Source organism: Peromyscus maniculatus, chromosome 14 (assembly GCF_049852395.1).
Source record: "Peromyscus maniculatus bairdii isolate BWxNUB_F1_BW_parent chromosome 14, HU_Pman_BW_mat_3.1, whole genome shotgun sequence".
Taxonomy (NCBI): Eukaryota; Metazoa; Chordata; class Mammalia; order Rodentia; family Cricetidae; genus Peromyscus; species Peromyscus maniculatus.
This window is the reverse complement of record NC_134865.1, coordinates 30,495,830-30,567,918: the sequence shown is the minus strand read 5'-3', so window position 1 is coordinate 30,567,918 and position 72,089 is coordinate 30,495,830. Positions and strand designations below refer to the sequence as shown.

At 40.6% G+C, this 72,089-nt stretch overlaps 1 long non-coding RNA gene and 2 pseudogenes across 2 annotated transcripts; 2 read left to right on the top strand and 1 right to left on the bottom strand.

The window, feature by feature from the left end:
• The first annotated feature begins 16,256 nt into the window (after positions 1-16,256).
• LOC102928031 (DNA-directed RNA polymerase I subunit RPA12 pseudogene) lies at positions 16,257-16,618 on the top strand (annotated as a pseudogene).
• A 28,932-nt stretch (positions 16,619-45,550) lies between these two features.
• LOC143268432 (uncharacterized) lies at positions 45,551-70,297 on the bottom strand. Of its 2 annotated transcripts, none has more exons than XR_013044319.1 (4): positions 70,182-70,287; positions 60,440-60,652; positions 59,414-59,479; positions 45,551-47,064 (listed from the first exon to the last, which is right to left on the bottom strand). It is a non-coding gene; the product is annotated as an uncharacterized LOC143268432 (long non-coding RNA). The 2 variants fall into 2 exon arrangements; XR_013044318.1 differs by having other exon boundaries at positions 45,553-47,064; positions 60,440-60,513; positions 70,182-70,297.
• On the top strand, positions 65,535-66,073 carry LOC102918076 (small ribosomal subunit protein uS11 pseudogene; annotated as a pseudogene).
• Positions 70,298-72,089: the final 1,792 nt, after the last annotated feature.

Here is a 72,089-nt window from a genome sequence, read left to right as displayed (position 1 = left end):
GGCTTTAATACCAATCTTATTAATCTGTTCATAAACCTGTACTGGGTACCCAGTCTGCTGACTGGCGAATCTCCCCTGGCCCAGGAGCATATCCAAGCCCCAAGCCAGCTGCCCTCTGACTTGGTTGGCCGCAGCCTCTTCATTGGCAAACTCAATCAAAAATGCCTTCCCATTGAGATATTGCCCGGGACTTAGGCAAGCCCGAGCCAACCCACTCCAATCACTAGGGGTCATGCAGTGCCTGCTCAATGCTTCAACTTGGGCCAAGGTAAAAGAAGCGGTGGTGCCGTAGGTCCTAACAGATTCTGCTAAAGACTTGATGACCTTAAAATCAAGAGGTTCCTCATATGGATTCCCCTGTGGGTCTTGGAACACTGGATAAGCCAATCGAAGCTCTGTTCTCACTGTTCTCCAGACTCCCGGACTAAAAGTGCGACCAGACTCTCCACTTCCTCCATCCGTGTACGGAGGAGGGGTCGATGGCTGGGCTTGACAACTTCCATGCATACAGCACTCTTCTCTCGCAACCTTATCGGGACCCTTTTCTCCTTCATTTTCTCTTTTCTGCGTAAGTCCACATTCTTCATCATTTCTATTACAGAAGTCATCTCCTCATCCGAATCGGACATCTCCAGTCCTTCAAGCTCGGAGAGGTCTGGGTACAATGGAATTGGGGTGCCCTTCCGTCCCCTACTTTTCCCTTTCCTACTTGCTCTTTCACTATTTGCCTTTTCCGATCTCTCTTCCTGCAAACTCTCTAAGGCTGCCTGTCCATTTTCTATGGCTTCATTGCATCGCTGGTCCTCTAGGCACCCGCGAACCAGCTTCCATACAGGCCTGACACCAGCTTTGAGTGCTCCCTGCTCGAAGGCGAAGTCTAAGTCTCTGCCAAGTTTCTCCCAGGATGGGATGGTGAGGCTGCCCGAAACTGCAAACCAGGGAGATACAACGTCACACTCCTCTAGGAATCTCTCTAAGGTACTTTTCTCGACTTTTAAGTTCTTTGATCTGAGCAGCTCATTAAGAGCCAAAAAAATTGGGTGCGAAGAAGAGGCGCCCATAATTAGTACTAAAATTTATCTACCTTTTGGTTCGCTCGTCCGCGACCTGTTTACTTTCTTCGCTCTCTCTTTGTCTACAGAGAAGAGCAATATCCCCGCTTTCATCGTGGATCCCCACCTTACCTGGGGACTTACCAGTGCATTGCCCTGACCGAGAAGAGTTCTGAGCCTTCAAGAGACAGGGGAGGTAAAGGCTCCCCGTACGGGCCACCACTTGTCGTCCGCCTCGACCAGCAAGGAAGACGCAACACCAGGCTCCTCTCCAAGCAGTTTATTCAGGAACCTTGAAACAATCTTCTGACTTCTGACCCCGGGGAAAGCCAACCCACAACCTAAATAGCTTCTGGGCAGAAAAACCCCAATCTGCCACGTGGGTACTGCGGATAGGTCCAGGTGCGTGGAAGCAAGCCAAATCCTTAGCCTTAGCCAAATAAGGAGTTGTTTATCACAGAGAGCACTCACCGTTGGGAGGGTGGAAGGCGGAAGCCAGCGCCATCTTTGAGGCGCGGCTACACGCAGCTCTCTACATTTACTAAAACACTTACAGCAAACCTTCCTCGATGTACAGAAACAAGGAACCCAGTCTGTCTTCATGTCCCTAGTAAAGGAATTCATTCTCCTTCCCCAGGAGGGAGCGTCTGACACACAGGGAAGTCAAGAAGCACTCAGAGAACAAGAGGCAAGATATTAGTGGCCTTGGGGATTCATTCCCAAGCCTAGAGCCTGGGGAATAGGAATTTCATTTCTACTGAATTCCATTAAAAAATAACCACAGCAATTATGGCTTTTTTTAATTTTTTGAATTTCATTCATAAACCTGTTTCTTCACTGGTACCTTGTGCTTCTCCCTCTCTCACCTTCAACAATAACAGACGTTAGGCTCAGTGCTCAGAAATCAAGTGTTCTTATGCTAGAACAAGAGCAGAACAGCAATAACGCTTTGCACGCTCCAGGTTCCATATCCCAAGTCACACAAGTATATCTTTTGTAATTCATGCAAAATTATCATGATCATTGGTAAGTGGCCTGCACCATTATTTATTGAAAAAATAACTAGAAAATTGAAGTAATAGATAAAATAAGCTTTTTAATTAAATTAAACAAAAAAATAGCATTCAAGTAGTCCAGCGTCTATTTGGGTTACTATCACAAAAATCAATGAAGCAGGCAGCTTATAAACCTGCCATCTATTTCTGAGTTCTGGAGATTGGAAGCACAAGATTAAGCCACCAGAAGCTCTCACGTTTGATGAGGGTTCTATGCCTGGTTTACACTTGGCATCCTTTGGCTGTGGTGTGAAGCAGACAAGGGTAAACACCTCCCCGGGGGTCTGCCGTAAAGACACCAATCTCCGTGCCTTTGTGACCAAAGCATTTACCCAAAAGCCAGCCTTTAACTTTAGGATTCTTGGAAGAAGTGAACAAAAATAAATTGGGCTGAGGGTGTAGATTATGTATTCAACACAGACGACACCCTGAGCTTAATCCTCAGCAGCAAACATAAACATACATGTATATGTATATATCTACATGAACTTACATACCTGCATACGTACACACATACCACTACACTTACCTGTGGTTACCAAAAGTTAATTCAATAAATTATAAGACAGAACATTACCTGTCACTATTTTTATTAAATTATTTGCAGTGCCAGTGAAATAAAAATGATATGCTATGCCTTGCTAAATAACCCATTGTTCTGAACTACTTTTTTATTCTCTACGGTTTGTTTTGAAACCTGGAGCTATCCCAGTCCTTTTTCAATGACCCTTTGACGAGTCAGTCACAGATGGCAGTTACCCAAGGCCAAGTACCTGAAAATTAGAAACCCCCAAGAACGATGTTCTCTCCCTACCAATCGGCTCAATTGTGTCATGCCAACTCTTCAGAATAAACTGCGTCAGCAATGCCTTTTCATAACTGTAACTTGACACAGGTGTGTTTATGGTTTTGTACCTATAAATGCGGCTTCTGGCCCTGCCTGGGCTGCCAGGAGAAACAGGGCTCCCAAGTCCTTGACCTGCAGCCCCGATCGATCATCGACCCGCTTATGCAGTGATTTATTAAAGACTTTGGAATCCATGAGTGTTGTCTCTCTCTTTCCTCGGGGCACACAACAGACAAGGTGTAACACTATAACAAACAAAAGACAGGATAGAAGCTGATTCGGGAAGGAAGGGCTTAGGGAGATAGAGCCTCTCACTGTGGCATCAGGATCAAGAGGTGGCTGGTCACACTGCACCCGCACTCAGGAAGCAGAGAGAGCTTAACGCCGATACTCAGTGGCTTCTTCATTTGATCCAGTCTGGGACCCGAGTCCATGGGACGGTGCTGCCACTTTCAGCAGAGGTCACACTCTGCCTCTCTGTGACAACACACCCAGAGATGCGCCACCAAGGTGATTTCAAGTCCAGTCCCATTGACAATGAGGTGAGCCACCACAGTGCATAAAGCAGAACTTTTAATTCTTGGACAGTCTGACAGAGATGAGCTCTGAAATACATAATTCTTTCAAAATAGCATACATTTCATTATAAGATAGTTTTTAAGCATTTTGGTCAAATGATAGAGATTCTCAATGAATGAAGTACAGTAATCAATTTACTTCAGTTAAACATTTAGTAATTAAAGGATTTCAGCACCTATTAGATAACTCAACAGAACCAAGTTTAAGAACAAAACTCCTGACTCTTCTGTAAAACTCACCTATTCCCCCACAGCTCACCCTATTATCTGTCTGGCTTTGTTACCTGTAATCATCAGTTCTCTGAGGAAATCCACTCAGGTGAGCCCTGAAAGCTTCACTGCTGGTAAAAATAAAACAGGTGGAATGACCCCCAGCACACACCTCCACAGACCCTAAGTGTCACCATTAGAAAATTGAGGTCACTCCTTGTACCGGGTCTCCTTGCCCAGCCTTAACACATGGGGAGGTGCTTAGTCATACTGCAACGTGATATGCAGTGTTTTGTTGATACTCATGGGAGACCTGCTGTGGGATGTTCTGTATGCTGTGAATGGGTTGCTCTGATTGGTTAATAAAGTACTGATTGGCTGGTAGCCAGGCGGGAAGTATAGGTGGGACAAAGAGAGGAGAATTCTGGGAAGTGGAAGGCTGAGTCAGGAGATGCTGCCAGCCACTGCCATGACAAGCAACATGTAAGATACTGGTAAGCCGTGAGCCATGTGGCAAGGTATAGACTAATAGAAAAGGGTTAATTTAAGATATAAGAACTAGATAGCAAGAAGCCTGCCACAGCCATACAGTTAATAAGTAATATAAGTTTCTGAGTGATTATTTTATAAGTGGGCTATGGGACTTCGTGCTTGGTAGGACCAGGAGAGAAACTTTCCAGCTACAGAGACCTGCCCTTTCCTAAACAAAAATGGAGGGAGAGTGGATTGATTGGGTGGTGGGAACACAGGGGGGTGCAGGGGGGAGCAACTGGGAGGAGAGGAGAGAGGAGAAACTGTGGCCGAGATGTAAAATAAATAAATTTATTTTTTAAAAATAGAAAGAAAATTGAGATCTCTCCAGGCTGTGGTGACACACACCTTTAATCCCAGAATCCAGGAGGCAGAGGCAGGCAAATCTCAGTGAGTTCAGGACCAGCCTGTTCTACAAAGTGAGCTCCAGGTCAGCCAAGGCTACACAGAGAAACTCTGTCTCAACAAACAAAAAACAGAAAAAAGAAAAGAAAAAGAAAACGAAATTTGAGTTCTCCTGTTAAGGTGACTGCTGGTGAGCCATTGTGGCATTTCCGTCTACCTTTTAGACAAGGACAGCCCCGGCCATGTCTCCTCTTGAGTGGGAGTGGCATTTTCTTCCGGCTTGAGCAGAGTACTTCCTGCCCGTTTTCGAGGTGGAGACATCAAGCTGCTGAGACTCAAAACAAGCTTCTGTCAGAAAGATAACTTACCAACTTCTCCCCACCAATATAAGCTGCCGCCCAAAAGAAATTCTGCCAGAGTTTAGGATTTTCTGGTTACGATGAAAACAAATCACAGAAATAAACTGGATTCTGGCTATACATATGGGGTTGTAAATAGAACGTTCATTTGCTTTTAGGACTTACCTTGGAGGGGATTTCCTTGGAGACCATAAAGATTATTCACACGGGTAGCAAAGCCAGACAGATAATGGGGTGAGCTGTCTGGGCAAGAAATATCCAATTTCCTGGGTTGATACATATTTAAGAATAAATTCTCATACTTACGCTTTTGGATCGTGAATTGTCTCCTAAATATTCATCTAAAAATGAGGAGAGAGAAAAGCTTGTAAAATAATGAAGCAAATAACAGTTACACCCTTCTGGTGGTTCCCAAGGTACACTTATTGATGGATAGAAACAAAGCCAAACCAGTTACAGATTTGCACAGCATATCCCACACTGCTGAAGGGCCAAGCGCCCCTAAATGACCTTGCCAATAGTCTGGTGTCTTGCAGAGCTGATACAGGGATACCACTTTAAGGATGCAGAAGCTCAAAAGAACTCACGCTTTTCTCTTCTTGAGAATTCAAGTGAGTTTTGAGTAGCAAGTGTGAACACTATCCAAGAATGAGGGGGAGAGCAGAGATTTTATTCAGAGGCCAGTTCTGCTCCCACCTCTCAAAATGGAAAACCTGGAAATGAACAAGACCTTGAAAAGGGCCTTGATCTTATCTCTGTAGAGAAAGTGCCTTAGAATGAGAGCTACCAATGTCCTGACTAACAAGTCCCAAATACACAGCTCGTAGTGTCTGGATTTCAAAACTCCACGATTTGTTTGATTATTGTTTGTTTGTTTTAAGACAGGAACTTACTTACCCTAAACTGACCTTGAACTAATTATGTAGCCAAGAATGACCTTGACTCCTAATCCTCAACCTCCACTTCCCAAATGCTGGCATTACAGGCGTGTCTCATGGTGCCCAGGCTTAGGTTTTCAAGAACGTAGAAAAGCAAATATAAAAGTTAAGAAAGCTGGCTTGAGTGTTAAATTTGCTAGACAAGGGCGTTTTCAAAAAATTACTACATTCCAACTCAGAAAGTTGAGACATACATAGTGATATTTAAAAACATAAATTAAACATCTTTATAAAATCAGCAATGTATAAAACTCCCTTACATCATTGGTAGGAATGTGAAACTGAACGTCCACTCTAGAACTCAGTGTAGTGCTTTCTATACTAAGAAAGACCTGTGTCTGCCCATCCTTACTTCTGCTCAAAAGAAATAAAAGCACGTTCATGCCATCTGTAACTGCCTAATGCAGGAAGCAACCTAAATGTTCATTAAAATGTGAATGTGTAAGCTGTAGTATTTACACACAGTAGAATATTACTCAACAATAAAAAGAACATACTGATTCATGCTACATTTATGAATCCACATCAACTGTTCAGAAAATGATAAAGGACAAAAAAGGAATACTATATGATTCCATTTATATAAGTGTCAATAAACAAAAAACATACCCTATAGTGGCAATAAGCTACTGATTGTCTATGAGTGATGAGCTGGGAGCACAGAAGGCCAAAAGCATGGAAATTTGGGGTAAAGATCAGAGGGTTTTGTTGTCCCCATTTTCCTTTTGCCAGACCTTAGGGTTGGAGATACTGCTGCTCAACTGGACAAACTAAATACAATGGGTTTAATTGGGCCTTGAGGTAGCAGGATCCCTGAAAGCTCTAGAACAAAAAGAAGTAAGCACACCCAAGAGGAGTAGATGGTAAGAAATAATCAAACTGGAAGCTGAAATTAATAAAATAGAAACAAAGAGAACAATACAAAGAATTAATGAAGCAAGTAATTGACTCTTTGAGAAAATCAATAAGATAGAAAAACCCTTATCCAAACTAACTGAAAGTCAGAGAGAGAATATCCAAATTAACAAAATCAGAAACAAAAAGGGACAAAAAACAAAAAATAACAACAGACATGTAGAAAATTTAAGGAATCATTAGGACATACTTTAAAACTTCTATACTCAACAAAATTGGAATATCTAAGAGAAATGGATAATTTTGTTGATAGATACCACTTACCAAAGTTAAATCATGATCAGATAAACAACTTAAATAGATCTATAACCCCTAAGGAAATAGAAGCAGTCATTAAAAATCTCCTGACCAAAAAAAGCCCAGGACCAGATGGTTTTAGCACAGAATTCTACCAGACTTTCAAGGAAGAGCTAACACTCTTTGGAATATTCCTCAAATTATTCCACAATAGAATCAGAAGAAACATTGCCAAATTAGTTTTATAAGGCCATAGTCACCCTGGTAACCAAACCACACAAAGATTCAACAAAGAGAATTACAAACTAATTTCCCTCCTATACATGCAAATATACTCAATAATATACTTGCAAATGGAATCTAAAAAAACATCAAAAAGACCATTCAATATAATCAAATAGGTTTTATCCCGCAGATGCAGGGATGGTTCAACATATGAAAATTAGATAATTCTTAAAATTAGAACAATGATAGCACTCCCAGAGATAACACCATCCCTGATTTCAAGCTATACTACAGAGCTATAGTAATAAAAACAGCATGACATTGTTGTAAAAATAGACACATTGATCAATGGAATCAAATTGAAAATCCAGACATAAATCCACCATATAATCCACCATTGTAATCCACCATGTAAACAAATTAAGAGGAAAAAAACACATGATAATCTCATTAGATGATGGTAAAAGCCTTTGACAAAATCCCATACCCTTTCATGATAAAAAGTATTGAAGAGGTCAGGGATACAAGGAACATACCTAAACATAATAAGGCAACTTATAGCAAGCCTGTAGCCCACATTTTGAGTGTAGGTACACTCAAAGCAATTACACAAAAATCAAGAGGAACATGACAAGGCTGTCTACTCTTTCCGTATCTATTCAATATAGTACTTGAAGTTTTAGCTAGAGTAGTAAGATAACTGAAGGAGACAAAGAGGCTACAGATAGGAAAGGAAGAAGTCAAAGTGTTATTATTTGCAAATGATATGATAGGATAGACAAGTAACTTAAAAATTCTACTAGGGAACTCCTACAGCTGATAAACACCTTCATCAAACTGGCTGGATATAAGAATAACACACACAAAAAATGATTAGCCCTGCTATATACAAATGACAAACAAACTAAGAAAAAAATCAAGGAAACATCACCCTTTACAATAACCACAAATAATATAAAATCTTGAGGGTAACTCTAATCAATCATGAAAAAGACCTGTATAACAAAAAAAAAGAAAAAAAAACCTTCAAGTCTTAGAAGAAAGAAACTAAGAAATTGAAGAAGATATCAGAAGATAAAAAGAATTTTCAATTTCATGGATCTGTAGGATCAACATAGTAAAAATGGCCATTGTACCAAAAGCAATCAGATTCAAGGCAATCCCCATCAAAATTCAAACACAATTCTTTACAAATCTTGAAAAGAAAATACTCAACTTCATATGGAAAAACAAAAAACCCAGGATAGCTAAAACAATCCTGAACAATGATAGACCCTCCAGAGGTATCACCATTCCTGATTTCAAGCTGTACTACAAAGTTATAGAAATAAAAACAGCATGGTATTGTAAAAATACACACGTTGATCAATGGAATCAAATTGAAAACTCAGACATAAATCCACACATTTATGGACATTTGATTTTTGATAAATAAACCAGAAATACATAATGGAAAAAAGAAAATACCTTAAACAAATGGTGATGGTCTAACTGGATATCTTCAGTAGAAGAATACAAATAGAGCCATATCTATCACCCTGCACAAAACTCAAGTCCAAGTGGACCAGATACCTCAGCATAAAAACAGATATACTGAGCCTGATAGAAGAGAAAGTGGAGAACAGCCTTGAACACATTGGCGCAGAAGACAACTTGTTGAATAGAATACCTATAGTGCAGACACTAAGATCAACAATTAATAAGTGGGACGTCATGAAACTGAAAAACTTCCAGAAGGCACAGGACAGCATCAATATGACAAAGCAACAGCCTACAAAATGAGAAAAGATTTTTATCAACTCCATATCCAATAGAGAGCTAATATCCAAAATATATAAAGAACTCAAGAAATTCAATCAACATCAACAAACCAAATAATCCAATTTAAAAAAAAAAATGAGGTACGGATCTATACAGAGAAATCTCAACAGAGGAATTTCAAATGACTGAGAAGTACTTAAATGTTCAACATCCTTAGCCATCAAGGAAATGCAAATCAAAAGTACTTTGTGATTCCATCTTATACCTGTCAGAATGGCTAAGATAAAAAACACAAGTGACAGCTCATGCTGGTGAGGATGTAGAGCAAAGGGTCCATTCCTCCACTGCTAATGGAACTACAAGCTTGTACAGCCACTATGGGAACCAAAATGGAGGTTTCTCAGAAAACTGGGAATCAGTCTACCTCAAGACCCAGCTATACCACTCTTGGGTATACACCCAGCTATTCTGAGTGGCTATTCTTGGTTGTCAACTTGACTATGTCTGGAATGAACTACAATCCAGAAATGGAGGGCACACTTGTGATCCGGATTTTGAGGAAGGAAGACACAGGCTTTTGACCCAGATCTTGAGGCTGGATGACACATGCCTTTAATCCAGATCTTGAGGTGGGAAGGCTCACCTTTAACCTGGGCCACACCTTCTGCTGGAAGTCTATATAAGGACATGGAAGAAAGAAGGGATTATTTGTTCTTTGCCTGTTTGCCCTCACCTTATCAGCACATCCATTCCTTCACTGGCATTAGAACCTACTTCTTCAGGATTACAGCATATACAGAAGACTAGCTAAGACACCCAGCCTCATGGACTGAGCAACTACTAAGTTCTTGGACTTTACATTCACAACTAGCCATTTTTGGGCTACAGCCTGTAAGTCATTCCAATAAATTCCCATATATACATATATTTTTATATATGGGAGCATACAGACAGACAGACAGACGTAGATTCATTCCATAAGTTCTGTGACTCTAGAGAACCCTAACTAATACATACTCCATCATACCACAAGATACTTGGTCACCTATGTTCATAGTGGCTTTATTTATAACAGCCAGAAACTGAAAACAACCAAATGTCCCTCAACCAAGGGATTAAAAAAAATGTGGCACATTTATACAAAGGAGTATCGCTCAGCATTAAAAAAAAAAAAAATGACATCATGAAATTTGCAGGCAAATGAATGGATCTAGAAAAAAATCATCCTGAGTGACCCAGACCCAGAACAGTAAACATGGTTTTTATTCATTTATATGTGGATATTGGCTGTGAAGTAAGTGATAATTATTCTACTATCCACAGACCCAGAGAGGCTAAATAACAAGGAAACCTCTATGGGGGACAAATGGATCTCCCTGGGAAGGGGAAATAGAATAGATTTTTAGGGTGAACTGGGGATGAGTGGGAATGGGAACAGGAGGGATCAGGAAGGGGTGGAGGGAGAGAGTACTGACAGAGATGACTGGGATTGGAGGGCATTTGGAAAATGATGTGAAAACCTAGTGAAGAGCTCTATCAGGCCCGAGCCTAGCCAACATGGTACCAACAAGTTTTGGCTTTTCCCCTTCTCCACCTCACTAATCTGTTAGATTGCCTTCCTAAAGTTAGCCCTCCAAATAAGGTCCATTCCCTTATTTGGCCACTTATTCATCCCTGAGACAAAACATCAAAGACCAAGAATCAAAGTTCATTATGTGGCTAATATGTCTAATCAAGATTCAGCAGCTCTCCCTAGGAGACTCCCTCTTTTTCTCCTTAGAAACCCACTCCTGCAAGAAACACCTGCTTGCTTGCCTGCTGCTCAGCTTGCTGTTGCCGCTGCTGCTGACTGTCTGCCTTTGTAGCCCCACCCCAACACACACACACACACACACACACACACACACACACACACACACACACACTGCTTTCCTGTCAAGGGTACTAAATCTCCTTTGTGCTGAGAACTTGGTGTCTGAGTGTGTCCTGTACTGACCTTCCCTTACACCTAGTGCAGTGGAAGCTCCCTGGAATAGGCAAGGGTGACCCTAGCAAGGACTCCTAGTAATGGAGAATGTGGATGTGAACTACCTTTTGTAACCAGGCAAGGCTTGCTGTGGTGGGACTTGGACACCAACCCAGCCAAAAAAACCTTGAGCCTATAATCTCTCCTACCTGCAAGATGTGCTGAGGCAATGGTGGGTCAGTATTTGTAGGAGTGGCCAACCAATGGCTGGCCATACCAAGACCCATACCATGCCTGATCCTACCTGGACAACCAGTAGCTGGAGGCTGGATGGCCCAAAGATCCAGGGTAGAACCAATCACAACTGGCAAAAAAGAAAGAGAGAGACAGAGGCAGGGAGGGAGGGAGGGAGGGAGGGAGGGAGGGAGGGAGGGAGGGAGGGAGGGAGGGAGGAGAAAAAGAAAGAAAGAAAGAAGGAAGGAAGGAAGGAAGGAAGGAAGGAAGGAAGGAAGGAAGGAAGGAAGGAAGGAAAGAAAGAAAGAAAGAAAGAAAGAAAGAAAGAAAGAAAGAAAGAAAGAAAGAAAGAAAGAAAGAAAGAAAGAAAGAAAGAAATGAAAAATAAATGATTCCTAATGATGTTCTTCTATATTCATAGATTGGTGCCTAGTCCAGTCATCATCAGAGAGGATGCCTTCAGTAGCTGATGGGAGTGGATGCAGAGACTTACAGCTAAACATTAGGTGGAAGGAGAGTCCAGGTTGGAGGTCTCCAAAGGGTCCCTCCCCTTGGAGTTCTTGAAACCCCACAGAAGAGGGAGAGGAGAAACTGTGGGAGCCAGAGGGGTCCAGGACACAGGGAGAGCAAGGCCAGTGGAATCAACTAAGCAAGGCTCTTGGATGCTCACAGAGACTGAAGTGGCAATCATGGAGCCTGCATGGGTCTCTACTAGTCCCCTGCACATGTTTATGGTTATCAGCTTGGTGTATTTGGGGGACTTCTGACAGTGGCAGTGGGGGTGTTGCTGACTCTTTTGCCTGCTCTTGGAACCCTTTTCTTCTTATAGGATTGCCTTGCCTAGCCTTGATATGAGGGTTTGTGCCTGGTCTTATTGCTGGGTCATATGCAGTTGATGTCCCTGGGGAAGCCTGTTCTTTTCTGCAGGGAGACAGGGTGGGGAGTGGATCTGGGGGAGAGGAGATGGGGGGTGGCACTGGAAGGAATGAAGGAAGCAATGAAGGAAGCAATCAGGATGTACTGTATGAGAAAAGAATAAATAAAACTTGAAAATGAAAGTATGAGACCCATAACTGGTCAAGGTTCAAAGAATAAGTGACTGCCGAGTGCTCAGCCCTAAAGGAGACATCAATAAACCCTTCCTCCTCCCAAGGCTCAGGGATCCCTGGGGAAGAGGGACAGGAAAGACTGTAAGGGGCAGGGGTCATTGATAATTATAAGGAAACAGTGTGCTCTGTATACAACAGTTACTCATATGAACTCATATTGGTTATGCCAACTTGCACAAGATCTGTGAAAATTTAAGGCACTCATGTAAAATTATATAGACAGCATTAATAGGACTCTGTGGCTTTAAAAAAGAGTACACAAGGTTGAGTGGGTGAGATGAGAGATCTGGGAGAAGATGTAGGGAGGGGATAAGATGGTCAAAATACAATGTATTCTTGAGTTAATAAAATACATTTTTAATTTAAGAGAAACTTCAAGGTAAGTCGAGTGAATATATTTCCTCAGTAGCCTCAAGTTGATAAGAGCCATAGAAGGAGGAAAAATCAGGACATGTTTGTGGAAGCCGATACAGACCAGGTAGTTTAAGTTTCCTGAAGTGTTTGAACTGAAGTCAATTAGGTTTCAGAATTCCATCCATTCACTACGGAGAGAATCTGGCTTTGATGGGTTTGAGTCTGCATTTGGAGAGACTGGTGCAGCAGATCAACTCCAGAACCCATTTTACACACAGACACACTGAGAACTGAGTTCTTCCAGTTAATTTGTTCAGGAAAAGGCAAGAGTGCTGGGATTTTAATTTGGTCTCTAAGTTCTCTCTCTGCTGAAGACCATGAGATCTATACCTAGCCAGCATCCATATCAGGGGAAAAGAAGAGTCTTCTGAAGACCTCTGCTGTAGTAGATGTTGTGTTGATAAAAAGATCAACAGGTTTATTACTCATATCACTGAGATATTTTCAAGGATATATATTTATGTCAAAACTACCAAGCTGTATACCTAAATATCTTTCTTTATATATAAGGCATGCCTTAATGAAGTGATTAAATGTTTTTAAATGTTTTTTAAAAAAGTATAACTCAAGCTGAAAGAATTAGCTAATAGCGTTTTTATCCTACTTGCGCTGAGCAATTTAAAAACTGTCTCTTAGTTTCTACAAAGAGAAATATTAATGTAGAGCAGACACACATACCTCCCCAGACAGAGACAATAAATACACACTGCTGTCAATTAACAATGTGTACACAGAAGTCTTAGATGAAGTTGCTTAAGGAAGGACAAAGTGTAATCTTAATCCTTCAGAATCCCAAGAGGATGGTGCCATAGGTAAAGAAATCGGCTTATCTCCATGGTTTTAGAGATGCAGAGAAATCCTCTTCACCAGGCGATCCTTAGAAAAGAGCAAGAATGTAGTTTCCTTATCACAAAGTACTAGTTTTAAATGATTCGCTCAATAGACACCTGCAAGTGATTTCCCGAGAGGGAAGGGGAGTCCCAGAAGAGCTACAGTTTCTGTTTGCAAAGGTCTTTTTTATCAAATCGAGAGCAAGCCTATCAGTCAAGACAATTGCTGAAGCTGGAACTGTACACACACAACAGACTTCAGTCCACGTTTGATGACGGCTTCGATCTGAATTTCGCAGTCTTAACTTCTGGTGTGAAAGTTTTAAGCGTGTGTTTTGTACCAGTATACAGATTGTGAAGATCACCCTTAAAGATTGCGCTGTCCTCTTAGGTCGGCCTGTCCTTCAATTGTTTGTCATTGTGTGTTTTTATTGTCAACTTGAAACAACCTTGAGTCACCTAGAAAGAGGGAGCCTCAACTAAAGAACTGACCAAATCAGATTGGCCTGTGGCCATATCTGTGAGGACAGGCAGGTGGGTCTGGGTTGTATACAAAGGGGAGTTGCCCATGACCATCAGGCAAACAAGCCAGTAAGCAGCTTTCCTCCACTGTTTCTGCTTCAGGCTCATGCTTATATTCCTGCCTAGGCTTCTTCTGAGGATGGACTGCAACCTGGAAGTGCAAGCCAAATTGAACCCTTTCCTCCCTAAATTGCTTTTGGTCAGAGTGTTTTCCTAGCAACAGAAAAGAAACTAAAATGCTAATTTGTCTTTGTGCTGCCTGGGATCAAAATTGCACCTCCTCAGCAAACTCATGAGACTTTGCCACCTTCCAACCCTTCACACAATCTTAGCAATCCCCTTCAGCTCCCACAGAGTATAATCATTTCATGCTATCTCAATTTCTTTCCAAAAAAAAAAAAAATACTTTACTTCAAATACCAATGGAAGTAATTGTTACAATATATAAAGGTGATATAATATATAATGTCCTTAGGGTATACAGAAGTTAAGAACTGATTACCCTAATTCTCATTCTTCATCTTCTACAAGAAGGTTATGTTGATTGGTCATGCTGCCACACTGTCTTTTTCTACTGGTATACAGCTAATTTACCACCAAAGATGCAAGGTAATTAATAATTTTTAAATATCTTGTCAGCAAATAATTAGAAAAAATGGTTATGTTTTGCTTCTGTCACAAAATGATTTGATTAGTAAATTTGCAAGCTGATGTTGGAGATGATTAATATTAGCTCCCAGGCCATCTCATTGCCCAATTTCAACAGCAAAGGAGTTTATAAATTGAAAAGTCAACATGATTCCTTTTGAAGTTTGGAGTTGGGTATCTAAGGTTCTAGGCATATCATGTTCTAGAGTCTTAGCCATTCATAAAGGAGATTTCACAGTTAATTCATTATTGTGATGTCAGTCAATGTCAAGTCTAGCTTCTTGGACAGAGACATAGAATTCTGGAAATTTTTTTCCCCACTATTTCCCAAACTTCAAGATGATGTGTTCTTATCCTTCATTTACACCTAAGGTCCTTTATAATAGACTCACAGTAATAATCTATTCATGTAGATAAATCAGGACAAGATTCTTCTTAAAGTGTCTCATGGTGTATGTTTATTGTGCAACTGAGTCTAGAAATGGCTAGTCCCTCTATATAAGTTCTTAGTCTTCCTAATGCTGTGACCCTTTAATATAGTTCCTCATGTTGTGGTGACCCCCCAACCATAAATTATTTTCATTGCAACTTCATAACTGTACTTTTGCTGCTGTTATGAATTGCAATGTAAATATCTGTGTTTTCTGATGGTCTTAGGTGACCCCTGTGAAAGGGTCCTTTGACCCTGAGAGGGTCATGACCTGCAGGTTGGGAACTGCTGCTCTATATGTTAAATGGACTTGAATCACTCTATTAAGCACTCAGCAGCATTTTTGCTGTACACAGGAAGCAATTATTTTGTATATTAGCCTTCACAAATGCCGTGCAAATCATAGCGTTATTAATGGCTGTCAAGAGAAGAAAACACAAAGGCTCAGCTTTGTCTAACCCACGAGCTGAGATAGCCAACTGTGGAACCAGTTAGAACCCAGCTCTCCTCGTTTAGATCCAAGGTCATCTACCACCATGTACCACACTATTGCAGACTTGCCAAAAGTTTGTCCTGAATTCACGTAAATTATACTGAGGAGAGCTGAGAAAGTAAAGTGCTGGTCACACAAACATGAGGATCTGAGTTCAGATCCCCAGAACCCACAAAGCCAGACACAATAGCATGTGAGACAGTAGAATACTCAGAAACTCAGCCCCTACACAGCCTGTTGTAGTCAGCAGTTAACAGTAAGAAGCCCTGGAAGAAACACGGTGGAAGAGGAGAATGAACACCCGAGATTGCCCTCTGATCTTTACACTACATTTGCAATATTCACAGTATATAATACTATCTTCAGTACATAACGAGTACTGTGACTCACATGCTTCCACATCCACACACAATAACACAGTCACAGAAATGTTTTAAAGATTCAGGCTAGGCGTCCCACCACACAAGGTTCCCCACAGGCTGAAGTTCCGGACACCTCATACTCCACTCATAGCTGTCAGAGGACCCAGTGGGTGGTGGACTCAGCTCTCATTCCCCATGGAGCTGGCCAGCGTCTGCTCCAACTTTCAATCAGACTTGGATTTCTGCCCAGATATCAGCTGGGTCCTGCCGCTGCCTGGAGATCAGGATATTGTCATCTACCCTCGCTGTGGCTTATCCACAAACTGCGAGATTTCGAAGGGAAAGTTGTGAAGACCTCAGTTGTGTTTCACAAACTGGGGGCAGCCATACCTACGTCTGTGAACGAGGGATCCGAATCCCAGGGACCAGTGACAGGCACTGCCCTTGATGTGGTCATGAGGGAATGGCATACCACACCAGACAGATGCGCTCAGCTGATGGACACTGTCTCTCCTATACCTGTATCAACTGCAAGTCAGGAAAAGGAAGATTCTTGACCTGTTTTTCTGGCAACTCAGCAACAGTACTCCTCCTCCTCTTGGAAGGTGAAGACATGGGTCCTTTCATGACTTATCCTTCCCTGCTGTGCCTTGTTCTCAGAACAAGATCTTCACCCCAGAGCACTCCTTCCCCCAGATGAATTTACTAAAGTTATATTTTATGAAAATAAAAAGATTCAGGCTATTAATACCTTAAAATAACTGATACTGAGATGCATACTAGTAAACTGTAAAAGCATAGATATTGAAATTTGGGGGTGAAATCCATGTTATTCAACTAGTGTTCACCAAAACCCACATTTCTACAATGTCTCCATTTTAAAAAAATTTTTTCAGTGAGCATTTGTGTGGTGATGAAATATTTTCAACATATAGAGAATATATTATCTTTAGTATATAGCTAGAAAATAATGGGTTTTTCATTTGTTAAAGTCTCAGCTTATATGTACAGAACACAACCCATTTTACATTATCAATTCTAAAGTCTACCAGACAACTTTTTAATGAAAAAATAGATTAATGATAAAAAAAATTGCTAGCATAGAAACATTTTCATATAATAAATTCAGCTTCAGCCATCATTATGCATATTTAACATATTTAAAGAATTTTGCCTTGTCTCTAAAATTATGTTTCATATAAATAACAGCATTTCTAAGATTCTACCAATGATGAATTATTTTAAAATTACCAAAAGGGGAAAATGACTAATTGTTAAAGAGACTTCTGTGACAGATGGTTTGCTATATCCAGTCACTGCATTTCTTTCCTGGGATTAATGATGTCAGCATAATTCTCATTATAAAACTGTATGTAAGTCACTGATTTCCCACATCTTCACTGGGATGTGAATGAGTGGTACATTTCTTAGGATACTGTGTTCCCCACATTGTTTGACTCTTAGGTGATCATTAACTAAATTAGCATTACAAGCCTTCCATTATCAGGTTGCATGCTTTTTTTTTTTTTTTTTTGCTTTGCATCCTATTTTTTTCATTCTTGGGTAATTTATGGTGTAGTCTAATTAGAATGCTTTATATTTTGAACATACTTCTCCTTTAAATGACATTTTGCATCATCTGGGTCACTCTTCCCCCATTTCTGAATACTGAAAAATTTTGTTTCTACATTGTCTTCCTTTAAGTCATTCCCCAGCCCCACTTTCCACCAGCATCCTAGTTGGAGAAAAAGAAAACTAGAAAACTAGCAAGACTAAATAGAGGGGTGCTGTGAGATGTTCTATATGCTGTGAATGTGTTGCTCTGATTGGTTGATAAATAAAATGCTGATTGGCCAGTAGCCAGGCAGGAAGTATAGGCAAGATAAACAGACAAGGAGACTTCTGGGAAGAGGAAGGCTGAGTGGGAGACGCCAGCCCACCATCCAGGGAACAGCATGCAATGGCACACAGGTAAAGCACGGAATATGTGGACATATAGATTAACAGAAATGGGCTGAGTTTAAATGTAAGAGCTAGTCAGTGGTAGGTCTGAGCTAATGGCCGAACAGTTTTAATTAATATAAGTTTCTGAGTGATTATTTTATAAACGTCTGCAGGATCCATGGGACTGGGCAGGACCAGAGAAAACTTCAGCTACAGAGGGGAAGTCTGAAAGCATTGTCTTGAGTTTTGAGATTTACCTATAGACATTCAGATAACATTGTATCAAACATACAACAGTTTTTCATTTCTCTTTATTTTACACCAGTCTGTTGAGTTCTGAGACTTACCAAGGTTTATAATCTACTCAGTTGCCCCGAGTTCCCTGGAACCTTTTCCAAACTCCCCCTTCCCGGTCTTCTCATGTGTAGTCCAAAGCCTTACAACTCTACCAACACTTTTAGTAATGGTGTAGTATGATCTCTTCTATTGAAGCTGTTAAGAATACATTGAAATTACTCTAGCAAAGGTCTTAGGATACAGACATTATTACTACCCTGATTTTATGCATGAAATAACTAGGACCAAGACAGTTAAACAAGTTGCCTAAGGCCACTCAACTAGATAAACCATGCTTGTTTGCCTGAAGATTCTGTCCTTTGAGCAAGCTCATTTGTATTTAGAATTCTAAATCCTCAGAGGCTGTGATGGTTGTGGTGGCTGTTCAGGAAACAGTGGCTTCTGGTGTCCAGTCTGTGCAGAACACTAGCTTTGACTATCTCCCAAACTTTACCCCAATCAGACTTGGTGTCAAGACCCAAGGGACTTACTGTACTTCTTCTTTTTTTTTTTTTAACTCTTTCTGTTCAATCTAAGTACAAAACAGCGACCTGAAAACACTGAAGAGAAAAACAAATTCAGCTAATTCAATATCTATTTGTTCTCTAAAAATGTTGAAAATCTATTAAAAACAAAACAAACAAATAAAACAAAATGGCTATGTTTTCCATAGAACTTCAATACACTTAGACAAATGATTCAACAACAAGCTTCTCACCATCAGACCATTTCACTCACCTTTCATAGTTTCAGAAATCCTATTGGATGCAGGGTATGGGCATCCATCAAAGAAAGCAGCTCTGGCCTCATTTCCTGTAATGCCAGCTTCACACATACACTACAGGGAGTTCCAGCAACACTGGACTATATATTTCAAAGTCATCAAGAAATGCAGAGAAGGGGAGCAGGAGTCCTAGGGACCATCACAAAGTAGGGCACCTATCTACTCCTGAGAGATGTAAAATATGGGTCAAGATGCTTAGTGCTTTAAATAAAAAATGAAAGTACTAAGTGAGTGAGAGCAGCTGTAAGGCTGCCCGCTGTTACTTCACCCTGAGGATTCAAGCGTGGATTATCGATTTGTTTATCCTTCAGGGTGCCATCTTGATACTTATCATGTTATTTAATAAATCCACTTCAGCCGGGCAGTGGTGGCGCACGCCTTTAATCCCAGCACTCGGGAGGCAGAGCCAGGCGGATCTCTGTGAGTTCGAGGCCAGCCTGGACTACCAAGTGAGTTCCAGGAAAAGGCGCAAAGCTACACAGAGAAACCCTGTCTCGAAAAACCAAAAAAATAAAAATAAAAATAAAATAAAAAATAAAAAAAAAATAAATAAATAAATCCACTTCAAGATAAATCTGTCAATTACATCCCAAAGATAATGGTTCATGTGTGCTCCTCAGAGTTCTTCAAGAGCTAAGCTCAGCCCCACTGTCCTCTAGGAGTTGAAGGTGTAGGACCCTCACATCTTGGCCTGTCAAAAGTTTTAGGTAAACATCTGAACGGTGGGAAGCTCTTTAGACTGCCATCACTGGGCCCTATGCTAATGTTTTAAGGATATAAATAATTCTCCTTCATAAATCTCACTGATTTTAATTTCTAGAAATCCAAAGAAACTGTCACATGAACTTATCATAAACACATACTTTGGGATTTTTGTGATGGTTTTAGAAATGACCATATATCTGTAAAACTGTCCTAAACACACAGAGAGACACTTCTGGTAGAGAGCATAAGTTCAGAATTAAAATGGAAGCCCTTTTACTTAAGAAGTGAAAATGTCGCAGGGTAGTCATGGCGCACGACTTTAATCCCAGTACCAGGAGGCAGAAGCAGGTGGATCTCTGAGTTCCAGGTCTGCCTAGTCTACAGAGTGAGTTTCAGGACAGCCAGGGCTACACAGAAAAACCCTGTCTCAAAAAACAAAAACAAAAAGGAAAAAAGAAGGAGGGGGGAGGAAGAAGAGGAGAGAAATGCCAAGAAAGCTTAATGGTATTGACATTACTTCTATGTGTTTATTTGTTTGTTTGTTATTTTTGTTTTGTTTTGTTTTTTGAGACAGGGTTTCTCTGTGAAACAGTCCTGGCTGTCCTAGAACACACTCTGTAGACCAGGTTGGCCTCCAGCTCTCAGAGATCTGCCTGCCTCTGCCTCTCTCGAGTGCTGGGATTAAAGGCATGCGTCACCACACCCAGCTGATTACTTCTATTTTTATCTCCAACAGCCAGCCTTAGTTTCTGCGTTCAACTGACTGATGAACTGCCATTGGGAAAAAAAAAATCTAAGAAATTTGCCCAAGATAGAATTGTATGTTGTTTCAAATTTGCTTCCTGAATCAATGATTTCAGGGCAGGACCTCACTAGACAAGTAGGCACCTCGAGGGCAGAGACTTGGAGATTTTTATTTTTCCCTCACAGCACCTAACATGCTGTAGAGCTTAAATGTTTGTCCGACAAAGAAGTTATAGAAATATGAAAGGAAAGAATGAAAGATTACTTGGTTTTTGAGAAAGATCGCTCACGAAGGAAAGCAGTTGTCTGCCAGTGCAGACGTAACTGAATATGACCCGGAACTTACTGCTTCTCTTCGTAGCCCAAGTTGAAAGCTGCAACTAACCTCAGCTTCCCAGGGCCTCATTGTCACCCTTCCCTGGCGTGAGAAGCAAGAGCATCCCATGTGCTCCAAGTATCCCAGTGCTGTGCAGCTGGGGTGCCCAGATTAGTGGCTGGCACCCCAAACCTAGACTCACTGGTGCCACACGCATCACCCACAGATGAGTAGCCTCGGGATTTCACTGTCAATGGGAGCAGCTGAAGAGGGGTGAGGCCAGTCAATGAGAATGCACACCCACACAGCTGTGGTCCTCTCCCTGCCCAGGAACAGCCAGTCTCTAACTCACCTCCTAGTTTCCCAAGCCCTGCAGAATGACAGATGCAAAGCTAGAGGGGTGGAATTTCCTGGCAGATACTATTCATTGCTGGTTTGCATGCCACTTCAATTCAGTGTATTAAGCATTTACCACATGCATGGCTCTGGCTAGAAAACGTTCACAAGCACAGAGATTGGTTATTTTACCACTTCTTTTTCTCATTAAGGCAGAGCCTAGTTATGCAAACACTTTGAGAATCAGCATTTAGGCATAAGAAGGTAGCTATGGGACGTGAAAGAGCTGAGAGTAGCTGAGTCAGCAGTTGAAGGACTCCAGTCTTTCTTTACCAAGGAGATGGATTTGAATTAAGCATTGAGTAATAGGTGGAAACTCCAACCAGGCAGGGAAACTACGACGCTTGCGCACAATCCAAAAGCAGAATACAAAACCATTCCCAGAAGAGTCAGGTCTGTGTGCTTATAGATGTACATTTATGGACTGGCAGAAGCCTGAAAGTATAGACAGAGGTTACATAAGTTTATGAGATTTGTGTTTATAAACATACAGTCATGCACTTCTTAACACTGGGGTTGCTGTCTGAGAAGTGTGTCATGAAGAGAGACGGAGGTTACATACATTTATGAGATGTGTGTATTTATAAACACAGTCATGCACTTCTTAACATGGGGTACTGTCTGAGAAGTGTGTCATGAAGAGATTTCATCACTGTTTGAGCATCATAGAGTTCCACAAACCTAGATGGCAAAGATCAGTCCCTTTGACACAGACACTATAAACACAAGATGTATGAAGCAGCTGCCAGCATTACAGGGCACATTGTTTTATAATAAAAGCTTTTGTAGAGATAATTACACTCTAAAATGGTGATTAAAGGAATGGAATAGTGAGTACCTACACCAATAAAACTCCCTTATCATTATGGAGTATTCTGTAGTATACACTATAGTGTGTGTGGTACTTCTGTGTAACTGTCAGCAGAATGGTTTTATCAGCAGTGGCAACTGCAGATATGTGAAAAAATGTTCTGCTCTGTGATGCTGTAATGGCCATATCTCCGTGTGACATGAGCTATCCAGCTGCAATGTAACATTATGAGACTCATGTCATATTTATCCTCTATCTTTGGCCAAAGCATGGTTAGGTAGCAAATGTACATGTATGAATCATTTTCCATTTGAACATTGATATCATGGTATTTTTTTAGGAAATTAAAAAAAAAACAGCATAAACAATGTGCCAGGTCTGGATTAATCTAACGATTACAGTGACTGTGGTTTGAATAACTTTTAGAAAGTGTTCTATTAAATCCTACACGAAACAGCTTTAGCTAGATCAGAACACCAACATTCACCATCTCTTAAGCTTTTCTTCTTTTGCAGTACTGGGAACAGAACTCAAAATCACACACATGTTAGGCAAGAATTCCACCATAGAACTATGTCCTCAGCCCTTAAATTCTCCTTTTTATTTTATTTTTGAAGTCATAATTTAATTATAACATTTCTCCTTTCTTCCCTTCAAACCCTCCCATTTACACCCTCCTCATCCTCTTTCAAATCCATGCCCTTTTCTTTCACTAATTGTAATTGCATGCATATATGTATGTGTATATATGTATATAGTTCTTTGTGTAGGATCCAGGCCTACTGGGCTTTTCTCCAACCAGTCTGGCAAGTTCATTGGTGTCACCCTCATTCAGCTCACATTTGTCCAGCCATGTTGGTGAGATTTTATGAGAGTAGCTTCTGATGTTACTAGGAGACACAACTTCACAGCAAACTCCCTGATCCCCTGGTTCTTACAATCTCTCCACCCACCCCCTCTTCCCTGAGCCTGAGGTATGGGGATGCTTTGCAGATGGATCCATTGGGACTATAGCCCTTAAATTCTTAAAGTCACAATAGCCTACGGAAGCTTAAATCAGTACAAAATTGCTGAAGAGCATAACATTGTTAGTATCTCTGACGCAGCAATTCTAAATCCAAAAATTTATCCCAAAAGCCTAATTAGAAGATTACACAAAATATTTTTGCAAGAACTTTTTAAAGTACATTGTAATTAAAATGGAATGATATCGCTTTCCCTCTTCCCTTTCCTCCCTTCATCCCTTTCCAGGCATTCTCTTTGAACCCCTTCCATGCCCCAACACCCTCAAATTGACAGCCTCTTTTTCTTTAATTTCTATTGCTATAAATATGTGTGTATGTGTATGTTTGTGTAAATATGTAACTATGAACAAATGTAAAAAACAACTTGCGGCTGGGCGGTGGTGGTGCACACCTTTAATCCCAACACTCAGGAGGCAGAGCCAGGTGGATCTCTGTGAGTTCGAGGCCAGCCTGGTCTACAGAGTGAGATCCAGGAAAGGCGCAAAGCTACACAGAGAAACCCTGTCTCAAAAAACAAACAAAAAACAAATTTGCAGAGTTCATTTTGATATATATATATATATATATATATATATATATATATATATAGAGAGAGAGAGAGAGAGAGAGAGAGAGTCTATGGGCTGACTACTTTGTATTGGATAACCAATAAGGGGCTTATCCCTGGGAGAGGCTTATTCTCCTTCTCCCAGTAGTCATTAGCTGCATACAGTTTTTTTTCTAGGGTTGGGACCTGTAAAATTTCCCCCTTCCATGTTAAAATATCTATTGATATTGCCATTATTCCAGTCTTGTTTATGCAACCATTTCTGTGGGTTTCACAGCAGACTTCCTGGTATTCTGGCCCTTACAGCCTTTCCACCCACTCTTCAGCAATGCTCCCTGAGCATAGATGCAGCAACTGTACTAGAGATGTAGCCACTGGGGGTGAGCGCCCCATGACCCATTGTGACTTTCTGTGGTAGTCTCCATTTGCTGTAGAGAGAAGCTTCTTTGAGAGGAGCAGTAGCTGTACTTCTCTATAGGTATAGGAATAAGATTTAGAGCTGGGTGGTAGTAGTGCACACCTTTAATCCCAGCACTCAGGAGACAGAGGCCAGGGGACCTCTACGTTTGAGGCAAGCCTGGCCTACAAAGTGAGTACCAGGACAAGCAGGACTTTCACACGAAGAAACCCTGTCTCTAAAAATAAAACAAAAACAAAACAAAAAAAAAGAATAAGCTTTAGAATGTAGTAAGGAATTATGCTGGTCTAGCAAAGGGGTAATAATAGATTCTTTTCTAGGATCCATGACCTCACTATCCTTAGGAACTTGGCTGGATTTTTACTACCAGGCATGATTTCCTTCCTGTTGAATTGTGGGAGTCTGCCAGAGTCCAGCTCTGACCTGTTCCCACCTATCAAAGGGTTCTTGGGTGGAGGAGAGAGGAATGAGGAAATATTGGTAGAAAGACAGAAGGAGAAAGAGATGATAAGAAGGAGAAGAAAGACAGAGACACAAGGTAGCTTCAGGAGGGCCCTGGGTCAATACCCAACAGCCCAGATCTTTATTCAAAAGGGCTTTTTATAATATGCCAAGGGGAGAGGCAAAAGACCTCCCCTTTGTAAGATCAAAGCACACTGTACAAACAAGTGTAAACCCTTCTAAACACCTGGTAAACATGACTGTGACCAAATCATCTCTTTATGCAACCCTGCTGGGTAAAGCAAACTCAGATTCTCTGGCTCTGAGTAAGGTCTCACTAGGAAGCCTCTGTGGGGTACCATAGCACCCCCTTATTAATAATATAAATGTCAAGTGAGGGTTCAGAGTTTAACTCTACGCAGTTCTGATTCAGCTTTCCACTAAGAGCTTGCAAGTAGCTTGAAGAATCATAGCAATACTCTTGCTCCTTATGGCTGCTATACCTATTAGTAAAGGAGTAGAGGATGATAAAGACAGAATGGCCTTTTTAAATGGGTCTTAGATGACTACAGCAGTCTTAGCTGTACCAAGCCCTTTTTTTTAAATTAATAAACTCCTGATGCAACTGCATCAAATAAATCAGTAAACTTCTGATGCAACTGCATCACATCTAAAGACTGCTTAGCATCACCATTGACATTAACAGGTTGACATCATAATTTTAGTATAAATATTACTATACATAATTACAATTCTTACAATTTACATCCAAAAGCAAACTCTTAATAGAACTATTTACACTTCATAAACTTTAGCAAACATACAAAAGCAATTTCTTAATAAAACTATTTATATTTTCTACTAACAAACATATGGTACATTAACACAAGTTAACATTAATCCACTCAAGGGACAGGAAAATGTTTTTTTTTTAATTAGACTTAGAATTTTAACTCTCCCTTTTCTTTATAATTTTTTAAGCTGTACCTTGAGCCTGCATAAAAAACACAAATTTCTCCATTTCTATACAAAACAGTTCCATTTTTTACACGAAACAGTCCATGAATCACCACAGTTAATAAAGCATATATGCATATACAAAACAGTTTGTAAGTCACTCAATGGATAGAGTCTATATATGTAGGTGAAATCAAAACTTTCCCATTGCAATTGAATCACTCCTGTCCATCCTATTTCTTAAGTCTGAAAAGTTCAAAAACTCAGTTCTGATATTAGTCTTAATGTTCCACTGAATGCTTTCTAATACCATTCTTAAAGTTCCAAAGAAATCTACAACCAAAGTTTTATTTATTGCATTTCCCCTGAATGCAACAACTCAGTTCAAACAAGTGTCTCTGAAACCTCATTCTCAGTTACAGCAGCATTTTATGGCAGTCTTCCCCTAGGAACTCTGCCCCAGGGAAAAGCTGCTAGGTGGCTGGGGCAGCACAAACCAGAAAGCCCTCTCTTAAAGGAGCCACACACTTGTTCCCTGCCAGCAAACAGAAACAGTGTGGCTTTGGCTGCTGACTCCTTCTCATTTGTTTTTTTTTTTTTCACATTCCCAGTCTGACTGTGCCTCCTGTCACTGGCCTGTCTGCCCTGGACCTCTGTGTCCTGAGGCTCTGAGGGCTCTCTCACAACTTGCACTGCACAGCTCAAGTTGCTGCTCCACTACTATGAGCTGTAGCTGTCAATCAGCACCTTGGGTTTGGGAGGAAACCCAGCCATGGCCAGTTGCAGCCTCTGTACTCCTGCTCTGTTATCTGCTCCACCAGTGGTCTTGCATCCTCTGTGCACTGCTGGACATGCACAGCTGAATGCCACCCTCAGGGCAGCCACACCCTATTACTGGGAGCCCAGGATGGCCTGAGATCCAGCATATCTCACCTGGGAGTTCTTTCAGCCAGCAGTTTCCCCTCGGTCCACAGCACTAGCACTACCTCCACCGTGGTTCTACCCTCAGGGGATGTTTCCCCATCTCTACAGGGACCTCAGTGTCCCCAAAACACACTCCAACTCAGAGGTTCCTGCTCCCTGGCCCTCCTGTGTGCCCCCTGGGCATCCCTCTCTGGAGGCTCTGTGTCTCATGCAGCCACCAAGGCATGCTGTGCAATTGTCCGCCAGCTGCCTGCTTGGCTATCTGTCCATGCTTTCCCGGGGCATCCCTTGCTAGGCTCTGGCCACCAAGCACTCTGGCTGTGGGTGACAGACCTGCTCTGGCCACTGGGGTCCGAAGTCTCTGCTGTGCTCTCACCACTGCCCCTGTTGGCCATTAGTCTCTCCTGCAGGGTCTCTCTTGGCTTGTCAAGGTCCAGCATAGCCTCTGGGCATGTCAGTCTGGGTCTCACAAGCACCGGAGAGCCTCCCAGTAGAAAGCATGCAGAACCCTGCATGCTCTGGCTCTCTGCACCTCTTTCTGTGATGCTATGAAGCCCCACAGGTCTCAGCTGCCCATACCTGGCTAGGGCAGCTGCTGCTCTCACTGCTGCTGCAGTTTCTACTGCTTACGTGGGGGGTTCTGAAGCCATTCTCGGACTGCGAAGTCTGCAGTGGCTGCTCAGTCCCAGATACTGCTTTCTGCACCCCAGGCGTGGTGCTGCGAAAAATCTACTCTACCCTGTGTTTCTATTAAACCTTCACAATATCCCTGTACCTAAAGCCTGTATTTCTCAAACCTTCACCAAAATTTTATTACGACTTTAAACCTAACTTAGTAAATAGAGAGAAAGAGAGAAAGAGAGAGAGAGAGAAAACAGAAACAGAGACAGAGAGAGATACTTGCTGCAGCCTAACTTGAAGTATTCTGCTTTGTATTTACAATTTTACCCCTAAAGAAAAGAATTTCACAGCCCCCAGTTACTTAATTCTGGGCATGCCCCCTTAACCTGTGATGTTCCTTCTCTTTTATCCTCTGTACCCAAGTTCAACATCTGGGTGCCATATGTGGGAGTCTCTGGGAATCCAGCTCTGACCTGCTCCCACCTGTCAAAGGGTTCCTGGGTGGAGGAGAGAGGAATGCAGAAATATTAGTTAGAAAGATAGAAGGGGATGATAAGAAAGGAAGAGACACAGAATAGCTTCTGGAGGGCCCTGGGTCAATACCCAACAGCCCAGAGCTTTATTCCAAAGGGATTTTTATAATATGTCAAGGGGTGGGGCAAAAGACCTCCCCCTTGCAAGATCAAAGCACACCATACAGACAAGTGTAGACCCTTCCAAACACCTGGTAAACAAGTCCATGGTCAAATCTTCCCATTACGCAGCCCCACTGGGTAAAGCAAGGCCGGGTTCTCTGACCCTGAGTAAGGTCTCACTGGGAAGCCTCTGTGGGCCTCCACACTGAATGAGCCTTAAGTCCAATTAGATAACTGTTAGTTACCACCAACATGTGAGTGCCGTTTATTACACCTTTATGGCTGGGCTATCTTGCCAATGTTGGCCATTGTTTGGCTCCCAGTTGTTGCATCTGGGTATTACTATTATTTGCTTCCCTTTCTTGGCAGCTTGTGTAGCCTTTTGTAGCACTATAGAAGCTACAATGCAAGAGGTAGGCCCTCAGTTTGGAGAGGCGAATAACACCGTTTGCTTGATAAGACCTCAAGTAGTCATATTATTTGATATTTACCCAAAACTGTATGCAATACACACACACACACACACACACACACACACACACACACACACACGCTCATACGCACATGCTACATATATATGGAAGTTATGCCACATTGACTGACAATGTTTACCACAAGAACCATGGACAAAATCCCTTACCAGGCAGAAGAAGCATCCTTGCCTGTGGTTGGTCAGGTAAGTCAGTGACTCTCCCAAAACAATATATCCTATTGATGAATGCCCATGGTTGCATCTCAGAGGTTGAAGGTAAGCACCTACTGCTGAAGACACTTAGGACTCAGGTGATACAAGAATCTTCTTTATCAGCTCCTGTTTTCATTTGTTTTGTCTTGAGACAAGATCTCATTACCTAGCTGGGGCTGGCATCATTATTACTATGTAGCCCAAGCTGATCTTGAACCCCAATCCTTCTCTCAGCCTCTCATGTGCTGGGATTACAAGTACAAGCCTCTGTACCCAACTTTATATATTGGTCTTGTCTTTGTGTAGGGAGGGAAGAGGCAAAGATAATGAAGTAAATATGAAAATGTTCTCTACAAGGATCTTCTCAGAAACATCTAGAAGTTTTAGTAATCTATCAGTATTGAATAACTTTTGGAATATTTTCCCATATTATGATAGCTACCTTTCTAAGGAAGACCCTCACTGTCACCTCTGCTAACATGTATGGGTATTGAAGAAGCATCTCCCAAGCATAGTTAACTGTCCAGCAGTGGACCTCACTTTCAGGAAGGGCTGCTGTGAAATGCTGCTCTCAGTCTGGGCCACCATTTGAATTGGAAAAATGTAGAGACTAGAGTATGGAATAAGATCACTACAGAAGGAATAAATAAAAAAAGAGTGTGAAGAAAATGTAACACAGAATCAGGTTGGGCTCCTCATTTCTTAGTTTATAGTTCAAAGTTTCCCTTGGATTCCTCAGGACCTCTAGCATTCTGTCAGCATACTACATTTTTGTTTAACTTTCCTTGAATTTTTCTTTGTCACAGTAAGCTCAAGGTAATACATTAATATTTTCATGGATTCAGAAAAAGACTGTTATGTTGCATTTGTAACCAAATGAGCCATTTAAATTCTAACATCAGGGATCTGTGGCTCACTACATGAATTCAATCCTGTGATTGTAACTAGACTATGTCTGGTTCATTTCCACAATGTAGTGTTCACAGTGAAACCTGAAGAAACAAATCTGAATTATTCAAGTGCCACTGATGTCATAGTTCTTCCGGGAACTTTGTGATTCTTGTCAGGGTCTGTATCCCAGCCAGTATCAATTGTTTTATTGGTAAAATTGCAATATGGTACACAAGTGTAGAGAAGAAAATAAGCAATGTTTGTTAGTTATTTCGGCTCTGTGCTCTTACCCTGCAAGGAAATGTCACGAAACACGACAGAATCCACTAATAAGAGTTTTATTGAGATAAAAGGGACAGAGAGTGCTCAGGCCTGTGGAAGAGACACGTGTGTGGAGAAGAAGGAAGGAGCCGGGAATACAGCGCCGGCTAATAAAGGCTGGGCGTGCACAGGTTGACGTAACTACTCTACACATGTGCATAGATCACATGGCGCTTATGTAAACATGCAAAGTCACGGATCCTGGTCACTCGAGACACCTTGACCCGGAAATGGCTATCGACCTGGAACTGGCTAGGCGGAAGTGTCCAGGTCCGCAGGGCATATGCAAACACGCCCAACGGCGTGTTGTGAACCTTTCAATATTTGTATACAAAAAGGTCTTATATATAAGAAACTGTCTGAATGTAGTTTACATATTCCAATTATGATTAGGAACCATGTTCTACAAAGCGAACCTGTCAAAGGAAGAAGGAGACGGAAGTGATGCAAGGTAGGAACCACACGCACCAGGGCACACTCATGACTTCTGGGAACTGGAAATGGATTTCCCCGGGCAGGCTTTCCAGAACACCGGATGCCATGCCAGCAGGACTGAACTCAGACTTTCTGACGTCACAAACTATAAAAAACAACAAATGTACGTTCTTTTCAGCCACCGAGTTTGTGACAATTAGTTATAAAACTCATAGAAATATAGGGTGCTTCCTCCTCGCCCCCAAAGCACACATCCCCCTTCAGCACTCCAAACGGGCCCTTGGTAAATATCTTCTGGGAATGAGTCAGACGTGCCTGGCTGGTGCTGTTTACTCAGACTGTCCTGTCAGGTGCCGAAACTGTTATCTGAGCATCAGCACCTCCTGCAGAGCGACTGCAGAATGAACTGAAGAGTGGTCACTTCCTTCTCAAAACTGTGGCTGAGATGAGGAAGAGCGGAAGGTGATAGTCTTGGCTTGAAGGTATTTAGATGCTCAGCTCTTGATAAAGTGGTGCAGAATCCATCACTTGTCCCCACTTTCTCATGTGTCTCTTCACTGGACTCTCCGGGGTTGAAAGTTTTATGACATTTTTCTTCATCTGCAAACAGAAAACATAGACGATATAATGAACAAGCATTTTAATGACATTTGAAAAGGCAAAATAATTTGGCATATAAGTCTTCCGTGATCTGTGTATACTTCATGCCACAGTATACCCTTCTGTGTTTTCCTTTTACTCGTGTTCTATTGTTCCGCTCTGTTAAGGCATCCCCCAACCACAATGGCCTCATTCTAATTTTCTGGCTTCTACATGCACTCGAAGTACACTGAGCTACAGACGTGAAACCAGGTTCCACGTTTGAGAGGGAACATGTCGTTTTATCTTTCTGGTCCTGGATTGCCTCACTCAGCATAAATTTTTCCAGTTCCATCTTCTTACTTGAAAAAAAACTCAGTTTCATTTTTTTCTTTACAGCTAAATAAACCCATTCACAATAGTAACTAAAAATAAGTAAAATACTTAGGAATGAAACCTAACCAAGGAAACAAAATCCCTTTACAATAAAAACTTTAAAGCACTAAAGTAAGAAATTGAAGAAGACACCAGAAAATGGAAAGACTTCCATGCTCATAAATTAGAAAAATAAATATTATGAGAATTCCTACTAAACAAATCTATAGATTCAATACAATCTCACTCAAAATTACATGATTATTCTTCAGGAAAGGATTAAAATTAATAGAAAAATATAAAATACCAAGCATAACCAAAGAAATTTTGAAAATATTCTTTTCAAAAATATATGTATGTAATCATACTTGATTTCAAGTTATGCTACCCAGCTAAAATAATAAGAACAGCACGTATTGGCACAAAAACAGACATGTTGATCAATTGAATAGACTATAGGACCCATATATAAATTCATGCAACTACAGTCACCTAATTTTTGACAAGTGTGCCAAATATACATTGAAGAATGGGCAGCATTTTCAAAAAATGGTGCTGGGAAATCTGGATATCACCACACAGGAAAAATGAACTAGATCCTTGTCTCTGATATTGCATGGAACTCAACTCTAAATGAGTCAAGACCCTCAGCATAAGACCTGATAGTCTGCAACATATAGGAAAGTAGGCAGTGTGCTTCTACATGCAGACATGTGTAGAGACTTCTGAAATGCACTCCAGCAACACGGGAAATAAGCCCAGTAATGGACAAATGGAATCTCATAGAATCAATACACAGCAAAGAGACTTGTCAATCAGGCGAAGAAACCGCCCTCAGAATAGGTGAAAACTTGTTGCCATTTATGCATCTGACAGAAGATTAGTGGCTACAATATCCAAGCAACTGAAAAAAACTAAACACTAAGGGAAAAAACCCCAAATAGAAAATGGGCTATAGAACTAAGCAAAGGGTTCACAAAAGATGAAAAACAAATGAAAAAAAAAAACACTTTAAAAACAGCTCACCATCCTTAGCAATCAGGGAAATACTGATTAAAACTACTTAATTACTTTTCTATTGCTGTGGCAAAACGCCATGACATGGGCAACTTATGAAACAGAGCATTCAATTGGGCTTATGGTTCCAGAGGGTTAGAGTCCATAACGGCAGAGTGAAGGTGTGGCAGCAGAAACAAACTACAAGCAGGAGGCAAAGAGGCACACTGGGAATGGAACTCAGTCTTTGAAACCTCAAAGCATGTCCCCCATGACACCTCTTTTCCAACAAAAACACACCTCCTAATCCTTCCCAAACAGTTCCATCAACTAGGAGCCTAGTATTCAAGCATATGAGCCTGAAGGGGCCATTTCCATCCAAATTGTTATTCTACTTTAAGATTCCAGCTCACCACAGTCAGAGTGACTTTTATTAAGAATGCTAGTGAGAAAGAAGGAAGAGGAGGAAAAGAAAAAGGAGAAAGAAAGGAAGAAATATATTGTTGTCAGTTTGAGGGCAGGGGAATGAATGCTTGTACACTTTAGAAATCAGTCCAAGGGTCTCTCATAAAATTACCATATCACCCAGCTATATCCTTCTAGGTATGTACCCGAAGAACTTATATCATATTAGAGAGATACCTGTTCATGCATTTATGTTCATTCATAATAGCTAGAAAATTAAAGCAGACTGGGTGTCCATTAAATAATGAATGGGTAACGAAAATGTGGTACATGTATACTCAAAGAACTTCTTGATCAGAGGAAGCCCATGTTGACATGGCTTATGTGCATTTTGTTTCACCTTGTACCTCTGCCATAACAATTACAGTGATAGGAATTTGAATTTCCACAGGCCCAGGCACTTTTCCTTCAGGAAATGGTTGGTAATCATCTCTCCTGAATTAAAGGCAAGCACGGAGAGTTATCTTGTCCCAGATGTCACTATCAAATCTCAGAGGAAGCAGTAGGGTGAAAATATGGCACTCCATAGTTGAAGAGAGCATGTCAGCAGAACCTCTCAAACCTCATTATTATTTCGTTGTTTTTAGATGAGCTCTGTCATGCCCAGCTAGCTATCTGTGGGCTTTGATTTTGGTGTTCTGAAATAAACAAAAACATGCTTTAATTGCTGTTCTTTCTGCTTATGACTCTTCATTTTTATAATGAGTTTCTGCAGTACAGCTGGCTGGAGTTTCAGCCAGTGTCACTTTGGCTCCAGTATCTGTGTCAATGAAGGTCCAGAAAAGCAGACAGCTCTTTGGCGTTTCTAATGATTGATTTGGGGGACGTTTCTATGAAGATTTGAAACAGCCAATCCTAGGAGAGTTTCTAGATTGGTAAGTGACCACTATTGCTAGAGGGAACTAAAATGAGGTGGGCAACACTATCACGACTACTTAGTGAGCATCACCACACATGTGTGCTTTGTGAAAACTGCCCTGTGAAGGTGAAGGATACACTTCCTCAAATGGCACCTATGCAGCAGGAAATAACTCTGTAAAGTTGTTTAGACAACATATTCTACTGCCTATTACTCTCATATACTACAAGTGCATAAATGAATAAAGGTTAACAAATTAAAGAACAAAATGAATACAAGAAACTTTTTCCATGTATGTGTTATTACACAGTAAAAATATATTTATTAACGTACTGTACATATATCACACACATATACCCTCAAACTAGCTACAGAAAAGTCCCACTATATCTACCACAACCTCAATTACTACCTATATATTTGCAAAATATAGAATTTTGAAATGTTCTTTAGTCTTTAAAGTTATGAAAATTGTATTCACATGTGGTGCAAGCTTTTGATTTTGTTGTGGACGTATTCCACATTGACAGTGGTTTGATTGGGGGCATTGGCTTCAAAAGAGGATTAATGTATGTTCTTTTCAGGGAATTTTTTAGGGATTAGGTGAAACTGGATTTCCTTTAATGGATATGAATATTATTGAAATATATGTTACTTTGAATACTTTATTAAAATTACTCTGTAGCAACCTCGTCTGTAAGTGAATGAACATTTTATAACATATTGCTTCTTGACATGAACGGTTTTGTGTAAAGCCTCGGCCTGTAGAACTGTCCATTTCCGTTTCAGCACATCGCACTGGTTGACATTTAAAGCTTCAGTAAGCTAATGTGGGAAGCCTGACTCCAGCTGCTCCGGCGCCTTCCAGCAGACTTTCCTCAGGAACAGGAACGAAGCCCACTGACCTGACTACCACCACCAAAAGATATGAGCTCATTAAGCTCATGCTGAACTAATAAACCAAATCACTAATCCCCTCAACTATTCAGCTTCCCAAACGTCTTCTGCTCATAATTGCTTAGCTTTGATGGAAGGTCATCCAGAGTTACTTTTCCCAGGATGATGTCAATGAAGGCTGGCGTAAATTAAAGCAGCCTCAGATAGTATTCAGATTCCCACCCATTGAAATTGGATGAATTTTAACAGAATTTTCCCCTCATGTTTACTGAACCAAACTATTAAGGATGATCTTATTGCCTCCAAAATTCTCCTTTCTTCATATCCACATATTCCTGGTTGTTTTTTTTTTTAGTTTTTCAAGACAGGGTTTCTCTGTGTAGCTTTGTGCCTTTCCTGGAACTCACTCTGTAGACCAGGCTGGCCTCGAACTCATAAAGATCCACCTGCCTTTGCCTCCCAAGTGCTGGGATTAAAGGTGTGTGCCACCACCACCCGGCTTCCTTTTTCTTATTTTGTGAATTTTGTTTTATTTCCTGTGTTCTTGAAATTTGTCTTTAGACACATAACTCCCTTTTAGATTCTTAAGTTTGATTCTTTCAGGTTTTGCTGACTCAACACTTTCCTCAAAAAGCTATCTGGAATCTTTAGCATAACCAGTCCGGAAATGATACATAAGAAAAATAACAATTACATCTTCTAAGTTCTAATGTACTCTTTACATTCCTGTCTTATAAAGATGAAAGGCCATGTTAATGATATGCGTGAACATCACAAAGATGAATAGATCTACAAATTCATCTGCAGATGTAGACAGACTCTTCTGTTCTGAAGACAATCATTTCTTAACAGCATTTGCTGGGTTTTCACTGTTCTTCCATGTATTTGAACCATCTTTCCTGCCAGAAAATTCTTCTTGTGTGTAACTCTTAGGATGTGATCATGCTGTTTATCAGAAAGAATGTCCTAGTGAAAACTCAGCTGAAAGGGAGAAAAGGTCGCCATCTACTTTCCAAAGACTCCCATCTTCACAAATGCACTCCTCAGTCCTTGTCCCAGCAAAGTACTCAGGCCCCAGAACTGCTTTTCCCTCCCGGTAATCTAGGTGGAATGGTGGGGGAAGGGACAGAAGCTACAATTAAAAATGAATCATTATTTCTAGTGGTAGTCTGTGCTGGGTCTAAGTAGATTCTACTTTTCTCTGTAACTCAGTGGCTAGGCAGATGTCACCCACACCTCCACCATTTAACTATAAAACTATAGTTTATGGCCCACTGAGTTATAAATCCCCAATACCCCAAATCACTTTGATATCCACTGTCCTATGCAGAGGTCATACATGCCAAAGGCAAATATGGAATGAGCTGCTAACCTAACATCTTAAAAGGTGCCTTTAATTACTGCTTCTCCATTCTCATATTTGAAGTCCAAAGTTACATTTTCTGAGTTTTTTTCTCAGGGTTTCTAGTGCGGTGAACAAACACTATGACCACAGCAACTCTTACAAAGGAAAACTTTTAATTGAGGCAGTAGATTACAGTTTCAGAGGCTTAATCTGTTATCATCATGGCAGGAAACATGGCAGCTGGAAGTATGATGACATGCAGGTAGATGCAGCGCTGGAGAATTCTACATCTTGAGCTTTGGCAACAGGAAGTGGTCCAGGACAGTGGGAATGGCTTGAGCATACAGGAGACCTCAAAGCCTGCCTCCACAGTGACACACTTCCTCCAACAAAACCACACCTACTCCACACCTCCTAATAGTGCACGCCTTTGATGGCCATTTTTTTTTTCAAACCACCATATCCCACTCCCTGGCCCACAAAGGCTTGTAGTCGTATCATAATGCAAAAATGCATTCAGTCCTACTTCAAAAGTCCCCATAGTCTATCACAGTCTCAAACTTATTACAAATTCTAAAGCTCGAAGTTTCTTCTGAGATTCATGAAATCTCTTAACTGTAATCCCCTGTAAAATCAAAATTAAAAAAAAAAAAACAGATCACATACTTCCAACATGTAATGGTACATGATATACATTACTATTCCAAAACATAGGGAAGGAAGCATGATGAGAAAATGCTGGACCCAAGCAAGACCAAAAGCCAGCTGGGCAAACTCCAAACTCTGCATCTCCATGCCTGACGTCAAAGTACTTCTCAGATCTCCAACTCCTTTCGGCTTTGTTGACTGCAACATATTTCTTTCTCCTGGGATTGTCCCATTCCCTTGTGGCAGCCCTCCTTGCCAGATATCCCATGGCTCTGGTCTCTCCAACATCTTGGATTCTCCACTGCAATCCAGGCTTCTCCTTCACAGCTTCACACAATGGCCTCTGCCTCTGGAGTGCTGGGGTTAAAGGTGTGCCCCACCATACCTGCCTGGCTCTAAGGTTTTCTTTAGTTCCTTTTCACAAGTGGGAAACCTAGCTGGGTGGGATCTAGCCCTAAGGTCACCACTCCCTTACTCCATTTCTTAATCTGTGTATCTCCTTGAACACTGGACTCAGCTCCCTTCTACTCCCTAGTGCTCCTTTCCTCCTCCAATTTTGCGTTTTATAATTTACCCTGCTCAGCTTGCTCCTTTTCATTATAAATCTTCATTAGAGTTACCACTAATAACCACATGACAGAGTCTATATGAGGCTGTTTTGAGATTTCTTCTCCCAATGGAATTAATCCAAAGCTCTCACTTTAGCCTCAGGCAGATTCTTCAGACAAAGGCAAAAGGCAGCCTTGTTCTTCACCAAAATATCACCAGAAAGATCTCTAGGCAACATACTAAAATTCTGCTCCTCTGAAACCTCTTGAGCCAGTCCCCCACAGTTCAAATAATTCTCAGGACCATTATCTTCCATCTTCCTACTAGTATGGCCCATTAAGAAGTGCTTAAAGCATCCCACTGCTTTCATAACCCAAAGTACCAAAGTCCAAATTTCTGGAAGAAAAAAAAAAAACAAAAAAAAAACATGGTCAAGTCTATCACAGCAATACCCCAGTCTCTGGTGGCAACTTCTGTCTTAGTTGGGGTTTCTATTGCTGTAAAGAGACACTATGACCATGGCAACTCTTATAAAGGAAAAACGTTTAATTGGGGTTTACATTTTTCAGTGGTTTAGTTCATTATCATCATGGTACGACATGGTGACGTGTGAGCAGACACAGTGCTGGAGAAGTAGCCAAGGGTCCTAACATCTTGACTTTCAGGCAACAGGAAGTGGTCTGTGTCACTGCACCTGGCTTGAGCATGTATGAGACTTCACCAACAAGGCCATACCTATTACAACAAAGCTACTGTTAATCCCACCAGCCGAGAATAAGACCACTACCACAATTTGAAGCCAAAACTGAAGCAAGCTTTAATTAAATATTGTCTGGGTGGATGGGCTCTGGCCAGGTCCATCTCTCGGTTTCCAGTAAATGGCCCTGAATCAGGGTTTACAGAGGCTCAATTATTTCCCATGAGGTCCAATCAGGGGCGAGCATACATCCTAAAGAACCTCCAGCCTACATCCAATCAGGGGCAAGCATACCTCCTGACTGTTTCCACCCTGTGAACCTCCCGCCCACATGTGATGAAGCACATCCAGGCAAATGGGTCAAACTAACTTATTTTTAGGGGAGTGAAGAACACATGGCTTGTTATCTCCCGTAAACAATAGGCTCCAGCATTTCAGGAACTGTCTGTCCTTGGGCAAGGGGCTTGCAGATCAGAGGCCTTTTTGTTTCACGGATCTCTAAGGCATAGTAATAAAACTTAAAATTTAACTTTGGCTCGCACTCCACACCTCCTAATAGTATCACTTCCTTTGGGGGCCATTTTCTTTCAAACCACCACACTGGGTTTTTTTTTTTTTTTTTTTTTTATTTCCTCCCCAAAGTAGTAAAAGATGAATTAAACTCACAAGCAAATTGGTATTTTAAAAAACTGGCAAAGATATGATTTTCAAATGTAATTATAATTAAGACTACTTAGGAGGATACAGGTCTATCTCAGTAAAGCACATGTCATTCAATCATGAACACCTGATGCTGATCCACGAAACTCACTTTTTAAAACCTGAGCATGGTGGCACGTGTTTATACCCCAGGGTTTGGGAGGTGAACACAGGATTCCCTGAGGCTTTCTGGATAGCCTCGTCTACTTAATGAGCTCCAAGTCAGTGAGAGGCCCTATCCTAAAAAAAAAAGGTGACCAGCTCTTGACATCTGAAGCTTCATCCAACTTCTAATAATATGTACACATGCATGAATGTATATGTTAGCAAACAGGCGCGCGCACACACACAAAACCAGCAAAATTTTTAAATTTTCTTTTGCTTTAATCTAGTTTATTTTTACTTTATGTGTATGGGTGTCTTGCTTAGAATGTATGTCTGTGCATTGCATCAAGTATGTGCAATGTCCTTAGAGACAAGAGAAGGATATCAAATCTCCTGGGACTGGAGTTACAATTAATGGTAAACAGCTGTGTAGGTGCTAGGAATCAAAACAGGTCCTTTGGAAGAGCTACCTATGCTCTTAACCACTGAGTCATCTCTCCAGCCCCCAAATTTTAATATTTAGAGCCAATTTGTGTTTAATTTGTGTTATAATATAATCAGTAAGCTGTACATCAAATACATGGCATTTTTCTTATACTAAAGCAATGGTCCTTCTTAAGGAAAGAGTGGTTTTGCAATCCAAAAGAAACTTGGCAATGTCTAAAGGTAGTTATGATTGTAAAGGAATACCTTTAGTAGGTTGAAGACAAGAGCCCAGGAGTGTGACCAACCGTCTTCCCATGCACAGCACAGTTACCAGGAGCCCAGGAGTGTGACCAACCATCTGCCCATGCACAGCACAGTTACCAGGAGCACAGGAGTGTGACCAACCATCTTCCCATGCACAGTTACCAGGCACACAGGAGTGTGACCAACCATCTTCCCATGCACAGCACAGTTACCAGGAGCCCAGGAGTGTGACCAACCATCTGCCCATGCACAGCACAGTTACCAGGAGCACAGGAGTGTGACCAACCATCTTCCCATGCACAGTTACCAGGCACACAGGAGTGTGACCAACCATCTTCCCATGCACAGCACAGTTACCAGGAGCCCAGGAGTGTGACCAACCATCTGCCCATGCACAGCACAGTTACCAGGAGCACAGGAGTGTGACCAACCATCTTCCCATGCACAGTTACCAGGCACACAGGAGTGTGACCAACCATCTTCCCATGCACAGCACAGTTACCAGGAGCCCAGGAGTGTGACCAACCATCTTCCCATGCACAGCACAGTTACCAGGGACCTCGAACTCAAAGAGATCCTCCTGCCTCTGCCCCCCTGAGTGCTGAGATTAAAGGTGTGCACCACACCTGGCTGCTGGATTAATTCTTAAGGAAGAAAAAATAGTATGTAATATTATAATCTTTAGAGTAGATCAGAATGCTATGTCTCCATCCAGGGCTAGAGGCATTCCATTCTTTTGACTAGACGTTAAGGAATGGTAAAACTGTTTATCTTTCTAGTGTTACCAGGAAAGTTTGAGGTGGGGTCCAAAGGTCCAGTGGCCTTCAAGGCAACTGTAACACCATCATAAAGAATCACCTGACTCAGGGGCCAATAGTGACAAAGCTGACAAAGCCAGATATGGTTGGAACGCTGGGGTACAACATTGGAGTTGATCATTGGGAAATTAAAGAGAAATTAATGCAGTGAGTAAATGGGTTAAAAGGGATCTTTCACCTGTCTTTGAAGACCATAAAGGGAAAAATACATGGCAGGAGACATTGTTAGATCCTCGTTTATGGACGCCCAGTCAGAAGGTAGCAGCACCATAATGATAGTTTAGTACATAAGCTTTGTAGGCAGCATCCTATGTTCACAATCCATCCAGTTCTTCCACTTTCTAAATCTGGTAGTTTGCAGCTTCACCTCTGGCCTCTCAGTTCTTCAGCAGTAAAACAAAGGTGACGACAGCAGGCATCTCATTGCGAGGTCAAAATAACTCATCGTTGTGACAGCATGGGGCGTGCATAAAGCATGGTATGGGGTTTTGCCATTTGTTGATATTGTTTGGTTATTGTTGTTTGATTCTTTTGAGACAAGGTCTCACTGTCCAACTCTAGCTAGCCTAGAACTTACTATACAGACCAGACTGGCCTACAACTCACAGAGATATGTCTGCCTCGGCCTCAGCCTCAGCCAAGTGCTGACATTATAGGTGTGTGCCTTAGTTTTGTAAATATTGTTCTTATCACACTTGTCATTTCTCATAGATAAGAATACTGACATTTAGAGAAGCATAGAAAATAGAGCAGGGATCATATGTGAGCTGGACTAGATGCTGTCAGATCCCAGGTTGAGACACCTCTGCACAGTTCAGCATCAGAAACTTTCCTAAAGGCAAAGGAGTTGCCAGGGTGTCTCCTGAAAGCTCCACCACGGCAAATTATTTAGCCTGTAAAGTTGTTTAAACAGTTTTATAGATGAGGGTAATTGAGGCCTACCCACTCGACAGACTTGTCCACAGTTAAGTAATTTCATTCTGAGTCAGTCCACATCCAAAGGAAGGTTGATGATTCAAAATGTAGGAGATTCCATTTTAAAAGATAAAGACATATTCCTCACTACCAAGAACAGATAGAAATAAGGTATCAAGTCTTCTAGAAGAGCTAGTCAATTGTGCTCCCACAATTTCGGTGAGGGGATTTGCTGAGTCACCTAGACTCGTCTTGCATCTTAGATGATGAAGCTGTTTTTTAGTATATTTAGCGAAGCCTTGGGAGTGCATGTTACATCCCCCCAGGGGTTCCCAGGCCTTAGTCACTGGTCCATTAGTGACTGGAGTTTGACAGAATACAAACAACAGGAAAAGAGAAGATTAATCTTTAGAGGACTGTCTATTCTATGCTGATTTTCCTGTGTGGAAAATCAGATGACTTGCAACTAATTGTTTGTGTGCGAAAGCTCTTGGCAGCGTGGCCAACAAAAGCAATGGACAGTGTGTCTGCTCCAAGCAAACACGTCAGCTCATGCGTGCAGCAGATCCTTATGATCAGAACGCTGGTCATGTGAGATGATTGCTTTTTAGCTCCACTTCAGCAGGCTTTTCCTGTGAACATAATGTCTGGCCTGCTGAGCGCAAGGCTGCCAAGGCGGAGCCACAGGTGGCCATGACTTGGCAAGTGATAAAACAGCAGCTCCCTGAACACAGCAAGAGAGGGACAGGATTTTCTGTCTGGGTTTCGATGCCTACAGACAGCACAAAGAGTTTCTCCTTGGAAACCTAAACTTCTCAATTAAACATAAAGCCCAAAACATAGCCCTGAATTACTGAATCCATATTCAACAGTTAGAAACTTAGACAAAAAAAGTAAAATAAAAATAAAAAGACTTAGGAACTTTTACTCAAGTAACTGAAATTTTAGGCTATACAATGACATTTCTGCTAAATAACAAATGACTGACTGTCTTCTTGTACTTTTTTGCTCATTCCTTCTTTTATCACTAGGGACCAGCAAATATTTTTATTCTCTAACTTTCAAGAAATGTCATGCAGAATGCATGCACAGAGAATTCTTCAAGTGCTGGTAAAACTTCACTTTCTGTGTCTCTCAGTCACAATATACAGCTACCAGGAGGAGGCTCACCAGAAGCCATTGACGTAACAGTACCAATCTTTCTACTCATTCCACCAACAGTGTGTTCTTCACATCATTTTTATCCATCAGTCTGCTTCGGTCCAAACTCTTGATGTCCTCATGGTGTAAATTCCAAATTTACTTCAGCTGCTGCTTTCACATTTCCCCTGCATAATGCACTGTATGTTATCCCATAACACTGTGTATCTCACCCATAAACAGCTCAAATGAGTATGTATGCATATACATTTGTATATATATATATATATGGTACAAATATGTGTGTTATCCCATAACACTGTGTATCTCACCCATAAACAGCTCAAATGAATATGTATGCATAGGTATATATATATATATATATATATATATATATATATATATATATATATATGGTACAAATATGTGCATATACATCTATATATAATGTCAAGCATCTGAGCGCACCCTTGCTCCTGTAGCTGAGTACCTGTTTGCTAAACCTGTTCCTTGGGGATTATAAATTCCAGCTTCCAAGATGCAGCACCAGAGAACCAAGGTCAACACCAAGAAAGCTGTGGGTTCTGCCTCGTTAGGAGCTAGCTAGATGGAACAAGTTCAGCCCTCCATTTTAGAATAGTCCCTAAAACAGAAATAAAAATGTAGAGCTGTTATCCAGAGTCATCAGATTTGTTGAGGTCATGAACATCATGGCATCTTTTAAAGACATGCAACTGGTGCTTTTGAGTTGTTTGTTTTCAATCTTTAAAATAAGTTTTACTTTATTTATGTGAGTGCTTTGCTTGCATGTATGTATATGCCTACCACGTACATGCCTGGCGCCCCCAGAGGTCAAGAAAAGGCACTGGATTCCTTGGAACTGAAGTTATAATTGTGAGCAGCCATGTGGGTGCTTGAAATTGATAGAATAGCCAGTGTTCTTAACCTCTGAGCCATTTCTCAAGGCCTAAAATTGGTATTTTTGTATCATAAGAAAGAATCTCCAATTCATAAAATTAAGTGATTTCATTGTTTAAAGGACACTTAGTATAAACTAGTCAAATGTATACTTCAATTTAAAACTCTGTTCTTATTCTTTAGCCAATGAGCTATAAATTTTTACTTGAATACATTTCATGATGGGAGGGAGTCCTTGGTCTCTGAAAGCAACACACTCTAATCTTGAATAACCTTTAACCTTTAATAACCTTAATAACCTTTAACCATATAGTATTAAAAACAATGTGCCATCTCTGACATGGATTACAAACTGACAACTTACCATATGTATATCAGGAAAAATCTATGTACATGCTTCCTTGATTGTTATTGGCAAATGGTAGTCTATTTAATTATGTTCAAGTCTCCAACTGAAAAGAAAAACTACTAAAAATCATACCATATTTCTGATATTTTAACTCCTAAATTCTGAGACAATCCAGAGTTTACCTGCAAATAATCTCTGCATTCAAGAAATCTAAATTTAACTTTAGAATAGTTAAAAGGTAAAACAAAAAGAAGTCCTAAGGAATAAAGACCAAAATGAATTTTTGTGTAATTGTAACTATCAGAGGTGATACGCATATGGAAAAGAGCTGGGGTATGAATTATCAGGAAAATTTAGATTAAACTACAATTGTCTATCAAGACACATAGAACAGAACTTTAGATAACAGAACCATTGATAATACACAGCAATGCTGAACATGCGGGGCATCTGAAAACCTCACTCACAGCTGGTCAGAATGGAAATCCATATCATTTTGTGGTGTGTATTTAAACCAAAAATACCATTGTCAAACAAGCCTAACACCAAAAATGATGGGGGTTTTCTCCACCAGACGAAATGCATAAAAATGTATGCAGAAGCTTTATTTATAATTATATTAATTGAATTCAGACTCAAATGCCTATCTTATATAAAATAAATTGTGAGATATTTGTGATGCACAGTAATGAAAGGATTAATGTACCTCTACAGACAGCTAAGTCACAGACCTCATACTCAAGGGTACACAGCAAAGCCATAAACCTCATACTCAGGGGCAAAGAAGTCTCAGAACAAAAAATAATACATTATTGCATGGCTTGTATTCTTAAATTTTGCTACTCTACAAAGAATCATCCAAGCATCTCAGACTTACGATACTCTCCATTTTTTTAATTTTTCCTTCTTAAATTTAATTCTAGGTAAAATATGCTTAGCCTTCTTCTTGTGTCCAATCCTTCCCTTTGGATCTTTCTTTGTGCATTTCCTGGGCTAAGTCCTCAGCTTAATTTTTTTGTTTGTTTGTTTTTGTTTTTGTTTTTTTGAGACAAGGTTTCTCTGTGTAACCCTGTCTGTTTTGGAACTTGCTTTCTAGCCCAAGCTGCCCTCAGACACGGAGATCTGCCTGCCTCTGCCTCCTGAGTGCTTGGATTTAAGGTATGTGCCACCATGCCTGGACTGTCAGATTAAAATTTTAATACGGCTTTTTTTGTGTGTGGTGCTGGCGACTGAATCCAGGGCCTGATATATGCTAAGCAAGCGGTAGATCACTGGGTTACATCCCACCATTTATAAATGTATTTAAGGGAAGTTCAAGTGTAACTTACAGTGACTAGGGTGATAACAATGGTTGCCTTTGGATAAGCATAATGGTGCCTTCTAAGGTGGGTGCTAGGGAGAGTTGATGTTAATATCAATACACAGTTGTTAATCTGTATAGTGGTTATACAATGTCTGCATTTACACAAATGAATTTATTTTTATATTTAAGAATTGTGCACAGAAAAAAATCCTACCAGCAGGGGTTTGTTGCTTCAAAATAATGTAATCTATGCTGTAACTCATCTAATCAGAAAGAGTTGCCAAAGGCTTACTGTGAGTTAATTACTGTGTTTGTAGACAGGAAGCTGCTGATGTCTGTGTCTTGGCAGAAAGAAAGTACACCTAGTTCTCCTGAGCACCCTCCGCTTACCTAATCTAAAAGCTTACAAAATTCACTGCAACATTTCTCGCTGATGGAATAATTCTTCAAAAATAAACACATTAGAAACAGTAGTTGCTTTACCCACGACTAAGGCAAATTAGACATGACTTGGTTCAAGAAACATAACATTGAAAGGTGTGGCCCTGTAGTTGGTGGAATTCTATTACAAACTAAATAAAATGGCTTGGAGCACTCATGAAAAAGAAAGAAGTCACTTAAAAAGCATGTGAAAAGTGTATACCTGAGCATCATGTTCTCCAAGATAACGGCAAAAAATGGCATGTTTGGGGGGATTTTATTAATCTCCTGAGGCAGATAATGTTTCCTGGAGAGGAAGGGGTTCATCCTCAAACCTGTCCCTTCTCTAAACACATCTGCATCTGAACACACTCAACAACATTCACCCACCTTAGAGGGATGGACGGAAAAGGAAACAAATCTCGCTGGCTTTAGTTTGGTTTGATTGGGTTTTTTGTTTGTTTTGTCTTAGATACATTTATTGTATGCTGTGTGTCTGAGTATTTTGGCTTGCATGTATGGATATGCACCACATGTGTGACCGGCTCTCTCGGAGGGCAGAGGAGAGTTTCGGATCCCCTGGGCCTGGAGTGACAGACAGTTGTGGACCTCCACGTGGTGCTGGGAACTAATGGACCCAGGCCTCCGCAAGAACAACGGAAGGTTTAAGTGGTTATGGTATGTAATTCATCTTCTATGGCAACCTGCCATGCAGTATGTAGATAGTCAATTAAGCATCATTCTGGGTGCTTTTTTTTTTTTTTTTTTTTTTTTTTTTTTGGTTTTTCAAGACAGGGTTTCTCTGTGTAGCTTTGCACCTTTCCTGGAGCTCACTTGGTAGCCCAGGCTGCTCGAACTCACAGCGATCCGCCTGGCTCTGCCTCCCGAATGCTGGGATTAAAGGCGTGCGCCACCACCGCCCGGCTCATTCTGGGTTTTTTAAAGAATGTGTGTGTGTGTCTGTCTGTCTGTCTGTCTAAGTGTGGCCTTGCATACACAAATGCAGTACCCATGGAGAACAACAAAGGCCATCAGATCTCCAGAACTGAAGTTGTAAGTGGTTGTGAGCTCCTGGCATGGGTGCTGAGACAAGTCTGTCTGATGGCCTTCAACTTGGCACAGCAGCTCTGATGTTAAACTCACCAACTTTCATATGCATGTGAGCTAGTTCTTTGTAATAAATATATCAATAAACTATACTAGTTTTGTTTCCTTAGCAAATCTTAACAGTTTCCTTCAAAAACCTTCAAACCTCTAGAGAGTGGCGGGGATGTTGGAAGCCAAAAGGAAAACATAAATACCATACCGGATGTTAGTTAATAAGAGAAAGGATATCCGAGACCTGTTATATCTAGAACAATTCAATTTTACTTTTCCATAGAAAATGAACGTGTTTTAAAACAATGAAGATCATGTTAGATTCTGGTCTGTGATATAAAAGAGGATTGTGAAATGTGAAAGATAGACCCCAATATCAAGAAGTTCCAACCCCATAAAGCTTACTATTGATTCACCCTTGTAGTATCCACCATACAAATTCACTTATTTTCCCATAAAAGTATACGCAAAAATTCACCACAAAGCTTCATGAAAACACGTTCTTTTAAAAATCACAAACTCTTTTTTTTTCTAAAAAAATAAATGAAGTGGTATTATTTACTCACTTGTTGAGAGCCTCTCTCCCTGCTGGAGATGCAGGTTAAAAGACAACTAAAACACAACCCTGGTCTCAGGCAAATGCTGCAGGAAAGATACAGTGGTCATTTCAGTTGTGGGGGCATGAAGAAAAAGAGATAAAACCTGTAGGGGACGAAATCTTCTGAGTGAAGTCAAGAAAGGAAGTGTCATGAAGGTTCCGAAAGGGGAACTCTTAAAATTGAGCTTTAAATGATAAAGAGATATGTTTGGGGGACAGGATCATCGGTGCAGAGGGAATATCCAGTGTCAGGATTCCCAGAGTGCACTGTGAATGGACAGAACAGCCATAAATATAGGTGAGGAATAGACAGAGGGACTCAGAGACTCTAGCTCAGGGTAGATTTCTTGCCTAGCATTATACAAGACACTGGTCCAATCCCAGCCTGAAACAATGATGACGATGATGGTGATGATGATGATGATGATGATGATGATGATGTTGATGAAGTGATGTTCGTGGCAGTGGTGGTGGTGGTGGTAATAAAATAGAGTTGATGGAGACCAAACTTAAAAGATTCTGAAATTCCTTGACAATCATGCAATGCTTTCCTCCAAACAGCAGGTGTAATAGATAATCATGTGTTACGTCATCTCGGGAGAACCTGGTTAATACAAATAAAAAACACAAAAATATCAACTTGGAAGTAATATGATTCATTTTACATTTTGAAGAATAATTATAGTAATTGTGCATGGAATTCTTTGCGGGGGTTCATTTTTTAAATTGTGCAGATGTCTGTGTTACAAGTGTGTGGGCTTTTAGTTCTGGGACATCATTAAACTTATATTAAACAAAGGAAACACAATCTTTGCCCTCATGGAGACAGGCAGTCTAAGGAGTGACAATACATGTTATTTGGAAGGGAGAGCAAGTAGAAAACTACTGGAAATCCCCATCAAGAAAGTAGAAACGACAAACCAGTTTTGAACTCGATGAGGACAACACCACTGATAAGATCCAGCCTAACAAAAGACTCAAGGGTCGGGGTGGTTTAGGAAGGAAAGAGGCCTGGACAGAGTCCAGGCTTGTCTTGGGACCAGCACAGAAGTAACAGTACCTGGGGGAGAAGTGGGTTGAAGGAAACAGTAGTGAACCTGCTTGAGAGTCTAGGCTTGGGATGTTTCTGAAAAATGCACATGCAGAGCAAGAACGGGAGTCAGCTTCAGCGTGTGGGCCTAGTACACAGACTGGAGATTCCACATGCCCTCCACGAAGATGGGAAAGACATCAAAATATTAACGGCAACTGTCTTCATGGGAAACAGTGGCATTTTGTTTTTAGTCTTTTCCATTTTCCAAAGTTATATTTCTTTTACAATAATTTTAAATGTTTTGTTGTTGTTTTGTTGTTGCTGTGTTGTTTCTTGATATTTGGTTTTTGATTTTACAAGACAGGGTTTCTCTGTGTAGCAGTTCTGTCCTGGAACTCACTCTGTAGACCAGGTTGGCCTCAAACTCTCAAAGACCCACCTGCCTCTGCTTCCCTGAACGCTAGGATTAAAGGGGTGTGCCACTACACTTGGCTTTAAATGTTTATTTTTAAACACAAATAAATAAATATAATTAGATTATGGCTGCTATATACACTCTTAGGAGAATCCTAAGAAGCAAAATGTGAGGTTAAGCAGTTCATTGATGAAAACTAAACTATACAAACAGACCTCGGTCTTTCACGGATCTGATTTCATTCAGTCTTTAGAGCAACTCCATGAAGTGAGTACTACTGCCTCCACAGCTGTGTTTCATGTACTGAGACTGAGGGCGGGGAGGCTGAGATGTCTAAGCTTACTCACTTTGCCTATGGCACAGCTGGTTTCAGACTCAGGCCTTGGGACAAGCCATGGCACTTCCCAGGCAGGAATAGTCACTGTCTGCTGCCCATCACTGAGTTCTAAGATGGCTGAGAAAACAAAAGTGTGCAGAGTGGGAACTTCCTTTGGAAGATTTGCTTTTTTTTTGTTTTGTTTTGTTTTGTTTTGTTTTGTTTTTTCGAGACAGGGTTTCTCTGTGTAGCTTTGTGCCTTTCCTGGAACTCGCTTTGTAGACCAGGCTGGCCTCGAACTCACAGAGATCCACCTTCCTCTGCCTCCCAAGTGCTGAGATTAAAGGTGTGTACCACCACCTCCTGGCAAGATTTGTTTCTTTATGCCACTGTTTTCTTAAGGAGACATCAAAAGAAGGCACCTGTAGACCAGCACACAAACATTTCCCTGGCTGATACTCCTAACACACACAGGAAAAATCAACAATCTTTTGAAAATCAGAAAGAAATATGTTGGTTGATTGGTTTATTTTTAAAAAGAGGGTTTTTGTTAAAATATTGACAATCACTCACCCCACACTTCTTTGGCAGAGAAGACACCTCTTGAGCACATCTGTTCATTGTACGTGTGTATCTGTTTCTGGTCAGTACCTGGGAGTCTACTGCAATGTAAAACCATCTGAGCATGTGCAACATAAGGGTGCTCTGGCTACACTGTGAGCTTTGTCGTTGGGCATCATAGAGATGGACTGTGCCTCTCTTATTTCCATGTAGAAAAAGTTCTTCCCTGTCAAGTGTGTGCTAATGCTTCTTTAGCACACACTATCAGTCACCATTGTAATCATGGCACAGAAACGAGTCCATCTCTTCTTGATACAGATTTTTTTATAGGTACATTAGTATAGTCTCCATTCTCCTTATAAAGAAAATTGCCAAAGTGTTAAGTAATGTCAAGGTCTCAGAGTTAGAAAGCAAGAGACTAAGCCTGATGTGGAACCCAGAGCCCCAGCTGGCGCTCTATACTGACTTTTGCAAAAAGGGCCTTCACCTCTCATCCCTCAGCTTTCAACTCACACAGTCAATTACTTTCCTTCTCAGGGAGCACTCAAATCCATGGTATGTCTTCTGAGACACCTAACGCTAGACTTCTGAGTCACTACAGTCTACACTGTACAAAGCTGCAAGTGTTCTCAGCCACGTTGGTTAGTTTTTCCTCACTGTACGAATGCACTGACTGAAGCCTTGAGTGAATCTGATGGCCCATCTTCTACTCTGGTCTCCAGGAAAAGCATGATGAAAATCCCCCATGTGTGGAGAGGACAGTGCAAGAACAGACAGTCCTAAGTATGACTGTGCTAGGGGAGGCGATGTAAGGAGAAGCAACTGCTCAGGAGCCGTGGGCAGTACTCTAAGTGCCCGGTCACTCCTAGCGACTCCTGACCTTCATGAGAAGGCTGAGTCCACGAGGGTTCAGTGAGAGAACAAGTTTGAGATGTAGACAAGCCTGGGGTTGAGGCATGGCTCTTTTGTTTACTTGGTAAGTGACCCAGCAGAATGCATGTAATCACTAAGTCTGTGTTCCCATTTGCTAAAGGGAAGATAAAAACTATCTTACTCTTATTTGAGAAAATAAATGAAAGAACTATGTAAAGATATTATTATTATGACCAAGCAAGCAAAATGTATCCTCAGTTGCCATGCACGTTACCCAGTTGGCCATACCATTCTCAGTATAAACTGTTGTGTGTCAAGCATTTTTCTGAAGGATGGGCTACAGTCCATTGGTATTCTCATTAGTTATGTTATACCTCTATCTCTGTATATTTAGACTGAGATATGTATATCCTCATAAAGTGTATATGTCTTTATATTCTGGTTTTCAAAACATCTCATTTGGGTAATTTGGATTTTCTATGCTGTGTACTGTCATTAGACTCTTGAACTGCCATAAATGATACCTTGTCTGGAACATGTGAAACATGAGAAGAGAGAAAATAGTTTTAGTGTGCAGTTCCTCACAAAAAGCCTATAACAAAGAATTTGCATCATTCTTTTTCTCTAGGTGCTCATTATTGGAAATCATGTATGAGAGTGTGAGAAAATGTGAGTGTGTGTGAAAATGTGGGTATATATGAACATGTGTGGTTGCTTATATGTGTGTGACTTGTGTGCACACATATATACACCCTGGGTAAAGCTGTGACTCTAAAGCCGCCCTTTTTTGCTTTATAAAATCATACTTCATTTCAGATGCAAATAACAATGAAATAAAGAATCTGTAAGAAATCTTTTGCCAGAACATTTAAATATTTTGAAAACTGGTTGAGATATTTTACATTAGAAATTAAGTCAGTGAATAACATTTGTTTTGTTTGAGGAGGAAAATCGCAGTGCTTTTAATTCTTGGGATTTTTTCTCCATGAAGAAAACAGCTGTCAATATCAAATCAAATAGTTTTTAATGTCAAAGGGCTCAGACAGAGAAAACAATTCAGTTGTTGCTCCAGATGAAAATATCTTCCAGATAAAATTCAAAGGCAAGTAACATCTCCAGTGAAAGATGACCACAAACCAACCTGTTTTGAAGGGCTTCTGAGGGGCCATTTGTGAGCTCTGAATAAAGACTAAGATGTCTGGAAAGGAATAGAATAAGTTCCAGATAATAACTGTGCCAGGAAATGGGCAAGAGAGAGAATAAGTCTGCGGGCTATGGCTTCACTTTATCCACACTGAAGAAACATCACTCAATTCATTCAGAGGCAAATATAACCATAGGCTTTTACTTTCATAAGATAACTGACAACTTCAATTTAACTCTGCTTTGACCATTGCGTTTTTGGAAAGCACTCAGAAATAAAGCCTCATGAAAAGAAATAAAATGTTCATACATTTACAAGATCATATTTTTAATAATAACACCAAATAAATGTACAGTTTTTAGTATCATTTGGTGCAATTGTAGGATATAGGCTTCACATTTCTGCTAGTTATTTTTTGAGATTCTAATTCAATTACATTTCTGCCTTCTTTTCCCTCCCTCTGAACCCTTCCTTTTACCCCTCCCCCACTCCGCTTCAAATCCACGGCCCCCCTTCTCACTAACAGTTGTTGCAGGCATATGTGTATATGTGTAGGTACATATATATTCCCAAATGTGTAATGCTACCTGTATGTATGATTTTATGGTTGACCATTTTCTACTATATGTTAAAGTGTGAACTATTTCTTATAGTCCATGTAAGTAAGAAAATGCATGACATTTTTCCAACAGAAATACTTCTGAAACCCAGTATCAGTAAAAAAAACACAGACACTCTAGGAGATAATATTAAATTCCTAACTATAAAATAACGAATTATTCTTGGGAACAGGACACTGGAAAAGTTGTAAGTAATAACTGGTAACATCACTCATGTGATCTTCACATGGTCCAGTTAAAGTATCAGCTGTAGCTCAGTCATGTACGGTCTTCCGGTTTTTTTCCTGTGTCTAGCTGGGCATTCCCGTATAAGAATGACATGGTTATTTATTACAAATGATCCAAATTTATGCAAAAGGCAGTCCAACAAGGTTCCAAAATTACTCTTCATCCTTTAGAATAATTTCTATCTTATACTGGACAAAATGGAAGGATCTTTTTAAATATCAAATTTGGGGGATTTCATATAAATATCTATCTTTCAATCCAACACAGACACAAAAACAATTACTTGGGAATTGGACAAAAACTCCAGCTGCTTTCAACATAGTTTGTGGAAATCCTGTGTGTGTGTTTGATGGACAAATGTTTGCCTAGTCAAACCACCTGCAAAGCACACTTACATACACACATGACATACATATTTTCTCACACACACACACACACAAGACATGCAGGTACTCAAATACATGACATACATGCACACACACACACACACACACACACACACACACACGCACGCACATGCACGACATGCACACACATACACATGACATGCACACAAATACACACACCCAACAACAGCAGTTTTTACTTCAAAACATGACCTCAAGTAAGCCAAAGTTTTCTGGAGACTAGTCTATGAAATCTCTTTAAAGTCACAAATGAGATGTTACAAAAAGCATGTTTTAGTCTTTTCTTCCATTTATATATTGATTTTTTCTTTTATAGTATTTATTCAATATAAATGTCTCTATCATTCTATTTTTAGCCTTTCTATGTATTATTTCCTTTATCCTTACACTATTTTTTATTTTAATTTTTATTTTATATGTATGGGTATTTAGACTGCATGATTGTCTATACACTACTTGAGTGCCTGGTGCCTAGGGAGACCAGAAAAGGGCTTTGGATTCCCAGGAAGTGGAGTTACAGAAGGCTGTAAGCCACCATGTATGTGGGTGCTGGGAATCAATCCCAGAGTCTCTGTAAGAGTAAGCAATGCTCTTAACCAGTGAGCCATCTCTCCAGCCATCCCCATACTGTTTTTTTATTTTTCTGCAGAGATGGCTCAGCAAGCAAGAGCACTGGCTGCTCTTCCAGAGGACCCAGGTTCAATACTCAGCACCCACATAGCAGCTCACAGCTGTCTGTAACTCTACTTCCAGGGGACCTGACACTCACGGCAAAACGCCAATGCACATAAAATAAAAACAAACATTTTTTAAAAATTGGGAGGACTGACTTCATCATGCTATCTACATCCCCCTCTAACTCTTCCCATGTCCTCCCCCTCCCAAATTTATTACCTCATCTTTAGTATTGTCACACACACACACACACACACACACACACACACACACACACACACACACAACCTACTGAGTCTCTTTAGCATTGCTTATATGTACATGTGTCCAGGGCTGATCAATTGAGACTGCACATCATCTCAGCAGCCATTGACTACCTATAGCACTTTATCTAGGCCTGGGACCGTGTGGAAGTTTCCCAGTCCATGTTGCCATGTCAACTGGTACTTTCATTACACCACTTTTGTTCAGGCAATCATATTGTTGAGATTTCATGAGTTCATTTTCCCCTTCATGCCTAGGGGACACTATACTGAGCAGCAAGCAGCCTGGCCTCTGACGCTTAAAATAGTCCTGTCCTCTCTTCCAAGGTTTTCCCTGAGCCTCGGTGTAGGGTTTGTGTTGCAGATGTGTCCACTGGGGTTGGGCAGTCCACGATCACTTGTTCTATGCATTTTGATCAGTTGTGGTCTGTCTCCAGGTGTTGCAAAGGGAGCTTCTTTGGTGAGGGTTGAGAACAATAATTGCCAGATAAAGATTTGGAATCGAGTTAGGAATTATAGTGGTTTAGGACAGATCCGTGGCCTCTCCAGCCATGGGTAGTTGAATGTCTGACATGTTTCCTTCTGTGGGAATGAAGAAAGGGCAAGTATGAGGAAAAGGAGCTATTAGAATCATCTTTGCTTTGCAGTGTGCTGTAAATAAGTTCAAACTGTACCTCATATCAAAATTAAGAATTGTTTTTTCAAACTTTTGGTAACCATTACAGTTACAAATAAACACATTATAAAATGGTTCTTTATAGGTATTTGTTGCTTTTCTGTAGTTTAAAGTGAAATAATCTGGGATAAAAAACAAAATAAATCAACAGTGGCAAAAATAATTAAATAAAGCTACCATCTGTTAAGAAAAAAAGAAGCTGATTTTCAACATGATAAGGAATTTTTTAAAAAAAAAAGGAATATGGATTCTTTCCCTATTTTGTCTATGAATTTACCTCAGCAAATACATTTTTTCTACTACTTTTGTAGAATACATATTTAGGAACTATACTATATGTCTATGAAATAGACATATAAATAGATGATAGGATATGATAGATAGATAGATAGATAGATAGATAGATAGATAGATAGATAGATAGATAGATAGATGATGGGTGGGTGGATAGATAAGATAGATAGATGATAGATAGATAGATAGATAGATAGATAGATAGATAGATAGATAGATAGATAGATAGATTATAGATAGACCAACCCACTCTCATCTCTCCTTCCTATTCTTTCCACCATAGATTATCCTAGGATGCATTGTTAAGGTATCATAAGGTAGATGCTTATTGGGATACATTGTAATCTGAGCTCTGATGCACATTTAGTCCCTAGGAAAACTCATCAGAATCAAATGGAGGAAATATTTTTGAAACAAAACTCAGATGTTGAAAAGTCATTTTTTCAAACTCTTGTTTTGCCTTGGACATCAAAGGACACCTATACGGAATAAGCTTGGTGGACTATGAGAGGAAGACAGGGATTTGGCCAAGAGAACAGAAGGACAGGATCAAAGAACAACGTTGTGAGGAAGCTTGCTTGCCAAGCACACCAGGGCTCTAAGGTCGGCTGTGCACTTTGAACCAAAGCAAAGTCATTCAGACCCGTTGACTGAATAATGAACAGGCAAAGATGAGGACTTAATGAGTTAGTAATCATCACAATGGCACCATTTGGCTTAATAAAGTGGGAAGAGGTATTTTTTCTGATCATTCAAAGCCAAGGTAAATTGATGTTTTTTTATAAAATTATTTTTTCATCATTAATTTTTAATGCAAGATCAATAATTAAAGTATGCATGAAGCAAAAAACTCAATGTAGTATTTGTTTAGATTTTTTAAAGTAAATCAGTACTGTGTATATAAATCTGTTCAATCTATCTTAAGTATACTTTACTGTGTTGTATCTTTATTATTCTAGAAATGTTACTACCATTCAAAATAGTTTTAAATTCTAATATGGAAATTTGGGGCCTCTGAAGGAAATTACTCCCCAGACATCCTTTTTAATGTAAATATTTTGTACTGCTATAAAATAGTATTTCCCTTGGGCAAAATTTTTAAAAAGTAATAAATGTAAGCTATATCATTCACAATTCCTCTACCACAATAACCTGTGAATATCTTTCCAGAATATTCCCATGAAATTTTCATACACACATAAATTTTTACAAAATGGTTACAATTGTATATATTCTTGTTTCACTTAACATATATATGTCATATGTATTACATGTATTATATAATGCATACATATATAATATATATACACATAGAATTATATCTAATATAACCGTATTTCTAAGACTCTCAATGATAAGTGTGCTTTATTTAATTGTATACTAAGTACTGACTAATGACAAATTGTGTTTATGGATTGAACACAAATTATTTAACACTGCTTTTCAAGGGTTCTGAAAACTCTTCCAATTTGAGGAAAAGGGAATCTAGATGTAACAAAGCCAATGCTGTTTCTTAAATGCAGGACACCTTGGACTGTGAGTGTGTGGTTCAAAAGGGAATTCTCACACATGGAATCTTTGTGAGGGTAACATACAAGAAAACATCATCACACTTTTTATTTGGCAAAATCCTATGTACATTCCAAATAACTCAGATTCCAGGGAATGACACTGTGAACTCTACAATATACCTCTCTAGTATTAGATTTCAGCCTATTTCAGTTTTACTAACTTGTATTAGTAATTCTGTGATAATATTATCAGGTACTAATTTTTGAGTATTTATTTCCTTAAAATAAAATTTAAAACTAACAATTGTCTGGCCTGTTTCTGTTTTTAAAGATTTGATGTATATCAACAAATTACTCCTAAAGATGTTAGCAATCTACATTCATAGAACACTATCTAAACTAATTTCCCATAAGTTAAGTGAATTATCAAGCGAGAAAAGCAAAAACTATCAGAGAAAGCAAACTAAAAGAATTAAACTATGCTTATCTTAAAAAAAAACAACAAAAACAAAAACAAAACACGTACAAAATTGAAACTAATGTGGAGGTTAGGGGTAACACAGCCGCTGTCTATCGTAGATTCTCAACCAGAAACATCAGGGTACAGTGTCTGCATGTGCCTTAAGATTTCTCCCCATGTGGACACTCATTCAATGAGAAAAACGTTTCTCCACAGTTTTGTCTAAAAGCCTTTTACTGGAGTTGTCAAGATTCATAAACAACTTGTGGTTTAATGAGCTCTTAGTCTGTGGGGTTTTACAACTTAAAGCTTGGCTGCATGAAGGACAAGAATTTACCTGCCTAAAAATAATTTTTCCAAGGGCTTGTCATGGCACTCTCCTCCCCTCTTCCCTGGCTCCAAATCAACTTCTCAGATTAAGCTGGTGACTAAGAAAATCAAAGTGTGAGCAACAGGAGCTTCCATGGTAAGGTAAATTGGCTCACAGAACCAGGCTGGAGTGATCCCTGAGCAATGGGAGAGCATGAGCCTCATCCGGAACAGCAGGGTCCTCAAAGAGAATAAGGCCAGTCACCTACGAAGCAGGACAAGAACCAAGGAGAGAAGGCTGGCCTTGAACAGAAGGATAGACCATCCAGGGATAGACCACCCTTAGAGGAGAACAAGACTCTCATCAGAGGCTGTGATCATCTTTTAAAGCCACTGTGTTCTTTGTCTTTATTTAACCCTTCGCTTTACTCATTTTAAATAAGTAGAGTAGACTCATCATGATTCCATTCCTAGGATTTTCTGATTTCTTTCCTCCCAAATGTTAAAAAGCATTTAACAGCATGCAAAAGTGCTTAATAACTAAAAAAAAATAAAAAATAAAGTGTAGGGAGCAAGTAGAGCCAGAGTGCTGAAGTCCACACTGATCACCTCGTAGCCGCTAGTATTTTGAGCATAATCATCAGTTCCACCTCACCCTACCTTCATGGCTGCCAAGGAAAACAAATTACAATGGAATCTCTCCCTGTAGTTGTAGCAGATGTGAAAGCAAGATGAAAACATTATGACTCATTTCAAAAGAAAAAAGGAAGAATATGATGATCAGATAGGCAAACAGAGACATAGGCAAATGCAATGTTGTGTGTCTGTCTGATGGTATGTGTATGCATGAGTGTATGCTCAAGTTTATTGAATGAATCATTAGACCACAACTCCTTCTGAAGCCAATGTCACCAATAACTGAGAGAATATTTATTTAAAAATGAATATTGAGCAAGCAAAGGCCAGGTTGGTTTATGATGGATTGCTGATGGAAGTATAATGCCTTTGTGTCCTCTGGTGGCCTTCAGCAATCCATGCAGACAACTGGACATGAATATATAATACTCAGTGAATCGCTCTCAGTGGCTCTAAGGGTAGTGTCTGGTGTCTTCAAATCTAGTTTGTTTTCTATCTGAGTATGAGAGTATAAATGAAGCCAGTATAAGAGCAGCTAAGTAAATCGATCTTCCCAAACCAGGAAAAATTATTTACTCCATGTTTTACTCTTGTTCACTGTAATGCTTGTTGCCTGTCAACTGGAGAGAGCTTTCTGAATTTTGAGCTCAATACAAGAAAAGCTAAATAAGTCATTCTCTGCACTAAAGCCAGGAAGTGTGTTAAGTGAGATGCCCATTCCTATTGTGCTCTAAGATCCTGTGTAGACTCCACTTTACAGATCAGCAAAACCATTATGTAACAGTCCATTCTCAGAACCATGTTTGTGAATGGCTTTAATACATTAGGTAAGACGGCACATAAAGCCTCCTCTTCGTGCCTTTTGATTCATTCTATATCAAATTAAATACAGGGACAATTGAAGATTTCAAGTGATCTTAAAGGAAGGCATCTATTTCATGTTTAGTTCTCATTTGCTTGTGTAGAAATGCAGGTATTTCTTATACAAAAGAAACTGGATACACTCTTGTCATTTAGAAGAAAATAAAATCAAAATGGATCATAGTCTTAAATATATGAGCAAAAATTATAAATGTACGTGATAGAGAAAAAGTATATAAACTGAACTTCCTCAAATTCATAAGTTCTTTTGCTGTATTAGGCAGCTAAAAACAGAAACAACATCGAGTATAGGAGATAATATTTGTAAATTATGTATCTGTTAAGGGTCTAGTAGTCAGAAAATAAAAAGGGTGCCTACAACTCATTAACAGAAAGACATATACCCTAATGAAAATTCACAAATAATCTTAATAGACATTTCTCAAAAGAATATAGATAGATAGATAGATAGATAGATAGATAGATAGATAGATAGATAGATAGATATAGATATAGATATAGATATAGATATGAAGGGATATCCAACATTATTTGCCACTAGTGACTCGAAAAATCAAAACCTCCATGGGATACCATGAGGATGGTCATAATAAAAGATACCATGCATGACTGTTCATGCCTGTAACTCCAGTGCTCAGGAGGTTGGAGTCAGGAGCATGAAAAAAAGTTTGCAGTCATTGTCACCCACATGGTGATTTTGAGGCCAGTCAGAGCTATGTAAGACCCTGTCTCAGAGAGAAAGAAAGAAAGAAGGAAGGAAGGAAGGAAGGAAGGAAGGAAGGAAGGAAGGAAGGAAGGAAGGAAGGAAGGAAGGAAGGAAGGAAGGAAAAAAAGAAGAGTGTAGCTAGAGTTTTCCTGCCTTGGCCACAGTCAGGACAAATCTTTGTCACCCACCAGTCCACAGCCGCTCAGACCCAAACAAGTAAACACAGAGACTTATATTGGTTACAAATTGTATGGCCATGGCAGGCTTCTTGCTAACTGTTCTTATAGCTTAAATTAATCCATTTCCACAAATCTATACTTTGCCACGTGGCTTGTGGCTTACCGGCATCTTCACATGCTGCTTGTCATGGTGGCGGCTGGCAGTGACTCCCTCTGCCTTCCTGTTCTCTCAATTCTCCTCTCTGTTAGTCCTGCCTACACTTCCTGCCTGGACACTAGCCAATTAGTGTTTTATTTATTAACCAATCAGAGCAATTTGACATACAGACCATCCCACAGCAGAAGAGAAAAGAAAAAGGAGAGAGGACAGAGAGGAAGAAGCAAGGGAAGAATAAAAGGAGGGAAGGAGGAATGGAGAGAGGGAGGAATGGAGAGAGAAAGGGAGGGAGGGAGGGGAGGAGACTAATTTTCTTAAAGATTCTTTAAACATCTAAATATGTATATCAATCAACAACAAGTATACAAAAAAGAAGATGGGGGATCAAGCTAAAGAAATAAAAAACTTAATCCTTCCTCAGTAAACATGAAATGGAGATTTTTCTCATGGGAATGTAAGAAGACCATTTTAGGAAATAGATAGTCAGCAAAGAACAGTGGCTGAGGTCATCCTGTTTAACGAGTATTATGTCGTCTAATAAAACAAACATTTCTGAGCCACCGTGTAAAGACTAATCTTTTCTGGTCGGATTATCTTGCATTACTTGCCATGCTGTAAGGCAGCTAATCCTCTCCTTCTGGGTTCGCATTTGTGGTATAACTGTATCGTTTGCCCTGCAGGAAAAAAGTGTGATGAGTACACAGTACTAGACTTGTTAGGCACCCAGTCAATGTGATGCCAACCAAAAGGCAAATAGCTAAAGTATTGCTAGTTCCCTGTGAAACATGTCCTGGCATAAGAACAGTGTGTTAGCAGGAAGGAAGATTGCCAGAAAAGAGCAATCCCATCCTAAAACGGTTGTTGTCCAATGAATATGAGGTAGGAGACATACTCAAAGTTCAAGTGTGAATAAAATGTTCAAGCATTGAGGAGAGTATAAATCAATTTGTTCAATGTTGCCTTGGCACATTGATGGGTCCTTTGTTAAAAGTAGGGACATATACTTCTCTTTAACCATGTATCTAAAACAATCCTGTCTAGACATTGGGATTTTCAGGTTTGCCTGATGAGAACCTTATCTCCTGGTTATCATCAAAACTATTACAACCACCATCATCCCAGACCCCTAGTATCATTTAATCTCTTCTAACTAGTGCTGATGCATTGAATTTTTCCAAAACCAGGAAGAAAAGAACCGAGTATAGCAAGGACTAAACTCACAGAATTAGCAAGCACTGTCTTAATGGTGTCTCTTAGTTTTTATAGTCCAAAGTGGGACTTTTCCAAAGCCTGGTGTAAGAGCTATGAGGGAGTTTTACATCCAGGGCAGCAGTCAGCGAGAATGGCGGTGACACTCATTCCAAGTACGGCTCACAATCATAAAGAGAAATCTGGGTTTACTTCCTCAAATATTCTTTTACTGTCTCGATGACAATGCAGTCCACACAACTGTATTCCTTCCTCTGACAGTCCTCATCCTTCTTTTGGGGGTTTGGATTCCGTTTTCCAAGTAGCACTCATTAAGCAAGCTCGTAGAAAAAGTTTAAACAATAACATTGTTATTCAGGCACACTTCAAGTCAAAACCTGTCCTAGAGAACACAATTGTGAGCGTCGGAAGCCTGGTATACTGACCTTGTGAACCTGTGTAACAGGAATTGGTTGTTCTCCAATTCAATTTTGTTGACATGGTATAGAAACCGGGATTCCTACCAGAAACAGATGACACACTCAAATGAGGATGGTCTGGGGAGGGTTTATTCACAAAAGTCTATTCGCAGCAGTCCGGGTACAGAAAATCCCCAGTGCTGTCACATGAGAATGTTGAGCTGGTGACACATTCACATCCTAAATCCAAAAACACAAAGGAAAGGGGTAGTTACTGGAACTGAAAAGGAGAGTTATCCAGTGACATTGGCTTTGATAAATGACCTTCCAAGAACAGTACAAGAAGCCCTGTGGGATGCAGCAGAGAGGTCAACTCATTCCTTGTCCAGTTCTCCAACTCAACAGGAAGCTCAGAAGTACAGCAGCCCAATTGCCTCTGTTAACACACCACCTTCAGCAATCTACCTTAAGATAGCAAGAAAAAGGATTGCATCAAATCACCTGCAGTAGATTCCCCAATGGCTGAATCTACCTGAAAGCCAGAGGGCAGACATACAGGAGCCATCAGATAACTTATGAATGAGTCAGTTTCCTGGACCAAAGGCCAGTTTAGGCAAATGGAGGCTCAGGAAAGCACTCATGGTCAAACATCTGTATCTACATAAGCTGCTTACACAGATGTGTTCACATACAAAACATGGGAAACTTTCACAAAGGCATTTTCCCAGGAAAGCCTCACTTCCTGGGTATCTTTCGCACTCAGAATCCTCACTACCCAATCCTTGAATGCCCAGCATCTGACAAGCTGTGAGTGATTATCTGCAAATTGAAAAAGTGAACTTTTTGAACATTTGTTCCTTTACATGTATTTTCTCATTTAATCTTCAAAATGATCCTATGAGTCATAAATCATTATCTATGTTTAAAGATTATTTAAGACTCAAATAGTTCAAAAATACTGTATAGACAATAGAAGGTGATTCCCTGAACCCAGTAGCTGATGATTTTGACTCTAATGCCCCATGCATCCCACATACTGATCGTTGTTTATATACAACACTTGAGCTTTTTAATCCAAAATAGTTCATCAACTTTCCAGCAGAGAGCAGGGCAGGTAGAATAGTTGGCTAAAAATATAAATAAGAACAGTTGACTAAAAATTGCTCAGGATCTAATGTCTCTCTGGTAGATCATTAAAGAGAAAATCCCCGAGGACAAAAATTGGTAATTAGAAAGGGGTTGATGTCTAGAAAGAAAAGGCAACAAAGAATGTGAACACCACTCTGTTTATCCCACTGTCTGCTCCTGTTCCGTGTCTGTGGACTTCACAGCTGATGTTTATGCCTTCCAGAATGTCTGCAGAGACATAGAGCCTCATACTAGTAATCTCACATGCCTTCCGTCTCACCTTACTTACTGGAAGTCCGCCGTGAGGCAGCAACGTGCAGTGAGCAGCTCAACGTGTGAATGAGCAGGCGCACGAACTGACCCCGAGGGTCAATGACTCCTCTGGTTGCACCTGCCTTTGTACACGTGTGCTGTCATCATAAAATTTTATCACACCTACTCAGGGAGGAGGAGGCTGCTCTCAAGGTTTACATCTTGATAGCAAGAAATGAGTCAGGGACTTGGGAAAGCATAATTCAGAGGAAATTGGAGAGGGGATGTGCTGTCAGACTCTAGGGATCTGTTTTCCTAGAAAACAAACAGGACCCAAATCTGAGTGAACCTTTGCTTTGAAAGGCCTGCACGCAGGCATCCACACCGCAAGCAAACCCCCCTTGTCTGTGCAGTGAAAGAAAAGGTTGAACAACACAAGGCTTTCATTTTCCCAGAGGCAAAAATGTCCACGTGGAGATGAGCAGCACAAGGCATATAAAGCTATGCACTCTGCTGCTCTTTTTGAAGATGGACCCACCGCCCTCCTGTAGATATTCGATGCTTTCTTTTTTAGGACAAGGCTAGAAACCTCTAAAAACAGAAAACAAAGACATAACTTCCAGGGTTGGGCAGGCACTCCCTGAGCCAACAGGGAATCACTAGCAATCCTTTTATTTTTAACTCAGATTCCACAGTTGTCACAAACATTCTCCTAGCTTCTTGCATTTCCACGCTGAGGTCTACAGAACTTCTCTGCGATTGTTCTCTTTACTCAGCCAGCCTTCCCGGCCTAAGCTGTGAAACCATTTCAGACAGCTAACTGGATAAAGAGCTTAAAATAGTATGACTTTTGTTCTTTATCAACTAAAAATTGCCAACCAGGAGCTAACTTGAGCTTTGGGTGTATACAGGAACTATTTTTGAGTAATTTATATTCTCTTTGCCATCTGTGAAATATTTTAATTCAGAATAGCAAAAGATATTCTGATTATGGAGTTTTGTTTTTAAACTAGAATAGCTGGAGCTCTTTAAAACATTAAATGAGCTGGATGTGATGGCACACGTCTGAATCACAGCTTTCAGGAGATGAAGTTAAGAAGACCAGGTGTTCAAAGCCAACGTAACAAGTTCAAGACTATCCTAACCTATGCCACATGGGATATTGTTCCCAAAAAAAAAAAACCCAAAAAATTAAATTAATAAATTATTTTGAAGTTGAGAGTTTATAAACTATCTGAAAATTAAGGACAGATGAAAATAATCCATCTTCTAAAATTAATCTATAATCTTAACATTGAGCAACATTTATATTATGACCAGCAGGCAGACATATAGGAAATATGTGGTTCCATGAAAGAGATTCTAGTGCAAGTTAGAAGCGCAGGGTTTGAGCAACGTCTCTACCAAAAATCACCTGGAAAAATGAAAAATTATCACTGAAACTGCTATGCTGTTAATCCCTTCTCTGTAAAGTGAACGGCTGAACTAGCACACGGTTTTCAGATCCTGACTTAAAGCTCACTCAGCAGCCACAGGGGAGAGTCAGCGGCTGTTACTGGGGATGGTGGGCGGTCCGCCATCTGGTCTACCACCACCTCTACCATCGCCATCATCTCCGCCAAAATAGCTCTGTGTTTTCAGATTTTTTTGTGAGACTGCTTGAAGATCTCTTCTAAACTCTTGAACACTATTGACTACAATATGTTTCCTACATATTTGACTACAATAAATTTCTGTGTGAAATTTATTTCCATTGGCATGAGAGACTGTCTCTTTAATGGTAGCAAAAACCATTTCTCTTGAATATAAGTGAAATATGTTTTTAAAGTAGTGTGTGAGATAATTACCTCATTTTAGTCTATGAAAATGGGCAAACTCTGCTGGACTGATTTCAAGAATCATCTTTGTTTTGATGCTCTGCCCCTTACATTTGAACACTTTAAAGAGTTCTAAGTCCTTCAAAGTAAGCACATGAGTACATGACTCCTCCCTTCTTTCCATGTCTGAACTTCAGTCGATTAAAGCTGCCTTGACTACAGCAACCAGGCAAGTCTGCACAGGAACGCCGAATGCAGAGAGACATGGAATAGAAGGTTAAATCCCTGGGGAGGAGCCCCAAGGAAGTGTATTTATGACATCATTCCACAAAGAGCTCCTGTAATTAGTGGGACTCAAAGACAGAAGGACCCTGAAATCCAGTCCTCAAACTGGGAGTAAAGAAATGAGTAAGTTGAAGATAATGACAGAAGTGCCAGAAAAGCAGAGTCAAAACACAAGAGAGCTGAGGCTTGCTAACGCATGAATTTCTCATAACATTAAATTAAGTAACTAATTAATTTTTAAGAGAATGAATTTCCCAAGTAAAGTGTCCTGTGTAATATAATTTTCAGGTCTTCCATACTTTTTTGCACTGATGGTATGGGTGTGTGTCTAGTGTGTGTATGGTGTCTGGGAGGGGTTTGGTGTGTGTACATACGTGTGTGTGTGTGTGTGTGTGTGTGTGTGTGTGTGTGTGTGTGTGTGTGAAGCCATGAGGGACAGAGGAAGAAAGCTTTTTGTCTGTTAAAATCCAAACATGTCATCTTATTCCCTAAGAGCACAATGTAATGTCAATTACTCTGACATTTCAATGCTTTGGATGTAATAAGGACTATAATCACTTCGTGACATTTGTTTGGGTAAAAGATGTCCTCATGCCACATAAAACTCTTAAAATGAATTTTTAAGCTATGTTGTAATTATAGTTCTATTACCCTTCAGTATATACTATTTTAGTAAAATAAATATATTTTATATTGTTAGAAATTTTTCTTGTCTGTTTAAACTTTTCTAAAAAATGTTATGCCTTGTATGATAATTCCAGATTTTCATAAAACATGAACTAGAAAGGTTTTCTACCACTTCCTTAAATTCTACCTTCAAGATAAGAAAAACTTTATAATAGTCAAGGTCTAATGGACCCTTACATTTATATAAAAAGATGGATTTGAAAGACATTTGCCCTCATATTTGGGTCTCAGAAGCCTTGATCTGTGGCTTCCAATCAGTCCCATAGTGAAAATAAGATCATATTGCCATAGTTCTCAACTGGAACATTCACAAAGCATTAGTCATAGCTTTTGCAAATTAGAATAAACCATAGTGGGTTTTGGCAATTTATACAATTTGCCTAAAAGGAAATGCCATTGTTCTCACTGTTATTAACAATAGAGTCTTTGGAAAAAAGACATAAATCACTTTGACATAAGAGAGGGAATAAGAAAATTGGCCAGCAACTGAGTGATCTGTACCATGAATGGAGATAGCTTAATGTTTTGTTGGGTCATATTTCCTTAGCCAAAGAAGCTGGGGGTAGAATAGATATTTATCTATAAAATCACAGAAATGGTATTGGTCTCTGTGGTGGTTTGACTAAAAATGACTCCCATGTGTCCATAAGGAGTGGCACTGTTAGAAGGTGTGGCCTTGTTGGAGCAGGTGTGACTTTATCAGAGAAGTGCATCACTAGAGGATGGGCTTTGTGGTCTCAGAAGCTCAAGCCAGGCCCAGTGGTCTTTCTGCTGCCTGCCAAGCCAGGTGTAGAACTCTCAGCTATCTTTCCAGCACCGTGTCTGCCTGCATGCCACCATGCTTCCTACCATGATGATAATGGACTAAACCTCTGAACTGTAAGCCAGCCCCAATTTCCTTTATAAGAGTTGCCTTGGTCCCTCTCTTTCCGGTGGAAGAGTCTGGAGACAACATTCAGAAATGGCACTTCACAAGGGGAAGGAAAAGAAGGAAGAACAGGTCATCAGCCTTGGGCCTCAAGTGGCTGAGGGAGAGAATGTATTTGGTGTCTGCCACATCTTCGTATCCTTCAATGGCACCTTTGTCCATGTTACCGATTTTTCTGGCAAGGAAACCATCTGCCGGGTGACTGGTGGGATGAAGGTAAAGGCTGACAGAGATGAGTCCTCTGCGCATGCAGCTGTGTTGGCTGCCCAGGATGTGGCCCAGAGGTGCAAGGAGCTGGGCATCACTGCCCTGCATATCAAACTCTGTGCCACGGGAGGAAACAGGACCAAGACCCCTGGACCTGGAGCCCAGTCAGCCCCCATAGCTCTTGCTCAATCAGGGATAAAGATTGGGCAGATTGAGGATGTCACCCCCATCCCCTCTGACAGCACGCGGAGGAAGGGTGGTCACTGTGGTCGCTGTCTGTGAATAGGACTTCTCAAATTATTTTCTGTTAATAAATTGCTTTGTATAAGCTAAAAAAAAAAAAAAAAAAAAAAAAAAGAGTTGCCTTGGTCATGGCGTCTCTTCCCAGCAATGGAAGCCCTGAAACAGTCTCCTTAGTTCCTTCTGCAAATGTGGAAGTTATCAGTGTTTGCTTGTTTGTCTTAGCCACACTGGGATCAGGCCCCAGGTAGATTCTCCGACACAAAGCTAAGGCTCAACCCTTATACTTTTCTCTTAATCATGTAATGCTTCACAAAGATAATGCATGCATTGGACCCCAGAAGTCAAATCCATTATGGACTATCACCACAATCCTACATGTGGTACATTCATTTTGAATGGAAGGAAACACTAAATTCAACCTTTTTCCTTGAATTAAATGTATCTCAATACTTAAAAAAGGATAGTCTGAATAGACTGTGTAGAAACTACTCAGAGCAAACCATAATGAAATTTGGTAATATGTCAATTTCAGCATTTCATAGTTCTGGGTGATTCTGCTATACAAGTATACCTTTAGTTATGTATCATATACGTATGTTTAATTTGTGTGTGTGTGTGTGTGTGTGTGTGTGTGTGTGTGTGTGTGTGTGTGTATCAGATGTATTTATTTAAATGTCCTTCAGGCAGTGGTGGCACAAGCCTTTAATCCCAGTACTTGGGAGGCAGAGACAGGTGGATCTCTGTGAGTTCAAAGCCAGCCTGGTCTACAGAGAGTTTCAGGACTGTTATACAGAGAAACCTTGTCTTGGGGGAGGGGGGGGAGGAAGGAGGAGGAGGAGAAGGAGGAGAAGAAGAAGAAATGAGGAGAAATGTCCATCCACATTTCATAGCAAAAATTATGGAGTGTATTTGAATGTTTGATCTCAGAGTTCTCCAAAAAAGAGGGAATTTTGAATGCAGTAATCTTTTGGGGGGTTTTGTACAAAAAACACCTGTCAGAGAATGAGAGAAATAATAGGTCAGCATAAGACACTGAGCTTCACCACACTGGCAACGGAAGCCTCAGGAGATCCCAGAGTGGGTTCTGGAGCTAGGCAGGACCACAAGGAACACCAAGCCTCCACTGTTCTCCACTTCATCCACCAGCACCAGCCAATATGTGCCTTCTCAGAGGGGATGTAATTAGAGCAAATAGTGCTTTAAAAAACACTCAAAGCTTTCACTGTTGATAAAGTAAGAGGCTGATCAAAATGGCATTTGGATATCACACCACAGCCTCCATTATAGTGATGATATCTTTACAAAGCCTACAATTTTTTTCAAATGGAATTTACATTTATTTTGTATAAAATGGTTTAAATTTGAACAATCTGGAATAAATACACCAAGATCTATTTTAAAAACTAACATGAAATAAAATTCAGAGACGGAATTGACACAGCATGTAATATATCTATAATCTCAGGACCCAGGAGACTGAGGCAGTAGTATTGTTGAGAGTTCAAAGCCAGTATGGGTTGTATAGTTAGTTGAAGGCCAATCACAGTACAGTGTGAGACTGTCTCAGAAAAAAAATCCAGTCATCTTTGGCATCATGACAACTTCCACAAAGCCATATCTCTGGACCTCTGAACTTTAAGATCATTCTGAGGTACTTATCTCTGAGTCACTTAGTAAGGACATTGAAAAAAAATGTTCTCTAAGAGCTTTATAATCCTAGTGACCTGATTTCCAAATAAGGAAGTGGGCGGAAGAGATAGAAAAAGCAGTGTGTGTGTTCTAGTCAAATGAAGATAAGGAGTCTCAAGAAACGGCATGGTGTTTGGGGGCTGTGATGGCGGTGGCTTTGGTCAGCTGTACAAGGGAGTAATATTTGTATTAATTAGGAGTTCCTGTCCTTCAGTCTTTCCTAATACTATGCACAGCTCTATATAGGGCTGTGGGTGGCCTTTGGCTTCTAGGCCCAATAAGAACAAAAGCCAATAAAAGAGAGTCTAAGAATAAGAACCTCAGTGCTGAGGTAGACAGAGATAGGTGGATCACTGGATCTATTGGCTAGCCAGTCTAGGCAAATTGGTCAGTCTTAAGTTCACTGAGAGACCCTGTCTCGAGAGAGAGAGCACACGCACAATTGAGGAAGACTGCTGACCTTGATCTCTAGCTTCCAAGTATACCCACATGCACATACTCATATGTGCACAAACCCATACAAATATACACATCAAACACGTAGGTAAGAACAAATATACTAGGAGTTAATGGTTTGGTTTTTATTTCAAGATGACATAATTTCTTAACTCATTCCATAATCTCGGAGCAAAAACATCTGTAAGTGAGGCATGCACTAAAATAATCCATTTCAATGACATCATCTTTATGCATCATATACATACACACAGGAACCTTCAAAGAATGCTAGCATTCAAAGTTTGGGGAATTCATCACAGCAAAAATAGTACTTAATTTTCTTTTAAAAGTCATAAATTGAAGAGCTCAGAATACAACTTGATGCCAGGGTGCATTTTTAGCATGGAAGAGATCCTGAGTTCAATACCCGGGACTAAAATATGTCACAGTCATGAAGCAATTTCCTTGACAAATGGGATCTCTATTCCCACCAAATACAAGAAGATGAGTCTATTGAACAAAGAAAACTGAAATTTTGTCTGGTTTGTATTGGAGTGGGATCTCTACACATTCCCCCAGGAGTCTCCAAATAGCTTCTCCTTTTCTTTCTGGTCATTTGAGCTCTGGAGCATACACTGCAGTCCCAGATCTGCCTGTCGGGAGCCTTTCCAGGTCAAAAACTGGATTTCCTATCTCTGAGTGACTTACCCTCCAGAATACAGACACATACACAGACATAGACACAGACAGATAGACAGGCAGGCAGACAGACAGACAGACAGACAGACGCGCGCGCGCACGCACACACACACCACAAAAGAAAGACTGATAAATCTTCTCAGCAGTTAAACCACACATCTCTGCCAGCCAATGAAACTAGGCATCCCACTGAACTGGCCATGAGAGCAGGCACTCCACTGGACTGACCAGTCCATTCTCTCTTCTCTGCAGAGCTACATGGAACCCAAGTCATCACGCTGTCACCAGGTGGACACAGAACATCATTTAGACATTCACTGGAGTCTGACTCAACCTGACAGGCACAGGCTGCAATCTACATGTTTGGAATTTCTGAGAAGTCAGCAGGAAACTTCCAGAGCTGCCAGGGTTTCTCTCCCCTGGATAAAGAGTTCTTTGATGGAATTTGGCAATAACAAGGCAATTACTCTTTTCTACAATTCTGTGAACAGGCCCAGGTATAGCTGGTAGTTGAGTTTATATAACCTGTGAGTCTCTATGGGGGGGGATACAAAATTAAACATGAAACTGATTACTTATTTAGGATAGCAACATAAATCACAAGCATTTATAATTTTAGAAAATAGGAAAATGCCAGAAGCCTCACAAAATCCATGGATACCACATATTTGTATGCATGTTGGAATAAACCAGTAGCCTAATTCACTAATATTTTACACCATTTTAACTTACCCTTCTATGGCTATAATTTTGCACAATTATTTTCTCCAGAGGACAGCGAGTTCTTTTCTGTTTATCATAGCACACCAAAAATTATTAGAGATGTTTAGACAAACATGTTTCTATCAGATGAAGCAGCACGCATCTGAATCCCAGCAGCTGGAAGGTGGGGCCTAAAGGATCAGGAGTTCAAGGTCAGCCTGAGTTAGATGCTAATGAGGTGAGTTTGAGAGGTCTATGACGTCCTCTCTCGTCCCTTCTTTAGTACTCAAGTACAACAGAGGACTATTGAAGAGCAATAGGGGTCATATGGAGAGACCCAGCCCTGCAATGCCACTTTCAAAGCCCTGTGCTCCTCCAGATGTTCCTGCAAGAGCAGCAGCAGCAGCATTATCCCCCTCTCTACCCAGCATGCCCTGCATTCCTGCAACCAGGAAGTGCACAAGACTGCCACGCACCCCGGTCATAGCCCCCTGCAAATCAGGGTGCACTCTCTGGTACAGATGTTTTCTTAGAGGTCAAGTTTAGACCCAATATGTTTCTAGGCCACAAGTTCACTACTTAGGAAATTACAGATAGAAACAGGGTGAGGAGACAGGGGCCAATAATGTGGGGATTTATCAAGGCAACTCCACTTAGTTAAAAAGAAGGGTTTTTTGGGGGAGGGTTAACTTACAGCCAATAAAGGGATTGGTTATGGGATCCAGGAGAGGTGAGGTACAGTCCAGCAGGTTTCTCTGGGGAACTCTGACTCAGTCTGTCTTCCAGCATCCAGGATCACCAGGAACCAAGAGAGCCAGGACATCTTGATCTCGAATCTTAGAAGCTCCCGTCTTGGCCCGCCCCAGGGGCATGTCATAGGTAGACGTGGCAGTTACCAGAAGCCTCACTAGGCTCACTATACCTCCAGGTCAAAGCTGGAAGAGCTACCCACTACAGACCAAGGCCTTTCTTTCCACACCAGAATTAACCTCATCCACTTTAAAAAGGAACCCAAAATTGAGGCAGAGACTGATACCCTCTCCAAACACCCTAGATGGCAGAGGGTTTGGGGAGGCTCTGAGGCACAATCAGAATGTGGAGTCCACCTCTGTTTCACTCAAGGCTCCAGCACGTCTTAAGAAACTAACCTTACATACAAGGCCTAGTGGTGAGTCTGCTCTGTAATCCCAGCTACTCAGGAGGTTCAGGCAGGAGGGTCGTGAGCTCAGTGCTTATCTGAGCTACAAAGTGAGTTCAAGGCCATCCTGAACAACTCAGTGAGACTCTCCCAAAGAGGACTGGGGATGTAGCTCAGCAATTGAGCACTTGCCTAGCATACCTAGGTTCCAGTACAGCTCAAATTAAAAAAAAAAAAAAAAATACCTAGGAGCCCAGGAGGTACATTAAATGCACAAATTTCCGGCTCTCACTGGCCTTTCTCCTTCAGAATTAGATCCAGGCCAATGCTGTTTTTGAGTAGCTGGGTCATTCATAGTGATCTCCCACACTTTGGAAACAGAACTTTAAGACACCATCTCCACTTTGATGCATTAAGCACAGGGTAAGTAACTTAAAACAGACAGTCTCATTCCCCTTGTTTCTGAGTTTCTAAAGCATGGGCTTTGTGTGTGGACAGGTGTGATGGGGGCTTTGTGTGGAAACGTGTGGACACTGGTGAAATATAAATGATACATGGGTCCAAGTACAGTAGTATAAGTATGTTTTGTGGAGTGTCGATAGCATGTGTATGGTGCTTTTGAGGTAATCTTTGCATATGTGTGAAAATATGTATATGTGGAGGTAGCATGCATTTGTGTGGTACAATTAGTGTGTGTGTAGTGGTGTGTGTGTGTAGTGTATGTAATGTGTAAAGTTGCGTATAAGTGTGTGTGTGTGTGTGTGTGTGTGTGTGTGTGTGTAGTGTGTGTGTGTGTGTAATGTGTAAAGTGATCTGTGTAAGAATGTGGTGCCTGTGGAGGAGCAAGTGGCTTTAAGTTGAATATATGTGGTGCATGGTGGATATACCCACGTGGTGCCTGTGGAGTTATGTGTGGTGCCTGTGTGGGTTGAGTGTAAGCGTTGTGTGAAATGGTGTGCATAGGTAATGTAACACCTTTTGGGGTTAAGGTATGCATGTTAAGTATGTGTGGGGTATGAAGTGGTACATCTAAACATGTGTACCTGTGGTATGTGGGTGGTAAATGGGTTTGAGCTGTGCACGTGCGTGTGAATGTGTGTGAGTGTGTGGAGTAAGGTTTTCTTAGGAGAGCTGAGGAAAAAGGAGGAAGAACACCTCACTTTCACTTGCATGTAATGTCCATGACCTTGAAAAAGTGAAACCTATGTCAACTAGAAATCTGTGGGTATTTCTTGGCCATCGTGAGTGTTGGCCAAGGCTTTCCTTCTGGTGCCGTTCTCTCTTAATCCTCACATTCCTTCTTCACCTGCACAGATGCTTATCACCTGGTTTCTGTGGTTAGCCGCTGTTCCTCTCATAACTGAGATGGAAAATAACAGGCAGCCATTTTTAATTCCTATTCAGTCGGGTTCGGATCTGAAAGCCACCCCCCACTCCACTAGGTCTGTTTGGCCCTAGTCTCTG